Raw genomic sequence first — 53,721 nt, forward strand, 5'->3', positions numbered from 1 at the left:
GATGTAAGATAAAACTGAAAATGGGGCCTGAACTCTTTATCAATTCAGTTCAACATTTTTAAACTCGTTTTGCTATCAGAACAGGAATAAAACCAAAAACAACTGACTACACAGCTGAGAAAGGCCACATGCTAACTGGGTTACTCTCTATACTGTCTTTCCTCCATGCTGTCTAATCACTGAATCTTTTCAGATTTGTTTTTGCCAAGGCAGAAACTCCTAGATTAATTTTTTTAAAGTAAAAGACGTCATACTGGAAGCAGTTTTTATCAGGACTGAGAAAACCTGGTCTGTAAGAAAAAACAGATCTTCAATACATCGACACAAAATCCTTTAAAATCCTAAACAGCCAGCTTATTTTTTGACTCTTGAGCAGCATACAGAACAAACATCACTTTAAATGAGGACAAAGCACGAGATTTAGTAACATAAATGTTTATGTTCTTTAATTCTATCTGTAAAAAAAGTAAACATTCAAGTAGGTTAATTATTGAGAAGTCAGGAAAAAGATGATTCATTATACAGACAGAAAAACAAATCAACAACATGGGCGAGGATGTATGTTCATACGCAAAGATGAAAAGAACAAAAGACAGCAAACACGTTTAGCTTTTGATTATTATTTGTTAGTTTGCTTACTTGGTAGCCAGGGATCGGTCTGCCAGGACCTCCGCTCCTGGCCGCCGCCCGGCTCACATTGCTCCCAACCCCTGCGGTGCTTCCTGCGGGTGGTGGGCCTGCAGGAAGATGGGCTCATGTCCCTTTTTCGGGCTGTGCCTGGCCACCAGACGCTCGCTGAGGGAACAGTTCACCCTCCCCGGGGCCTTGCTCCAGGGCGGGGCCCCGGTAACCCTATCCCCGGCTGGGTGAACTGTTCCCTCGATGGTCCTTTCATAGGGGTCTTCTGAATCGCACTTTGTCTGGCCTCTCACCCAGGACCAATTTGCCATGGGAGACCCTACCAGGGGGCAAAAGCCCCCAGACAACATAGCCCCTGGGATCCCTGGGACACACAAACCCCTCCACTACGATAAGGTAGTGATTCGCGGAGGAGACATGGAATGTCACCTCTCTGGTGGGGAAGGAGCCTGAGCTAGTGCGTGAGGTTCAGAGGTACCAGCTAGATATAGGCGGTGTAGCATTCCAGCCAGGCTTTATTCAGACGATGCACTCAATGATCATTACGGATGGACCATGGTGGGGTATTCCAACCCATTTATTCACAAGTTACCATAGACACATTGTAAGAGCTGTGATCATAACATAAAACAAAATAAACATTGACGTGATATAACTATGTTTCACTTGTGCTAATTAATTGACAGAAAAGGCACAGGAGGTGCTAGCATCAGCCTGCTAGATCACTCAGAAACTTGTTAACAATCAAGTAATACATTTACAAATTGTCCAAAATGTAAATAACAAGTACAACACACAAACATACCTGTTCGCCTTCCAGCTAGATGCTAATTTAAAGATGGATGGAAAACAATAACTTTCTCATTAACCTTTTCTGTGGCAAGCAGTAGCAGTACATTTTCCTTCCCGGAAGTTGCCCGTTCTGAATTTCAAAATAAGAGTCTAATCTATATTATAAGGTATAAATTGTTTAGGAATTTAAGTGTTTAAAAAATGTCAAATAAAACAAGTAATCTGGTTAATTTACAGTCGGGCTTACCTCAACGCATAGCCTGGTCTCTGGAACCAGCCTCCTGGAGAGGGGCTGGACTCTGTCTCAGTCTGGAGTTGCCCCTGGTGAGAGGCGGCGGGCTGGGGTGGGACCTATTCCCTTCGCCTTTGGGTCAGGGAACGGGTCCTGACCGTTGTCTGCGCTTATGCACCAAGCGGCAGTTCAGAATACCCAGCCTTCTTGGAGTCCCTGGGTGGGGCACTGGAGGGTGCTCCTCCTGGGGACTCTGTTGTCCTACTGGGAGACTTCAATGCTCACGTGGGCAATGACAGTGAGACCTGGAAGGGCGTGATTGGGAGAAACGGCCTCCCGGATCTGAACCCGAGCAGTGTTTTGTTATTCTCTGTTACGGTCTGCAAGATCTTCAACTCACACCTCCGGCAGAGCTTCAACAGCATTCCAAGGGAGACTGGGGACATTGAGTCAGAATGGACCATGTTCAGCACCTCCATTGCCGAAGCCGCTGCACTGAGCTGTGGCTGCAAGGTAGTAGGTGCCTGTTGTGGTGGTAATCCCCGAACCAAATGGTGGACACCAGAGGTGAGGGGAGCCACCAAGCGGAAGAAAGAGTCCTACCGGGCTTGGTTAGCCTGTGGGACTCCGCAGGCAGCTGATAGTTTCCAACAGGCCAGGCACGGGCGGTGGCAGAAGCAAAAACTCAGGTGTGGGAGGAGTTCAGAGAGGCCATGGAAAAAGACTTTCGGACTGCGTCAAAGAGATTCTGGCAATCCGTCAGGCGACTCAGGAGGGGAAAGCGGTGCTCTACCTGCACTGTGTATAGTGAGGGTGGAGTGCTGCTGACTTCGACTGAGAAAATTGTCGGAAGGAATAGTTCGAGGACCTCCACAATCCCACTGGCACGTCTTCTGTGGTGGAAGAAGAGTCTGGGGACAAAGGGGATGACCCGCCAATCTCTGAAGCGAGGTCACTGAGGCAGATAAACAACTCCTTGGTGGCAGAGCCCCTGGGGTGGACGAGGTCCGCCCCGAGTTCCTGAAGGCTCTGGATGTTGTAGGGTTGTCCTGGTTGACACGCCTCTACAATGTTGCGTGGAGATCAGGGGCAGTACCCCTGGACTGGCAGACCGGGTGGTGGTCCCCATATTTAAGAAAGGGGACCGGAGGGTGTGTTCCAACTACAGGGGAATCACACTCCTCAGCCTCCCTGGGAAAGTCTATGTCAGGGTGCTGGAGAGAGAGTCCGTCCATTAGTCGAACCTCGGATACAGGAGGAACAATGCAGTTTTCGTCCTGGTCGTGGAACACTGGATCAGCTTTCTATCCTCTCGAGGATACTTGAGGGTGCATGGGAGTTTGCCCAACCAGTCTACATGTGTTTTGTGGACTTGGACAAGGCATTTGACCGTGTCCATTGGGGGGTCCTGTGGGTGGTGCTCCGGTCTGTTGTGGTGAAGAGAGAGCTGAGTGTAAAAGCAAAGCTCTCAATTTACCGGTCGATATACGCTCCTACCCTCACCTATGGTCACGAACTGTGGGTAGTGACCGAAAGAACGAGATTGTGAATACAAGCGGCAGAAATGGGCTTCCTCCGAAGGGTGGCTGGCCTCTCCCTTAGAGATAGGGTGAGAAGTTCGGCCATCCGGGAGGGACAGTTTGCTTACATGTAAATTTGATATAGGTGACATGGGCGGTTGCCCAGGGCGGCATTGTAGTGGAGGCGGCATCAAGGGCAAAAAAGTTGCTTGTACTCATGCTGCCCCGAAATCATGCCAGTGCATTTTGGGGAAATAGCACTAATAAATACACTAGTATATATTAGTGCTATAATAGAAGGGTGGGTGGGGTCTGATTTGTCTTCAGTTTTTAATGCACTCTATTTGGATTCCGTGTTTCTATTTATAAAAGACATTTTGTCACAAAGACCCAGTATTTGTGTTTCAGTCTTTGTAATTAGGTTCTTTGATTATTGTTGTTCATGTTTTTGGGTTTCTTTAGCTCTCAGTGATCTTAGTCGCTTCACCTCAGCCTGTGTTTGAGTCTCTGTGTTGTTCACCTCCTGTCACTGTTAGTTACTGTTTTCTCTGTGCTCCATGTTCTGTTTCTGTGCCTGTCATGTGTTTCCTGTTTTATTTTGATAGTCCCTGTCCTATGTGCAGCGTGTCTGATTTTGCTTCCTCGTCGTCTTGTTAGGTCTGATTTGTCCCGGCTGTGTCACCACCTGTTGCCCATTCTCTTGTTGTCCTGTTTGTGTACTTCAGTCCTGTGTTTCACTCTGGTAGTTGTTGTATCGTACCCTCACCCTGCTGTGTTTTTGCCTCTGTGCCGGTTTTCCAGTTAGAGCTTCGTGCTTTGAGTTTCTAGTTTGAGTTATCTTGTATTTCATGTTTGAGCTTTTTCAGCAAATAAAGCAGCACATTGAATTAAATTTTTCCGTCTGATAGTCCTGCATGGGTCCTTCCTCCTGCCACACAGCACACACTATGACACATTTTAAGAAAGACAAATTAATGAGGAGTGAAATAAAAAATGAAAAAAGCCACTGCAGGACTCCTGTTTGATCTTTATGGTGTCATGAAAGCTGTGAAGAGCACATCAGGTCTTCATCAATCTCAGTAAACTGTAAACTGATCTGAAGCAGAGTTTGGTGAATCTAAAGTAGGATTGCAAAATGATCATAAATGTCTTGGATTTCATATTTTTATTGATAAAAAAACACTTTACATCAGTTTTAACATCAGAGCAGATCTAACACCACGTTTAGCTCTCTACATGCAAGTATGTTTTTCTCATTAGCAGAAAAATTAATAGACTAAAATTCAATCCTCTGTATTATTACTGAAGCTATGCAGTGACTAATCTAAAAAGGCGACTCATGCATTTAAACTAAATGTAATTTTTATGATTATTAGGAAGCCAATAGAAATATTTAACTATACTCTCAATTCAAAATGACTTCATTGTCTTGTATCACTGATAGAAACATCAACACAAACTTGGATTTCGTCACTGTGTGACCACAGTGACTGCTGGTTGAGCCATATAAGCAGCTGGCACTGATTGTACAGGCATCATCATCATCATGGGTGCCTGCATGACTGGAACAGGCTGCATGTTCACAGTGTTGTTATTCTGTATGTTGATGACAGTGGGAGCTCGCTTACGATGCTTTAACTCACGATGCATCTGACACCAGGAGCATGTGGCGCAGCAAGTGGAAATTACAATATCGTTAAGGAGAGAGCCCTGCAGAGAGACGGTACAACCATTATTTCTTTCTTTCTGCTTTTCTGCTTCATGACATTGTCTCGTTGTCACTGCTTCATACCTTGATGCCATATCTGTTTCGCATGGCAGCCCTTAAAGACAAGACTGCAGGAGGTGGACAAGTAGGGATCCCATAGAATGTAGGAGCAAACATTAAATCACATAAAGGGAGAAGATTGTTCTCTCCAAACCTTCCTGCGACAGTGAGGGTGAGGCAGGGGCCGCACCAGAAACCATAGCAGCCTGAAAAACAGAAATACATCACCAAAGTGTTAACATGTCTGAAGTGCCTAAGACCCAAGAAATGACAAGAAAAATATCTTAAACTTCTTCTTACAAGTACTCGCATCCTCAAAGCAATCCAAGAGACCACTGTCCCAGTCTGTCAAGGGTTTTTCTGCCATTGTGTGTTGAAGTTCAGCCACAGATATTAAATAATTACTCTGTAAAAGTAGAATGAAGTAGAGAAAGCCCAAATAAAACAATTGCAATGAAAGTCAGCTTTATACATCTTTTTCTTCTTTCAGCTGTGGCAGAAAGCTAAAGAAACAGTAATCTGTGCCCTTTTTACAACTTGGTTGTATTACTGTAAAGCTTTATATATTGGTGTCACCATTTTGCCCTGTGTCGTCTTCAGCTGCTGCAAAATGTTGGATCACAGCTTTTAACTGGCTGCACAGTTAAAGTGCTTAAATGGTCTTCCCCGACCTTCCCTCTCTGAGCTGCACTTGCTTTTCCACTCACATCAACTAACCGACTGCTCCTGGATGTGTCGAGGACACAGCGGAGGCTCAGACGGACTTTTGCCGTAGCGGGTCCCAAGTTTTGAAATGTGTTACCATTTCACATTAGAGAGGACTCTTCACCACCAATTCTTAAATCCAGTCTAAAGATCCACGTCTTCTGCTTGGTGTTTGACCCAGTTTGAGATATTTATCATTCATTTAAAATTCTTTTACTCATGTTTATCTTGTATTGTAATGATGCTTTTAAAAATGTTCAAATTCTATTTTATATTTAATGTATTTATTAATAAGAATATCTCTAGAATATCCCAAAATCTGACATGTTTGTGAACCAGGACACGGACCCCATTAAGCCAGGTGACGTCTGGTCCCATTTGGCTTTAGTTACGCGTCTCTCCTTTATGCTCCATTGCAGGCTTGGGTATCAGTGCAGATCTACGTACATGGATTCCTTGCATTTGACTTTGTTGATGTTTTTAATATTCTGCTGTTAAATGTTTGGTCACGATTATAAGTATACTATTTTATCAAGATTACAGAATTGAATCTGTTTCCAGGAAATGGAGTAACATGTAGGATGGAGGGAAACATGCAAACAACTTGCAAATGATATAAAAAGAGAGCACATGAAAACATGAAATGTGGAGGCTTTGAGTTTTCCATGAATACTCTTGTAAATAAATAGTTACACGTTACAAGTTTTGAGGGTTTTTTTTTAGGGTACATCACTTGTGAATCGGGACATTGTTATATATAGCTACTTTGACATAGTTCGATTGATTGCAAGGCTAATTTATGACGTTTTTATATTTCTGTTTAACCCTTTCAGGCACAGTGTCACTACAGTGGTCAGCTATTGATGGTATACTTCAACATAAACCACTACATTGGACACTGATGTGTAACTCCATACCCTGCAACCCACTGGTCAACCAGTTGTCCACCTAAGTGGACATGTTAAACTCTTTTGAAAAGTACATGTTTTAAAAAAGTGAAGATCAAAAATCTTTTTTTTTCATGTCTAAAGATGAATAAAAATACTTAAGAAAAAGAAAATCCAGATTGACACTGTCACTATTCATGCATGAAAGGGTTAAGTTTCTATTGTATATTCACCCTCCATCCATAATAAAGAAAACTAAACCAATGAAATATCAGAATCTCTGATAAATGAAATAACTGAACTGACAGCATCATTAACACCAAGCACTAAAGAAAAAAAAAGAGATGACACAACAAACTCTTCACTTACTTCTTATTCTGCACTCTGATGTCTCTCCTCTCCAGCACTCAGTCACACTCTGTTCTTCTTTATCGAAGGAGGTCATGACCCACAGTCCCAGTGAAAACTTTGGACATGTGAGCATGACTGGTACTGAATGTATTTGAATATTCAAACAAGTATTTTAAATTGGCTTCACAGAGGTTAAGTGACTGAGAGTGAACTACTGAAAACAAAACCAGTGGTTTGATGTAAACAGAGTAGAGCAATGCTCTAATACATATAAATAAAGACTGAACGAATAACTGAATAAATGCATAAGTGACTGCTGGATTGTAGCCTTTTAGTAAAACTTTGTAACCACTGAGAGATCTCTGGGTTCAGGATGAAGGCTACGAGATCAAGCCTGTCATCATCACCAAAAGCAGCTTGTTAAAAACACTTTTAAATTTAGAGTTTCAGTATGAAAACTACTGCAATTTGTAACTCTCCCAGTCAGCAGACAGACAGTATTGTGCTTATTTGTGGTCATAGATCAACAAAGTCAGGAAAGTGAAAGTGATGGAGGAAGAGAGCCAAAAATTGTGGCTATGGAGAGTTTGCTGAGTTTTCTTGGGAAAACAGAGATGGGAAAGTTGACCTGTGGTTATGCTTGTTCCTAGTAGAGGTGTTAGGGTTTAGTTTACATCAGTGTGCTTACCATCTTTCTCTCTTTTAACCGCGGTCAATAAAGTATCTTTTGTTGTGTGTGGAGAATGCCCACAAACACCCAAACATAATACATTTAGAGACTGTAGTAGTTTGTGGGGCAGAGCTTCACTTTCATGCAGTGTTTGGGTGAATCTGATATTTAAAATGAACAGAGCCTTTGTCTACATAGCAACGATGTTTGCATGTTTGAAAGAAGGTGTGCCAAACTATGAGTAGGTGTCTGTTGCACGGATTCTTTTTCCTTGTTTCTCCAGATATCACTTCCTTGTTCAACTAAAACGATAACACTGTAAACTAGTACATTTAAAAGATTGCATTTAGATTCCCAAAGCTTCATTATTTTATTTGAACTTATACTATATCCATTTGGAGATATGCACACAAGTATGGTTTTAAGACAAATGCAGCAGTATGAGTGTGCTGGTTTGGGACAAAAATGTCATCTACCTACCAACAAGCAGAGGGTAAATAGAAATCCTGTCCATAGGCTAGATTTTTTGCATTTGCTCAATATTTCTGTTTTAGAAATCACATGACTATCCAGCGTTGCAACCAGGAAGGAGTTGCAGTCTTACACACCTCGTACTGATTTTATATAGTGGAGAGTACAGGGTGGGCCATTTATATGGATACACCGTAATAAAATGGGAATGGTTGGTGATACTAAAGTCCTGTTTGTGGCACATTAGTATATGTGAGGGGGCAAACTCCTCAAGATGGGTGGTGACCATGGTGGCCATTTAGAAGTCGGCCATCTTGGATACAACTTTTGTTTTTTCAATAGGAAGAGGGCCATGTGACACATCAAACTTATTGGTAATGTCACAAGAAAAACAATGGTGTGCTTGGTTTCAACATAACTTTATTCTTTCATGAGTTATTTACAAGTTTCTCTTTGTTCACAGTCATTGACATGTCGAAGCGGTTAACACGTGAGGAGCGGATCGAAATTGTGTTGATATCTGGTGAACACAGTAACGCAGTCATTGCAGCAGATTTCAATGCAAGACACCCTACGAGACCACCCATCTCCCATGCTACAGTTAGCAAACTGCTTGCTAAGTTTCGTGAAACTGGTTCAGTGTTGGATTTGCCAAAATGTGGACGCAAGAAAACTGTCACTAATGAAGAAACATCAGTGGCTGTCCTAGCTTCATTCAGCAAGAGCCCATAGCGTCGCACTCGCCGCATGTCACTGGAGAGTGGCATTAGTTGAACGTCCCTTCGGCGGATATTAGCTACTCACAAATGGCACCCTTACAAACTCCAGCTACTGCAGCATCTCAACGAGGATGACCCAGATCGGTGCTCAGAATTTGCAGAATGGGCAAAACAAAAATTGGAACAGGACCCTCAGTTCATGCAGAAGATTTTGTTCAGTGATGAGGCAAACTTTTATGTGAATGGTGAAGTTGACAAACAAAACCACCGCTATTGGTCTGACACTAACCCACATTGGATGGATCCCTCCAAGACTGTTGGAACAACAAAAATGATGGTTTGGTGGGGTATATGGGGTACAACGATAGTGGGTCCATTCTTCATCAATGGAAACCTCAAGGCCACTGGATATTTGAAATTGCTACATGATGATGTGTTTCCCTCTTTATGCGCTGAAGCTGGCACGTTCCCTGAGTTTTTCCAGCAAGATGGTGCACCACCACATTATGGGTGCCAGGTCCGAGCATTCCTAGATGAACAGTTTCCTGGAAAGTGGATTGGTCGTCGTGGGCCAGTTGAATGGCCCCCAAGGTCTCCCGATCTGACCCCCTTAGACTTTTATCTTTGGGGTCCTCTGAAGGCAATTGTCTATGGTGTGAAGATACGAGATGTGCAGCACCTGAAACTACGGATACTGGATGCCTGTGCTGGCATTTCTCCTGCGGTGTTGCTATCAGTGTGTAAAGAGTGAGAGAAGAGGGTTGCATTGACAATCCAACACAATGGGCAGCACATTGAACACATTTTATAAGTGATCAGAAACTTGTAAATAACTCATGAAAGAATAAAGTTATGTTGAAACCAAGCACACCATTGTTTTTCTTGTGACATTACCAATAAGTTTGATGTGTCACATGGCCCTCTCCCTATTGAAAAAACAAAAGTTGTATCCAAGATGGCCGACTTCTAAATGGCCACCATGGTCACCACCCATCTTGAGGAGTTTGCCCCCTCACATATACTAATGTGCCACAAACAGGACTTTAGTATCACCAACCATTCCCCCATTTTATTACGGTGTATCCATATAAATGCCCCCCCCCTGTACAATGTGGAATTAAAGGAGCAAATAGTACAGAAGTGCATCTTATGTGTTTATTGTTGCATGTCATCTGTGTCCTCATGTTTCGCCTGCCGCTGCTGTTGGTTGGAGGAGTTGCAACATCTTGTCAACAGAAGACTTTTTAGGTTTTATTGGATTTTTTATATATAGATGAGTTTTATTGATGGGAGTTTTATGGTTTGCTGTTGCTGTTGTCCACGCAGCCTTTAGAGTAAGCCTGTGGCTTCACACAACAGATTTCCTTCAGTTTTATTCCCCTGTTAGGTTTCAGCGGTACAACTGCATTAGGCATTGTACTGATTTGCTTTCTAGTTATTGTGCATCAGGCGGCTGAAGCCATTGGCTCGGGAGTTTGTTTAAGACAGTTTGTCTTCCTCACAGCTGACAGCATGGTACATAAATATCCACCGCTAGTATGCACAGAAGACTAGGCTGAGTGAGTTAGTTTTAATAGGCAGATTAGTGGGGGATATTGCTCCTGTTAATTGTGTGTCCAAGGTTTATTGCCTGACCAACGCGTTTCGGCTTGTGGCCTTCATCAGGGTCATCCTGGGTGACCCTGATGAAGGTCACAAGGCGAAACGCAGCTTTATTGGCTGAGCAACATTCTCTGTTTTTGCTACCAAGGCGTAACATTCAGTTTTTTTGATGGTGATTCGTTGCAATACCAAACCTTTATGAGAGCTTTTGAACACATGGTGGAGAGTCAAGCTCACAGTGCTAAGGATTGTTTATATTTTCTCAAGCAATACACCAGAGGCCATCCAAGAGAAATGGTGAGAAGCTGTCAGTATATGCTTGCTGAGTATGGATATGCTAAAGCTAAATCTTTGCTCCAGGAAAACTTTGGCAATTCGATGAAAATTGCTGCTGCCTACATTGAAAGGGTCAGTAAATGGCCTCCTTTAAAATCTGAGGATGTGAAGGCTTTGCAGGAATATGGGTTTTTATTAAGGCAATGTTGTCATGGTCTGACCAGCCCTGCTGGGCGACCTGATCATTTATGTTTGAGTTTATTTTGATGGAGCCGCGCTTCCCCGGAGGCAGGTCCGCTGACCCAGAAGTAGCTCCATTTGGAGCTTCGGCACACCGCCGATTAATCAACATTCGCCAGCTGCCATGAATTATCCACCATCAGACCCTGATGTATTTAACGCGGTGACCAGGCTTCAGTCAGCGCTGGATCATTAGACTAAACTCGTTAGTAGTGTCTTGATCGTGTGCTCTTTCCAACTCGCTTTCGGATTGCTATTTACTCCTTTTTTTTGTCTCCACCAGGAGGTGGAGAGGAGAACACGGGAGCTGGGTGAATGGACCACGGGGGCCACGGCCAAGGGATTTCACTGGACTGTAAATGTTTCTCTCTGTAAATAAATTCACTGTCTCATTGCAAGGAGATCTGCGCTCGAGTCCGCTTCTTCCACACACCACGAGAAATGTTGTAATGCAATGGGAGATGTTGAGTCCTTGCATGAGTTGGATGTCTCTGCTAACATGCAAGCAGTTATAAAAAGGTTGCTTTATAAAATCAGGGATAAATGGAGGAATGTTGTGTGCGATCTGCAGAAGAGGGTTCACTCTAAAGTGGTTTTTAGTGATGTTGTTGAGTTTGTCAAAAGGCAAGTGAAGATTGCAAGTGACTGCGGCCGGTGGGCAAAATAGTGCTCTGTCCATAATACCAGTTACAGTGAAGTCCAAGAAAGGACAATCAGTCACTGATAACCTACGCTTTTCTAGATCCTGGGAGTTCAGCTTCATTTTGTACTGAAGGGTTCATGAATTGGCTGAAACTTTCAGGAAGGAAAACTGGCATTCTTTTACGTACAATGGGTCAGGAAAAGATGGTCAGTAGTTATGTTGTTTCAGATATGGAAGTAGTGGGCTTGGATTTAGATCACTACTGTGACTTGCTTGAATTATTTACACAGAAAAGCATGAATGTTCATCAATGCAATATTGCCCGATGGCCACATTTGCACCATATTAAGATATTGGAGATAAATTCTGGGGTAGATCTGTTGATCGGAACCAGTGTGCCCAAGGCTTTAGAGCCATGGGATGCTGTTAGAAGTCAGGATGGAGGTCCCCATGTAGTAAAAACTATGCTGGGTTGGACAGTGAATGGTCCTCTCAGAGAAGATTGCAAGACTGATATTTTTGATGTGAGTGTCAATACGATTTCCATGGCAAGACTGGATGAGCTGTGGGAACGTCAAATGAAGGCTGATTTTCCAGAATGCATTCAGGATGAGCAGTTTGCTTTGTCTAGAGATCAGCAGTTTATGAAGTCAGTGATGGACACTGTTAAGTTGGTTGATGGTCATTATACCACTGGTTTACCTTTCAGGTGCAATCAGGTAAAAATGCCAAATAATAAGAAGGTTGTAGAACAGCGAGCTATGAACCTTAAACTGAAGTTTATCACGGATGGCTCATTTCATGTCAGTTACACCAGTTTTATGACTGGTATTATTTCCAAAGGGTAGGCAGAGAAGGTGCCTACTGAAGAATTGGATCGCGGTGATGGAGGCTTGTGGTATATTCCACATCATGAGGTGCATCACCCACAGAAGAAGTAGTTGCGGGTTGTCTTTGATTATCGTGCTTCATTTCACGGAGTGTCTCTGAATGGACAGCTTCTGTAAGGCCCAGTTCTTACTAGCTTGCTAGTTGGGGTAATAAGTGCGTTCTGTAAAGAGCCTGTTGTGCTAATGGCAGATATTGAATCTATGTTTTATCAGGTCAGAGTACAAAGAGAAGACGCAGATCTGTTAAGGTTTCTGTGGAGGCCAGACGGCGATCATAGTCAGGATCTGGTGAAATACAGAATGAAAGTACACCTGAGGAGCCACCTCACCTCAAAGTTGTGTGAGTTTTGCCTTGAGGAAATGTGCAGAGGATAACAGAGATCAGTTCAGACTAGAAGTTGTCAATAATGTTCTACATAATTTTTATGTGGATGATTGCCTTACCTCTGTTGGGTCTGAAGTGGAGGCAGTGTTGCTCCATCAAGAACTTGTTGCTCTTTGTGCTAAAGGAGGCTTTAAGCTCACCAAATGGATTAGCAACAGAAGAGCAGTACTCGCTGCCATACCTCAGCAGGAACACTTAAAAACAAACCTCTCACAAGGAGAGGGATATTGTCCTTTGTGAGCTGGATCTATGACCCTTTGGGGTTTTTGGCACCTGTTGTGTTGCCTGCTGAGTTGATCCTTCAGAAACTGTGCAGAAATCGTTGGGGCTGGGATGATGTGTTGCCAGTTACTGTTGGACAAGAATGGACAGTTTGGCTGAATGATCTTTGCCTTCTTGCAGATTTTAAGGTTGACCTTTTTTTTTTTAACCTAACTTTGGAGATGTTGCTTCTGCTCAGTTACATCACTTTGCAGATGCAAGCGAGGAGGGTTATGGCACAGTCAGTTACTTTTTGCTGCGCAGCACCCAGTATCAAGTCCACTGTGCGTTTATAATGGGTAAAGCAAGAGTGGCTCCACTGAAACAAACTTCCATTCCTCACATGGAGCTGACAGCTGCATTGGTTACCAGTAGAATGGATAAGATGTGGAGAAAAGAGCTGCCAATGCAGCTGCAGGAGTCAGGATTTTGGACTGATAGTACCTCGGTGTTGCAATATATTAGAAATTAAATTTCAAGGTTTAAAGTATTTGTAGCAAACCGGGTGACAGAGATACTTAGTGTCCAAACCTTCTCAGTGGAGATATGTTAATACATCATGTAATCCTGCTGATTTGACTCCTAACCATCTGTTGCTGCTTAAGACCAAGCCATTGATGCCACCAGGAGTGTTTCAGAAGGAGGACGTATATGGACGACGTCGATGGAGACAAGTACAGTACATGTCTGACCTGTTCTGGAAGCGCTGGGTCAAGGAGTACCTGCTCCAGGTTCAAGAGCATCAGAAAAGGCAGAGAATTGGACGGAACATCATTCCTGAACTTCTCAGGGTGAGAGGTTCAGGGATCCGGGAGGGGTTCAGAGTAGAAGTGCTGCTCCTCCACATCGAAAGGAGCCAGCTGAGGTGGTTCGGGTATGTGACAAGGATGCCTCCTGGGCGCCTCTTGGGTGAGGCGTACCGGGCATGTCCCACCGAGAGGAGGCCCCGGGGCAGACCCAGGACACGCTGGAGAGATTATTTCTCTCGGCTGGCCTGGGAACGCCTTGGTGTTCCCCCGGATAAGCTAGAGGTAGCTGGGGAGAGGGATGTCTGGGCTTCTCTGCTTAGGCTGCTGCCCCCGCGACCCGGCCCTGGATAAAGCGGAAGAAGATGGATGGATGGATGGTCATTCCTGGGGATGTGGTTATCGTTGTCGATGATTCTGCGCCTCGTAACTCTTGGGTGCCTGGAAGCGTTGTGGAAGCAATTTCTGATGGTAAAGGACTGCATGTCAGCTTCGTATTAAAACAAAGACTGGTTGTTTGGACGGGCCGATCATTAAAGTGTCTCTTTTACAGGAAGCAGAAGAGTCATGAGGATTATGTGACTTTATCAAATGGCTACTTGAATGAATGTGGATGTGTTTATTTTTGAATAAAATTTTATCCTTAAATGTTTGATAAAGGATTGATTATGTCTATCAATGTCTCCTACATGGTAAGTATGACGTAATTATTGATCTGAAATAATTAGGGGCCGGTATTTAGGAGCCATATGAGTTGAGTTGTTCCTTTTTTGGATTAAGAGGGTTGGTTTAAATGCACACACTGTATTGGTGCACGGGTGTGGGGCGTGACTCATGGGTGTGTTAGGTGATAAAGGTGGTTGCACTCACCTGTTCACCACACCTGATGTTGATGACACAAAGGTAGGCTGAGCATGAGGGGAAACCTTCTGTTGACCACAGCTTGAGTCATTTTGATGCATTTTTGTATGCAGCCTGAGTTTGGTTTAGTGCACTAATTGATGCCATAGGCCGATGTTGTAGTTTGGCATAGCAATTGGTGTAATGTTTGTGAGTTGTGTTCATGTTTGTGCAGTCTGTGCATTTGTATCCTGTTTGATCCCATGTACTGATTTTGTATAGTGGTCAGTACAACGTGGAATTAAAGGAGCAAATAGTACAGAAGTGCATCTCATGTGTTTATTGTTGCGCATCATCTGTGTCCTCATGTTTTGCCTGCCGCGGCCGTTGGTTGGAGGAGTCGCAACAAAGGATCTTGGTTCAAGCCCTGGCTGGATCCCTTCATAGTAGAGTTTGGTTGGTCTCCCTGTGGCTGCGTGGGTTTCCTCTGAATACCTCATCTTCCTCCCACACTCAGCTGAGTAACACTCAGGGTTACTGTTCAGAAGACGTTTTTGAGATTTAACTCATTTAAAGGAGTTTAGATTTTGCTCCCAGCTGTATAACCCTATTGTTACAACCCGACCAGCCACAGCGCTGCCTCAGACCTTCAGGCGGGCTCTTTTAGCTTTACATGTTTTACTTATGTGAAGCATTCACTTAACAGTGTTTTTCACAATGGCTAAAATAATAAACTGGTGTTAAACAATCTTTTCCAGCCTCCTGTGACACTGCTGTGTTACAGTGGATAAGTCGGCCATGTGTGAGATCTCTGAAGCTGTTTGCATTGATAGTGTGATTTGATAAGCTCTTTATCTGCACACAGTTTCCAGGTCAAATTAAGCCCATGCTTTCTGTTTTGTAGGACATCACGTTCAAGCTGACAGAGATTCATTCATTCAAGAGGATCTTTGCATGCTTTGGATTTTGTGTTTGGCATAGATGAAGTTCACAAGCGGTCGAACTGATTTACCACTGAGGAAATGATAGGTAATAGTTAAACCTTAAAACTGATTTCTTTTATTCAGTCTTTAAGCTATTAAAAGAGTCAGACAACCTAACTAATCATAGACCTGCTGCTGGTCATTGTTTCTTTGTCATTTAAGTGACGCAAATATTCAATTCCTAATTTCATGACGTGACAACAGGTTATTGTTCCTTGTTGTTAGTTTTCAGTTTTTAGAGCTGTTGGACTCGACTTGAAACAGTGATTTAAATAAAACAAAAGAAACTGCAACAACACAAAAGCTTCTCAGAGGATGTAAGATAAAACTGAAAATGGGGCCTGAACTCTTTATCAATTCACTTCAACATTTTTAAACTCGTTTTGTTATCAGAACAGGAATAAAACCAAAAACAACTGACTACACAGCTGAGAAAGGCCACATGCTAACTGGGTTACTCTCGATACTGAAGACTGTTTTTCTTGTAATGCTTTAACTCAAGTTTTAATACATCTGAATCCAGGAGCAGCACTCCGCTTTTCAGTGACACTAGTCACATTTAGAGTTTGTGTCATGTAATTGCCAATTGTGACCACAGGGAGGCACTGTGTGACAAAACTGCTTTAAAAAAAATTCATTTGTAACTTGTTAACTCATTCAGTTACATAGATCAGCTGGTGGTGATGTTTAAACATCACTGGGGGGACATGGAGACAAAATACCTCCAACAGGTATTTTGAGCAGTGCAGTTAAAGAGCAGGACAAATGGTTTTGTATGTTTTACTTTTAAGGAATAACACAGCACGCAGGAATGTTTTTTTTTTTTTTTTTTTTAACATGTTATATTTTCTTTATCAAACTTGTCAGGTTTTTTTTGTGTTTAATGTTTTTTTATGAGAAAGCAGATCTGTTTCTGACTCCAGTCTAAAAATAGTCAGGTCACCCAAGAAGTTTACTTGTAATTCTTTTCCTGGTTTTACTTGTTAGGCAAGTCACAGCAAAGAACTCCTGATATTTTAATGTGGTATCATGTTTCACCTTGTTGGCTGTTTGTCTGCGGTGAGCTGTATTCCTATATGCCCTCCTTCCTTATCCCAGATTTAATGTAAACCCAGAGAGTTATCAGCTGTTTAAGAATCTCATTGTTTGTATTTGTATCATTGTTTCAGTATTCCTTATAGACCTTTACTGTCCTTCCTCTGTGCTGTGTAATCACTGAATGTTTTCAGATTTGTTTTTGCCACGGCAGAAACTACTAGATTAATTAAAATAAAATAAAACAGAAGACGTCATCCTGGAAGCAGTTTTTATCAGGACAGAAAAAACATGGACTGTAAGGAAAAGCAGATCTTCAATTCCTCGACACAAAATCCTCTTAAATCCTAAACAGCCAGCTTAGTTTTTGACACTCGAGCATCATAAAGAACAAACATCACTGTAAATGAGAATAAAGCAGGAGATTTAGTAACATAAACGTTTGTTCTTTAATTCTATCTGTGAAAAAAGGAAACGTTCAAGTAGGTGAATTATTGAGAAGTCAGAAAAAAGAATTAAACAGACAGAAAAACACATGAACAACATGGGCGAGGATATTCGTGTTCATACACAAAGATTAAAAAAACAAAAGGCAGCAAAGACGTTTGGCTTTATTTGTTGGTTTGCTTACATGTACATTTGAGGGAAAACACTGATTTGTCTTCAACACGACACCAAGCATCATTGTAAGTACATATAAAACGTGAGTTTTTAATTTACTCCATTTGGATTCTGTGTTGCTATTTATAAAAGACATTTTGTCACAAAGACCCAGTATTTGTGTTTCAGTCTTTGTAATTATGTTCTTTGATTATTCTTGTTCATGTTGTTGGGTTTCTTTAGCTCTCAGTGATCTTAGTCGCGTCACCTCCGCCTGTGTTTGAGTCTCTGTGTTGTTCACCTCCTGTCACTGTTAGTTACTGTTGTCTCTGTGCTCCATGTTCTGTTTCTGTGCCTGTCATGTGTTTCCTGTTTTATTTTGATAGTCCATGTCCTGTGTGCAGTGTGTCTGATTTTGCTTCCTTGTCATCTCATTATTTGTCCCGGCTGTGTCACCACCTGTTCCCCATTCTCTCGCTGTCCTGCTTGAGTATTTAAGTCCTGTGTTTCTCTCTGTTAGTTGTTGTATCGTACCCTCACCGTGTTGTGTTTTCGCCTCTGTGCTTGTGGTAACATCTTAGTTCTCTGTTCCCGGTTTTCCAGTCAGAGCTTCGTGCTTTGAGTTTCTAGTTTGAGTTATCTTGTATTTCATGTTCGAGTTTTTTCAGCAAATAAAGCAGCACATTGAATTTAATTTTTCCGTCTGATAGTCCTGCATGGGTCCTTCCTCCTGCCACACAGCACACACTATGACACATTTTAAGAAAGACAAATTAATGAGGAGTGAAATAAAAAATGAAAAAAGCCACTGCAGGACTCCTGTTTGATCTTTATGGTGTCATGAAAGCTGTGAAGAGCACATCAGGTCTTCATCAATCTCAGTAAACTGTAAACTGATCTGAAGCAGAGTTTGGTGAATCTAAAGTAGGATTGCAAAATGATCATAAATGTCTTGGATTTCATATTTTTATTGATAAAAAAACACTTTACATCAGTTTTAACATCAGAGCAGATCTAACACCACGTTTAGCTCTCTACATGCAAGTATGTTTTTCTCATTAGCAGAAAAATTAATAGACTAAAATTCAATCCTCTGTATTATTACTGAAGCTATGCAGTGACTAATCTAAAAAGGCGACTCATGCATTTAAACTAAATGTAATTTTTATGATTATTAGGAAGCCAATAGAAATATTTAACTATACTCTCAATTCAAAATGACTTCATTGTCTTGTATCACTGATAGAAACATCAACACAAACTCGGATTTCGTCACTGTGTGACCACAGTGACTGCTGGTTGAGCCATATAAGCAGCTGGCACTGATTGTACAGGCATCATCATGGGTGCCTGCATGACTGGAACAGGCTGCATGTTCACAATGTTGTTATTCTGTATGTTGACCACAGTGGGAGCTTGCTTACGATGCTTTAACTCACGATGCATCTGACACCAGGAGCACGTGCAGCAGCAACAGGAAATTGCAATATCCTTACAGAGAGAGCCCTGCAGAGAGACGGTACAACCATTATTTCTTTCTTTCTGCTTTTCTGCTTCATGACATTGTCTCACTGTCACTGCTTCATACCTTGATGCCATATCTGTTTCGCATGGCAGCCCTTAAAGACAAGACTGCAGGAGGTGGAAAAATTGGAAGGCCAAGGAATCTCGACACAACACAACAGCATATATCACATAAAGGGAGACAGCTGTTCTCTCCAAACCTTCTTGCAACGGTGCTGGCGAGGCAGGGGCCGCACCAGAAACCATAGCAGCCTGAAAAACAGAAATACATCACCAAAGTGTTAACATGTCTGAAGTGCCTAAGACCCCAGAAATGACAAGAAAAAGATCTTAAACTTCTTCTTACAAGTACTCGCATCCTCAAAGCAATCCAAGAGACCACTGTCCCAGTCTGTCAAGAGTTTTTCTGCCATTGTGTGTTGAAGTTCAGCCACAGATATTAAATAATTACTCTGTAAAAGTAGAATGAAGTAGAGAAAGCCCAAATAAAACAATTGCAATGAAAGTCAGCTTTATACATCTTTTTCTTCTTTCAGCTGTGACAGAAAGCTAAAGAAACAGTAATCTGTGCCCTTTTTACAACTTGGTTGTATTACTGTAAAGCTTTATATACTGGTGTCACCATTTTGCCCTGTGTCGTCTTCAGCTGCTGCAAAATGTTGGATCACAGCTTTTAACTGGCTGCACAGTTAAAGTGCTTAAATGGTCTTCCCCGACCTTCCCTCTCTGAGCTGCACTTGCTTTTCCACTCACATCAACTAACCGACTGCTCCTGGATGTGTCGAGGACACAGCGGAGGCTCAGACGGACTTTTGCCGTAGCGGGTCCAAGTTTTGAAATGTGTTACCATTTCACATTAGAGAGGACTCTTCACCACCAATTCTTAAATCCAGTCTAAAGATCCACGTCTTCTGCTTGGTGTTTGACCCAGTTTGAGATATTTATCATTCATTTAAAATTCTTTTACTCATGTTTATCTTGTATTGTAATGATGCTTTTAAAAATGTTCAAATTCTATTTTATATTTAATGTATTTATTAATAAGAATATCTCTAGAATATCCCAAAATCTGACATGTTTGTGAACCAGGACACGGACCCCATTAAGCCAGGTGACGTCTGGTCCCATTTGGCTTTAGTTACGCGTCTCTCCTTTATGCTCCATTGCAGGCTTAGGTGTCAGTGCAGATCTACGTACATGGATTCCTTGCATTTGACTTTGTTGATGTTTTTAATATTCTGCTGTTAAATGTTTGGTCACGATTATAAGTATACTATTTTATCAAGATTACAGAATTGAATCTGTTTCCAGGAAATGGAGTAACATGTAGGATGGAGGGAAACATGCAAACAACTTGCAAATGATATAAAAAGAGAGCACATGAAAACATGAAATGTGGAGGCTTTGAGTTTTCCATGAATACTCTTGTAAATAAATAGTTACACGTTACAAGTTTTGAGGGTTTTTTTTTTAGGGTACATCACTTGTGAATCGGGACATTGTTATATATAGCTACTTTGACATAGTTTGATTGATTGCAAGGCTAATTTATGACGTTTTTATATTTCTGTTTAACCCTTTCAGGCACAGTGTCACTACAGTGGTCAGCTATTGATGGTATACTTCAACATAAACCACTACATTGGACACTGATGTGTAACTCCATACCCTGCAACCCACTGGTCAACCAGTTCTCCACCTAAGTGGACATGTTAAACTCTTTTGAAAAGTACATGTTTTAAAAAAGTGAAGATCAAAAATCTTTTTTTTTTCATGTCTAAAGATGAATAAAAATACTTAAGAAAAAGAAAATCCAGATTGACATTGTCACTATTCATGCATGAAAGGGTTAAGTTTCTATTGTATATTCACCCACCATCCATAATAAAGAAAACTAAACCAATGAAATATCAGAATCTCTGATAAATGAAATAACTGAACTGACAGCATCATTAACACCAAGCACTAAAGAAAAAAAAGAGATGACACAACAAACTCTTCACTTACTTCTTATTCTGCACTCTGATGTCTCTCCTCTCAGCACTCAGTCACACTCTGTTCTTCTTTATCGAAGGAGGTCATGACCCACAGTCCCAGTGAAAACTTTGGACATGTGAGCATGACTGGTACTGAATGTATTTGAATATTCAAACAAGTATTTTAAATTGGCTTCACAGAGGTTAAGTGACTGAGAGTGAACTACTGAAAACAAAACCAGTGGTTTGATGTAAACAGAGTAGAGCAATGCTCTAATACATATAAATAAAGACTGAACGAATAACTGAATAAATGCATAACTGACTGCTGGATTGTAGCCTTTTAGTAAAACTTTGTAACCACTGAGAGAACTCTGGGTTCAGGATGAAGGCTACGAGATCAAGCCTGTCATCATCACCAAAAGCAGCTTGTTAAAAACACTTTTAAATTTAGAGTTTCAGTATGAAAACTACTGCAATTTGTAACTCTCCCAGTCAGCAGACAGACAGTATTGTGCTTATTTGTGGTCATAGATCAACAAAGTCAGGAAAGTGAAAGTGATGGAGGAAGAGAGCCAAAAATTGTGGCTATGGAGAGTTTGCTGAGTATTCTTGGAAAAACAGAGATGGGAAAGTTGACCTGTGGTTATGCTTGTTCCTAGTAGAGGTGTTAGGGTTTAGTTTACATCAGTGTGCTTACCATCTTTCTCTCTTTTAACCGCGGTCAATAAAGTATCTTTTGTTGTGTGTGGAGAATGCCCACAAACACCCAAATATAATACATTTAGAGACTGTAGTAGTTTGTGGGGCAGAGCTTCACTTTCATGCAGTGTTTGGGTGAATCTGATATTTAAAATGAACAGAGTCTTTGTCTACATAGCAACGATGTTTGCATGTTTGAAAGAAGGTGTGCCAAACTATGAGTAGGTGTCTGTTGCACGGATTCTTTTTCCTTGTTTCTCCAGATATCACTTCCTTGTTCAACTAAAACGATAACACTGTAAACTAGTACATTTAAAAGATTGCATTTAGATTTCCAAAGCTTCATTATTTTATTTGAACTTATACTATATCCATTTGGAGATATGCACACAAGTATGGTTTTAAGACAAATGCAGCAGTATGAGTGTGCTGGTTTGGGACAAAAATGTCATCTACCTACCAACAAGCAGAGGGTAAATAGAAATCCTGTCCATAGGCTAGATTTTTTGCATTTGCTCAATATCTCTGTTTTAGAAATCACATGACTATCCAGCGTTGCAACCAGGAAGGAGTTGCAGTCTTACACACCTCGTACTGATTTTATATAGTGGAGAGTACAGGGTGGGCCATTTATATGGATACACCGTAATAACATGGGAATGGTTGGTGATACTAAAGTCCTGTTTGTGGCACATTAGTATATGTGAGGGGGCAAACTCCTCAAGATGGGTGGTGACCATGGTGGCCATTTAGAAGTCGGCCATCTTGGATACAACTTTTGTTTTTTCAATAGGGAGAGGGCCATGTGACACATCAAACTTATTGGTAATGTCACAAGAAAAACAATGGTGTGCTTGGTTTCAACATAACTTTATTCTTTCATGAGTTATTTACAAGTTTCTCTTTGTTCACAGTCATTGACATGTCGAAGCGGTTAACACGTGAGGAGCGGATCGAAATTGTGTTGATATCTGGTGAACACAGTAACGCAGTCATTGCAGCAGATTTCAATGCAAGACACCCTACGAGACCACCCATCTCACATGCTACAGTTAGCAAACTGCTTGCTAAGTTTCGTGAAACTGGTTCAGTGTTGGATTTGCCAAAATGTGGACGCAAGGAAACTGTCACTAATGAAGAAACATCAGTGGCTGTCCTAGCTTCATTCAGCAAGAGCCCACAGCGTCGCACTCGCCGCATGTCACTGGAGAGTGGCATTAGTTGAACGTCCCTTCGGCGGATATTAGCTACTCACAAATGGCACCCTTACAAACTCCAGCTACTGCAGCATCTCAACGAGGATGACCCAGATCGGTGCTCAGAATTTGCAGAATGGGCAAAACAAAAATTGGAACAGGACCCTCAGTTCATGCAGAAGATTTTGTTCAGTGATGAGGCAAACTTTTATGTGAATGGTGAAGTTGACAAACAAAACCACCGCTATTGGTCTGACACTAACCCACATTGGATGGATCCCTCCAAGACTGTTGGAACAACAAAAGTGATGGTTTGGTGTGGTATATGGGGTACAACGATAGTGGGTCCATTCTTCATCAATGGAAACCTCAAGGCCACTGGATATTTGAAATTGCTACATGATGATGTGTTTCCCTCTTTATGCGCTGAAGCTGGCACGTTCCCTGAGTTTTTCCAGCAAGATGGTGCACCACCACATTATGGGTGCCAGGTCCGAGCATTCCTAGATGAACAGTTTCCTGGAAAGTGGATTGGTCGTCGTGGGCCAGTTGAATGGCCCCCAAGGTCTCCCGATCTGACCCCCTTAGACTTTTATCTTTGGGGTCCTCTGAAGGCAATTGTCTATGGTGTGAAGATACGAGATGTGCAGCACCTGAAACTACGGATACTGGATGCCTGTGCTGGCATTTCTCCTGCGGTGTTGCTATCAGTGTGTGAAGAGTGAGAGAAGAGGGTTGCATTGACAATTCAACACAATGGGCAGCACATTGAACACATTTTATAAGTGATCAGAAACTTGTAAATAACTCATGAAAGAATAAAGTTACGTTGAAACCAAGCACACCATTGTTTTTCTTGTGACATTACCAATAAGTTTGATGTGTCACATGGCCCTCTTCCTATTGAAAAAACAAAAGTTGTATCCAAGATGGCCGACTTCTAAATGGCCACCATGGTCACCACCCATCTTGAGGAGTTTGCCCCCTCACATATACTAATGTGCCACAAACAGGACTTTAGTATCACCAACCATTCCCATTTTATTACGGTGTATCCATATAAATGCCCCCCCCCTGTACAATGTGGAATTAAAGGAGCAAATAGTACAGAAGTGCATCTTATGTGTTTATTGTTGCATGTCATCTGTGTCCTCATGTTTCGCCTGCCGCTGCTGTTGGTTGGAGGAGTTGCAACATCTTGTCAACAGAAGACTTTTTAGGTTTTATTGGATTTTTTATATATAGATGAGTTTTATTGATGGGAGTTTTATGGTTTGCTGTTGCTGTTGTCCACGCAGCCTTTAGAGTAAGCCTGTGGCTTCACACAACAGATTTCCTTCAGTTTTATTCCCCTGTTAGGTTTCAGCGGTACAACTGCATTAGGCATTGTACTGATTTGCTTTCTAGTTATTGTGCATCAGGCGGCTGAAGCCATTGGCTCGGGAGTTTGTTTAAGACAGTTTGTCTTCCTCACAGCTGACAGCATGGTACATAAATATCCACCGCTAGTATGCACAGAAGACTAGGCTGAGTGAGTTAGTTTTAATAGGCAGATTAGTGGGGGATATTGCTCCTGTTAATTGTGTGTCCAAGGTTTATTGCCTGACCAACGCGTTTCGGCTTGTGGCCTTCATCAGGGTCATCCTGGGTGACCCTGATGAAGGTCACAAGGCGAAACGCAGCTTTATTGGCTGAGCAACATTCTCTGTTTTTGCTACCAAGGCGTGACATTCAGTTTTTTTGATGGTGATTCGTTGCAATACCAAACCTTTATGAGAGCTTTTGAACACATGGTGGAGAGTCAAGCTCACAGTGCTAAGGATTGTTTATATTTTCTCAAGCAATACACCAGAGGCCATCCAAGAGAAATGGTGAGAAGCTGTCAGTATATGCTTGCTGAGTATGGATATGCTAAAGCTAAATCTTTGCTCCAGGAAAACTTTGGCAATTCGATGAAAATTGCTGCTGCCTACATTGAAAGGGTCAGTAAATGGCCTCCTTTAAAATCTGAGGATGTGAAGGCTTTGCAGGAATATGGGTTTTTATTAAGGCAATGTTGTCATGGTCTGACCAGCCCTGCTGGGCGACCTGATCATTTATGTTTGAGTTTATTTTGATGGAGCCGCGCTTCCCCGGAGGCAGGTCCGCTGACCCAGAAGTAGCTCCATTTGGAGCTTCGGCACACCGCCGATTAATCAACATTCGCCAGCTGCCATGAATTATCCACCATCAGACCCTGATGTATTTAACGCGGTGACCAGGCTTCAGTCAGCGCTGGATCATTAGACTAAACTCGTTAGTAGTGTCTTGATCGTGTGCTCTTTCCAACTCGCTTTCGGATTGCTATTTACTCCTTTTTTTTGTCTCCACCAGGAGGTGGAGAGGAGAACACGGGAGCTGGGTGAATGGACCACGGGGGCCACGGCCAAGGGATTTCACTGGACTGTAAATGTTTCTCTCTGTAAATAAATTCACTGTCTCATTGCAAGGAGATCTGCGCTCGAGTCCGCTTCTTCCACACACCACGAGAAATGTTGTAATGCAATGGGAGATGTTGAGTCCTTGCATGAGTTGGATGTCTCTGCTAACATGCAAGCAGTTATAAAAAGGTTGCTTTATAAAATCAGGGATAAATGGAGGAATGTTGTGTGCGATCTGCAGAAGAGGGTTCACTCTAAAGTGGTTTTTAGTGATGTTATTGAGTTTGTCAAAAGGCAAGTGAAGATTGCAAGTGACTGCGGCCGGTGGGCAAAATAGTGCTCTGTCCATAATACCAGTTACAGTGAAGTCCAAGAAAGGACAATCAGTCACTGATAACCTACGCTTTTCTAGATCCTGGGAGTTCAGCTTCATTTTGTACTGAAGGGTTCATGAATTGGCTGAAACTTTCAGGAAGGAAAACTGGCATTCTTTTACGTACAATGGGTCAGGAAAAGATGGTCAGTAGTTATGTTGTTTCAGATATGGAAGTAGTGGGCTTGGATTTAGATCACTACTGTGACTTGCTTGAATTATTTACACAGAAAAGCATGAATGTTCATCAATGCAATATTGCCCGATGGCCACATTTGCACCATATTAAGATATTGGAGATAAATTCTGGGCTAGATCTGTTGATCGGAACCAGTGTGCCCAAGGCATTAGAGCCATGGGATGCTGTTAGAAGTCAGGATGGAGGTCCCCATGTAGTAAAAACTATGCTGGGTTGGACGGTGAATGGTCCTCTCAGAGAAGATTGCAAGACTGATATTTTTGATGTGAGTGTCAATAGGATTTCCATGGCAAGACTGGATGAGCTGTGGGAACGTCAAATGAAGGCTGATTTTCCAGAATGCATTCAGGATGAGCAGTTTGCTTTGTCTAGAGATCAGCAGTTTATGAAGTCAGTGATGGACACTGTTAAGTTGGTTGATGGTCATTATACCACTGGTTTACCTTTCAGGTGCAATCAGGTAAAAATGCCAAATAATAAGAAGGTTGTAGAACAGCGAGCTATGAACCTTAAACTGAAGTTTATCACGGATGGCTCATTTCATGTCAGTTACACCAGTTTTATGACTGGTATTATTTCCAAAGGGTAGGCAGAGAAGGTGCCTACTGAAGAATTGGATCGCGGTGATGGAGGCTTGTGGTATATTCCACATCATGAGGTGCATCACCCACAGAAGAAGTAGTTGCGGGTTGTCTTTGATTATCGTGCTTCATTTCATGGAGTGTCTCTGAATGGACAGCTTCTGTAAGGCCCAGTTCTTACTAGCTTGCTAGTTGGGGTAATAAGTGCGTTCTGTAAAGAGCCTGTTGTGCTAATGCCAGATATTGAATCTATGTTTTATCAGGTCAGAGTACAAAGAGAAGACGCAGATCTGTTAAGGTTTCTGTGGAGGCCAGACGGCGATCATAGTCAGGATCTGGTGAAATACAGAATGAAAGTACACCTGAGGAGCCACCTCACCTCAAAGTTGTGTGAGTTTTGCCTTGAGGAAATGTGCAGAGGATAACAGAGATCAGTTCAGACTAGAAGTTGTCAATAATGTTCTACATAATTTTTATGTGGATGATTGCCTTACCTCTGTTGGGTCTGAAGTGGAGGCAGTGTTGCTCCATCAAGAACTTGTTGCTCTTTGTGCTAAAGGAGGCTTTAAGCTCACCAAATGGATTAGCAACAGAAGAGCAGTACTCGCTGCCATACCTCAGCAGGAACACTTAAAAACAAACCTCTCACAAGGAGAGGGATATTGTCCTTTGTGAGCTGGATCTATGACCCTTTGGGGTTTTTGGCACCTGTTGTGTTGCCTGCTGAGTTGATCCTTCAGAAACTGTGCAGAAATCGTTGGGGCTGGGATGATGTGTTGCCAGTTACTGTTGGACAAGAATGGACAGTTTGGCTGAATGATCTTTGCCTTCTTGCAGATTTTAAGGTTGACCTTTTTTTTTTTAACCTAACTTTGGAGATGTTGCTTCTGCTCAGTTACATCACTTTGCAGATGCAAGCGAGGAGGGTTATGGCACAGTCAGTTACTTTTTGCTGCGCAGCACCCAGTATCAAGTCCACTGTGCGTTTATAATGGGTAAAGCAAGAGTGGCTCCACTGAAACAAACTTCCATTCCTCACATGGAGCTGACAGCTGCATTGGTTACCAGTAGAATGGATAAGATGTGGAGAAAAGAGCTGCCAATGCAGCTGCAGGAGTCAGGATTTTGGACTGATAGTACCTCGGTGTTGCAATATATTAGAAATGAAATTTCAAGGTTTAAAGTATTTGTAGCAAACCGGGTGACAGAGATACTTAGTGTCCAAACCTTCTCAGTGGAGATATGTTAATACATCATGTAATCCTGCTGATTTGACTCCTAACCATCTGTTGCTGCTTAAGACCAAGCCATTGATGCCACCAGGAGTGTTTCAGAAGGAGGACGTATATGGACGACGTCGATGGAGACAAGTACAGTACATGTCTGACCTGTTCTGGAAGCGCTGGGTCAAGGAGTACCTGCTCCAGGTTCAAGAGCATCAGAAAAGGCAGAGAATTGGACGGAACATCATTCCTGAACTTCTCAGGGTGAGAGGTTCAGGGATCCGGGAGGGGTTCAGAGTAGAAGTGCTGCTCCTCCACATCGAAAGGAGCCAGCTGAGGTGGTTCGGGTATGTGACAAGGATGCCTCCTGGGTGCCTCCTGGGTGAGGCGTACCGGGCATGTCCCACCGAGAGGAGGCCCCGGGGCAGACCCAGGACACGCTGGAGAGATTATTTCTCTCGGCTGGCCTAGGAACGCCTTGGTGTTCCCCCGGATAAGCTAGAGGTAGCTGGGGAGAGGGATGTCTGGGCTTCTCTGCTTAGGCTGCTGGCCCCGCGACCCGGCCCTGGATAAAGCGGAAGAAGATGGATGGATGGATGGTCATTCCTGGGGATGTGGTTATCGTTGTCGATGATTCTGCGCCTCGTAACTCTTGGGTGCCTGGAAGCGTTGTGGAAGCAATTTCTGATGGTAAAGGACTGCATGTCAGCTTCGTATTAAAACAAAGACCGGTTGTTTGGACGGGCCGATCATTAAAGTGTCTCTTTTACAGGAAGCAGAAGAGTCATGAGGATTATGTGACTTTATCAAATGGCTACTTGAATGAATGTGGATGTGTTTATTTTTGAATAAAATTTTATCCTTAAATGTTTGATAAAGGATTGATTATGTCTATCAATGTCTCCTACATGGTAAGTATGACGTAATTATTGATCTGAAATAATTAGGGGCCGGTATTTAGGAGCCATATGAGTTGAGTTGTTCCTTTTTTGGATTAAGAGGGTTGGTTTAAATGCACACACTGTACTGGTGCACGGGTGTGGGGCGTGACTCATGGGTGTGTTAGGTGATAAAGGTGGTTGCACTCACCTGTTCACCACACCTGATGTTGATGACACAAAGGTAGGCTGAGCATGAGGGGAAACCTTCTGTTGACCACAGCTTGAGTCATTTTGATGCATTTTTGTATGCAGCCTGAGTTTGGTTTAGTGCACTAATTGATGCCATAGGCCGATGTTGTAGTTTGGCATAGCAATTGGTGTAATGTTTGTGAGTTGTGTTCATGTTTGTGCAGTCTGTGCATTTGTATCCTGTTTGATCCCATGTACTGATTTTGTATAGTGGTCAGTACAACGTGGAATTAAAGGAGCAAATAGTACAGAAGTGCATCTCATGTGTTTATTGTTGCGCATCATCTGTGTCCTCATGTTTTGCCTGCCGCGGCTGTTGGTTGGAGGAGTCGCAACAAAGTATCTTGGTTCAAGCCCTGGCTGGATCCCTTCATAGTAGAGTTTGGTTGGTCTCCTTGTGGCTGCGTGGGTTTCCTCTGAATACCTCATCTTCCTCCCACACTCAGCTGAGTAACACTCAGGGTTACTGTTCAGAAGACGTTTTTGAGATTTAACTCATTTAAAGGAGTTTAGATTTTGCTCCCAGCAGTATAACCCTATTGTTACAACCCGACCAGCCACAGCGCTGCCTCAGACCTTCAGGCGGGCTCTTTTAGCTTTACATGTTTTACTTATGTGAAGCATTCACTTAACAGTGTTTTTCACAATGGCTAAAATAATAAACTGGTGTTAAACAATCTTTTCCAGCCTCCTGTGACACTGCTGTGTTACAGTGGATAAGTCGGCCATGTGTGAGATCTCTGAAGCTGTTTGCATTGATAGTGTGATTTGATAAGCTCTTTATCTGCACACAGTTTCCAGGTCAAATTAAGCCCATGCTTTCTGTTTTGTAGGACATCACGTTCAAGCTGACAGAGATTCATTCATTCAAGAGGATCTTTGCATGCTTTGGATTTTGTGTTTGGCATAGATGAAGTTCACAAGCGGTCGAACTGATTTACCACTGAGGAAATGATAGGTAATAGTTAAACCTTAAAACTGATTTCTTTTATTCAGTCTTTAAGCTATTAAAAGAGTCAGACAACTTAACTAATCATAGACCTGCTGCTGGTCATTGTTTCTTTGTCATTTAAGTGACGCAAATATTCAATTCCTAATTTCATGACGTGACAACAGGTTATTGTTCCTTGTTGTTAGTTTTCAGTTTTTAGAGCTGTTGGACTCGACTTGAAACAGTGATTTAAATAAAACAAAAGAAACTGCAACAACACAAAAGCTTCTCAGAGGATGTAAGATAAAACTGAAAATGGGGCCTGAACTCTTTATCAATTCACTTCAACATTTTTAAACTCGTTTTGTTATCAGAACAGGAATAAAACCAAAAACAACTGACTACACAGCTGAGAAAGTCCACATGCTAACTGGGTTACTCTCGATACTGAAGACTGTTTTTCTTGTAATGCTTTAACTCAAGTTTTAATACATCTGAATCCAGGAGCAGCACTCCGCTTTGCAGTGACACTAGTCACATTTAGAGTTTGTGTCATGTAATTGCCAACTGTGACCACAGGGAGGCACTGTGTGACAAAACTGCTTTAAAAAAAATTCATTTGTAACTTGTTAACTCATTCAGTTACATAGATCAGCTGGTGGTGATGTTTAAACATCACTGGGGGGACATGGAGACAAAATACCTCCAACAGGTATTTTGAGCAGTGCAGTTAAAGAGCAGGACAAATGGTTTTGTATGTTTTACTTTTAAGGAATAACACAGCACGCAGGAATGTTTTTTTTTTTTTTTTTAACATGTTATATTTTCTTTATCAAACTTGTCAGGTTTTTTTTGTGTTTAATGTTTTTTTATGAGAAAGCAGATCTGTTTCTGACTCCAGTCTAAAAATAGTCAGGTCACCCAAGAAGTTTACTTGTAATTCTTTTCCTGGTTTTACTTGTTAGGCAAGTCACAGCAAAGAACTCCTGATATTTTAATGTGGTATCATGTTTCACCTTGTTGGCTGTTTGTCTGCGGTGAGCTGTATTCCTATATGCCCTCCTTCCTTATCCCAGATTTAATGTAAACCCAGAGAGTTATCAGCTGTTTAAGAATCTCATTGTTTGTATTTGTATCATTGTTTCAGTATTCCTTATAGACCTTTACTGTCCTTCCTCTGTGCTGTGTAATCACTGAATGTTTTCAGATTTGTTTTTGCCACGGCAGAAACTACTAGATTAATTAAAATAAAATAAAACAGAAGACGTCATCCTGGAAGCAGTTTTTATCAGGACAGAAAAAACATGGACTGTAAGGAAAAGCAGATCTTCAATTCCTCGACACAAAATCCTCTTAAATCCTAAACAGCCAGCTTAGTTTTTGACACTCGAGCATCATAAAGAACAAACATCACTGTAAATGAGAATAAAGCAGGAGATTTAGTAACATAAACGTTTGTTCTTTAATTCTATCTGTGAAAAAAGGAAACGTTCAAGTAGGTGAATTATTGAGAAGTCAGAAAAAAGAATTAAACAGACAGAAAAACACATGAACAACATGGGCGAGGATATTCGTGTTCATACACAAAGATTAAAAAAACAAAAGGCAGCAAAGACGTTTGGCTTTATTTGTTGGTTTGCTTACATGTACATTTGAGGGAAAACACTGATTTGTCTTCAACACGACACCAAGCATCATTGTAAGTACATATAAAACGTGAGTTTTTAATTTACTCCATTTGGATTCTGTGTTGCTATTTATAAAAGACATTTTGTCACAAAGACCCAGTATTTGTGTTTCAGTCTTTGTAATTATGTTCTTTGATTATTCTTGTTCATGTTGTTGGGTTTCTTTAGCTCTCAGTGATCTTAGTCGCGTCACCTCTGCCTGTGTTTGAGTCTCTGTGTTGTTCACCTCCTGTCACTGTTAGTTACTGTTGTCTCTGTGCTCCATGTTCTGTTTCTGTGCCTGTCATGTGTTTCCTGTTTTATTTTGATAGTCCATGTCCTGTGTGCAGTGTGTCTGATTTTGCTTCCTTGTCATCTCATTATTTGTCCCGGCTGTGTCACCACCTGTTCCCCATTCTCTCGCTGTCCTGCTTGAGTATTTAAGTCCTGTGTTTCTCTCTGTTAGTTGTTGTATCGTACCCTCACCGTGTTGTGTTTTCGCCTCTGTGCTTGTGGTAACATCTTAGTTCTCTGTTCCCGGTTTTCCAGTCAGAGCTTCGTGCTTTGAGTTTCTAGTTTGAGTTATCTTGTATTTCATGTTCGAGTTTTTTCAGCAAATAAAGCAGCACATTGAATTTAATTTTTCCGTCTGATAGTCCTGCATGGGTCCTTCCTCCTGCCACACAGCACACACTATGACACATTTTAAGAAAGACAAATTAATGAGGAGTGAAATAAAAAATGAAAAAAGCCACTGCAGGACTCCTGTTTGATCTTTATGGTGTCATGAAAGCTGTGAAGAGCACATCAGGTCTTCATCAATCTCAGTAAACTGTAAACTGATCTGAAGCAGAGTTTGGTGAATCTAAAGTAGGATTGCAAAATGATCATAAATGTCTTGGATTTCATATTTTTATTGATAAAAAAACACTTTACATCAGTTTTAACATCAGAGCAGATCTAACACCACGTTTAGCTCTCTACATGCAAGTGGGTTTTTCTCATTAGCAGAAAAATTAATAGACTAAAATTCAATCCTCTGTATTATTACTGAAGCTATGCAGTGACTAATCTAAAAAGGCGACTCATGCATTTAAACTAAATGTAATTTTTATGATTATTAGGAAGCCAATAGAAATATTTAACTATACTCTCAATTCAAAATGACTTCATTGTCTTGTATCACTGATAGAAACATCAACACAAACTCGGATTTCGTCACTGTGTGACCACAGTGACTGCTGGTTGAGCCATATAAGCAGCTGGCACTGATTGTACAGGCATCATCATGGGTGCCTGCATGACTGGAACAGGCTGCATGTTCACAATGTTGTTATTCTGTATGTTGACCACAGTGGGAGCTTGCTTACGATGCTTTAACTCACGATGCATCTGACACCAGGAGCATGTGCAGCAGCAACAGGAAATTGCAATATCCTTACAGAGAGAGCCCTGCAGAGAGACGGTACAACCATTATTTCTTTCTTTCTGCTTTTCTGCTTCATGACATTGTCTCACTGTCACTGCTTCATACCTTGATGCCATATCTGTTTCGCATGGCAGCCCTTAAAGACAAGACTGCAGGAGGTGGAAAAATTGGAAGGCCAAGGAATCTCGACACAACACAACAGCATATATCACATAAAGGGAGACAGCTGTTCTCTCCAAACCTTCTTGCAACGGTGCTGGCGAGGCAGGGGCCGCACCAGAAACCATAGCAGCCTGAAAAACAGAAATACATCACCAAAGTGTTAACATGTCTGAAGTGCCTAAGACCCCAGAAATGACAAGAAAAAGATCTTAAACTTCTTCTTACAAGTACTCGCATCCTCAAAGCAATCCAAGAGACCACTGTCTCAGTCTGTCAAGAGTTTTTCTGCCATTGTGTGTTGAAGTTCAGCCACAGATATTAAATAATTACTCTGTAAAAGTAGAATGAAGTAGAGAAAGCCCAAATAAAACAATTGCAATGAAAGTCAGCTTTATACATCTTTTTCTTCTTTCAGCTGTGACAGAAAGCTAAAGAAACAGTAATCTGTGCCCTTTTTACAACTTGGTTGTATTACTGTAAAGCTTTATATACTGGTGTTACCATTTTGCCCTGTGTCGTCTTCAGCTGCTGCAAAATGTTGGATCACAGCTTTTAACTGGCTGCACAGTTAAAGTGCTTAAATGGTCTTCCCCGACCTTCCCTCTCTGAGCTGCACTTGCTTTTCCACTCACATCAACTAACCGACTGCTCCTGGATGTGTCGAGGACACAGCGGAGGCTCAGACGGACTTTTGCCGTAGCGGGTCCAAGTTTTGAAATGTGTTACCATTTCACATTAGAGAGGACTCTTCACCACCAATTCTTAAATCCAGTCTAAAGATCCACGTCTTCTGCTTGGTGTTTGACCCAGTTTGAGATATTTATCATTCATTTAAAATTCTTTTACTCATGTTTATCTTGTATTGTAATGATGCTTTTAAAAATGTTCAAATTCTATTTTATATTTAATGTATTTATTAATAAGAATATCTCTAGAATATCCCAAAATCTGACATGTTTGTGAACCAGGACACGGACCCCATTAAGCCAGGTGACGTCTGGTCCCATTTGGCTTTAGTTACGCGTCTCTCCTTTATGCTCCATTGCAGGCTTAGGTGTCAGTGCAGATCTACGTACATGGATTCCTTGCATTTGACTTTGTTGATGTTTTTAATATTCTGCTGTTAAATGTTTGGTCACGATTATAAGTATACTATTTTATCAAGATTACAGAATTGAATCTGTTTCCAGGAAATGGAGTAACATGTAGGATGGAGGGAAACATGCAAACAACTTGCAAATGATATAAAAAGAGAGCACATGAAAACATGAAATGTGGAGGCTTTGAGTTTTCCATGAATACTCTTGTAAATAAATAGTTACACGTTAAAAGTTTTGAGGGTTTTTTTTTTTTAGGGTACATCACTTGTGAATCGGGACATTGTTATATATAGCTACTTTGACATAGTTTGATTGATTGCAAGGCTAATTTATGACGTTTTTATATTTCTGTTTAACCCTTTCAGGCACAGTGTCACTACAGTGGTCAGCTATTGATGGTATACTTCAACATAAACCACTACATTGGACACTGATGTGTAACTCCATACCCTGCAACCCACTGGTCAACCAGTTGTCCACCTAAGTGGACATGTTAAACTCTTTTGAAAAGTACATGTTTTAAAAAAGTGAAGATCAAAAATCTTTTTTTTTTCATGTCTAAAGATGAATAAAAATACTTAAGAAAAAGAAAATCCAGATTGACACTGTCACTATTCATGCATGAAAGGGTTAAGTTTCTGTTGTATATTCACCCACCATCCATAATAAAGAAAACTAAAGCAATGAAATATCAGAATCTCTGATAAATGAAATAACTGAACTGACAGCATCATTAACACCAAGCACTAAAGAAAAAAAAGAGATGACACAACAAACTCTTCACTTACTTCTTATTCTGCACTCTGATGTCTCTCCTCTCAGCACTCAGTCACACTCTGTTCTTCTTTATCGAAGGAGGTCATGACCCACAGTCCCAGTGAAAACTTTGGACATGTGAGCATGACTGGTACTGAATGTATTTGAATATTCAAACAAGTATTTTAAATTGGCTTCACAGAGGTTAAGTGACTGAGAGTGAACTACTGAAAACAAAACCAGTGGTTTGATGTAAACAGAGTAGAGCAATGCTCTAATACATATAAATAAAGACTGAACGAATAACTGAATAAATGCATAACTGACTGCTGGATTGTAGCCTTTTAGTAAAACTTTGTAACCACTGAGAGATCTCTGGGTTCAGGATGAAGGCTACGAGATCAAGCCTGTCATCATCACCAAAAGCAGCTTGTTTAAAAACACTTTTAAATTTAGAGTTTCAGTATGAAAACTACTGCAATTTGTAACTCTCCCAGTCAGCAGACAGACAGTATTGTGCTTATTTGTGGTCATAGATCAACAAAGTCAGGAAAGTGAAAGTGATGGAGGAAGAGAGCCAAAAATTGTGGCTATGGAGAGTTTGCTGAGTATTCTTGGAAAAACAGAGATGGGAAAGTTGACCTGTGGTTATGCTTGTTCCTAGTAGAGGTGTTAGGGTTTAGTTTACATCAGTGTGCTTACCATCTTTCTCTCTTTTAACCGCGGTCAATAAAGTATCTTTTGTTGTGTGTGGAGAATGCCCACAAACACCCAAATATAATACATTTAGAGACTGTAGTAGTTTGTGGGGCAGAGCTTCACTTTCATGCAGTGTTTGGGTGAATTTGATATTTAAAATGAACAGAGCCTTTGTCTACATAGCAACGATGTTTGCATGTTTGAAAGAAGGTGTGCCAAACTATGAGTAGGTGTCTGTTGCACGGATTCTTTTTCCTTGTTTCTCCAGATATCACTTCCTTGTTCAACTAAAACGATAACACTGTAAACTAGTACATTTAAAAGATTGCATTTAGATTCCCAAAGCTTCATTATTTTATTTGAACTTATACTATATCCATTTGGAGATATGCACACAAGTATGGTTTTAAGACAAATGCAGCAGTATGAGTGTGCTGGTTTGGGACAAAAATGTCATCTACCTACCAACAAGCAGGGGGTAAATAGAAATCCTGTCCATAGGCTAGATTTTTTGCATTTGCTCAATATCTCTGTTTTAGAAATCACGTGACTATCCAGCGTTGCAACCAGGAAGGAGTTGCAGTCTTACACACCTCGTACTGATTTTATATAGTGGAGAGTACAGGGTGGGCCATTTATATGGATACACCGTAATAACATGGGAATGGTTGGTGATACTAAAGTCCTGTTTGTGGCACATTAGTATATGTGAGGGGGCAAACTCCTCAAGATGGGTGGTGACCATGGTGGCCATTTAGAAGTCGGCCATCTTGGATACAACTTTTGTTTTTTCAATAGGAAGAGGGCCATGTGACACATCTGGTGAACGCAGTAACCGGGTCATTGCAGCAGATTTCAATGCAAGACACCCTACGAGACCACCCATCTCCCATTCTACAGTTAGCAAACTGCTTGCTCGTGAAACTGGTTCAGTGTTGGATTTGCCAAAATGTGGACGCAAGAAAACTGTCACTAATGAAGAAACATCAGTGGCTGTCCTAGCTTCATTCAGCAAGAGCCCATAGCGTCGCACTCGCCGCATGTCACTGGAGAGTGGCATTAGTTGAACGTCCCTTCGGCGGATATTAGCTACTCACAAATGGCACCCTTACAAACTCCAGCTACTGCAGCATCTCAACGAGGATGACCCAGATCGGTGCTCAGAATTTGCAGAATGGGCAAAACAAAAATTGGAACAGGACCCTCAGTTCATGCAGAAGATTTTGTTCAGTGATGAGGCAAACTTTTATGTGAATGGTGAAGTTGACAAACAAAACCACCGCTATTGGTCTGACACTAACCCACATTGGATGGATCCCTCCAAGACTGTTGGAACAACAAAAATGATGGTTTGGTGTGATATATGGGGTACAACGATAGTGGGTCCATTCTTCATCAATGGAAACCTCAAGGCCACTGGATATTTGAAATTGCTACATGATGATGTGTTTCCCTCTTTATGCGCTGAAGCTGGCACGTTCCCTGAGTTTTTCCAGCAAGATGGTGCACCACCACATTATGGGTGCCAGGTCCGAGCATTCCTAGATGAACAGTTTCCTGGAAAGTGGATTGGTCGTCGTGGGCCAGTTGAATGGCCCCCAAGGTCTCCCGATCTGACCCCCTTAGACTTTTATCTTTGGGGTCCTCTGAAGGCAATTGTCTATGGTGTGAAGATACGAGATGTGCAGCACCTGAAACTACGGATACTGGATGCCTGTGCTGGCATTTCTCCTGCGGTGTTGCTATCAGTGTGTAAAGAGTGAGAGAAGAGGGTTGCATTGACAATCCAACACAATGGGCAGCACATTGAACACATTTTATAAGTGATCAGAAACTTGTAAATAACTCATGAAAGAATAAAGTTATGTTGAAACCAAGCACACCATTGTTTTTCTTGTGACATTACCAATAAGTTTGATGTGTCACATGGCCCTCTCCCTATTGAAAAAACAAAAGTTGTATCCAAGATGGCCGACTTCTAAATGGCCACCATGGTCACCACCCATCTTGAGGAGTTTGCCCCCTCACATATACTAATGTGCCACAAACAGGACTTTAGTATCACCAACCATTCCCCCATTTTATTACGGTGTATCCATATAAATGCCCCCCCCCTGTACAATGTGGAATTAAAGGAGCAAATAGTACAGAAGTGCATCTTATGTGTTTATTGTTGCATGTCATCTGTGTCCTCATGTTTCGCCTGCCGCTGCTGTTGGTTGGAGGAGTTGCAACATCTTGTCAACAGAAGACTTTTTAGGTTTTATTGGATTTTTTATATATAGATGAGTTTTATTGATGGGAGTTTTATGGTTTGCTGTTGCTGTTGTCCACGCAGCCTTTAGAGTAAGCCTGTGGCTTCACACAACAGATTTCCTTCAGTTTTATTCCCCTGTTAGGTTTCAGCGGTACAACTGCATTAGGCATTGTACTGATTTGCTTTCTAGTTATTGTGCATCAGGCGGCTGAAGCCATTGGCTCGGGAGTTTGTTTAAGACAGTTTGTCTTCCTCACAGCTGACAGCATGGTACATAAATATCCACCGCTAGTATGCACAGAAGACTAGGCTGAGTGAGTTAGTTTTAATAGGCAGATTAGTGGGGGATATTGCTCCTGTTAATTGTGTGTCCAAGGTTTATTGCCTGACCAACGCGTTTCGGCTTGTGGCCTTCATCAGGGTCATCCTGGGTGACCCTGATGAAGGTCACAAGGCGAAACGCAGCTTTATTGGCTGAGCAACATTCTCTGTTTTTGCTACCAAGGCGTGACATTCAGTTTTTTTGATGGTGATTCATTGCAATACCAAACCTTTATGAGAGCTTTTGAACACATGGTGGAGAGTCAAGCTCACAGTGCTAAGGATTGTTTATATTTTCTCAAGCAATACACCAGAGGCCATCCAAGAGAAATGGTGAGAAGCTGTCAGTATATGCTTGCTGAGTATGGATATGCTAAAGCTAAATCTTTGCTCCAGGAAAACTTTGGCAATTCGATGAAAATTGCTGCTGCCTACATTGAAAGGGTCAGTAAATGGCCTCCTTTAAAATCTGAGGATGTGAAGGCTTTGCAGGAATATGGGTTTTTATTAAGGCAATGTTGTCATGGTCTGACCAGCCCTGCTGGGCGACCTGATCATTTATGTTTGAGTTTATTTTGATGGAGCCGCGCTTCCCCGGAAGCAGGTCCGCTGACCCGGAAGTAGCTCCATTTGGAGCTTCGGCACACCGCCGATTAATCAACATTCGCCAGCTGCCATGAATTATCCACCATCAGACCCTGATGTATTTAACGCGGTGACCAGGCTTCAGTCAGCGCTGGATCATTAGACTAAACTCGTTAGTAGTGTCTTGATCGTGTGCTCTTTCCAACTCGCTTTCGGATTGCTATTTACTCCTTTTTTTTGTCTCCACCAGGAGGTGGAGAGGAGAACACGGGAGCTGGGTGAATGGACCACGGGGGCCACGGCCAAGGGATTTCACTGGACTGTAAATGTTTCTCTCTGTAAATAAATTCACTGTCTCATTGCAAGGAGATCTGCGCTCGAGTCCGCTTCTTCCACACACCACGAGAAATGTTGTAATGCAATGGGAGATGTTGAGTCCTTGCATGAGTTGGATGTCTCTGCTAACATGCAAGCAGTTATAAAAAGGTTGCTTTATAAAATCAGGGATAAATGGAGGAATGTTGTGTGCGATCTGCAGAAGAGGGTTCACTCTAAAGTGGTTTTTAGTGATGTTGTTGAGTTTGTCAAAAGGCAAGTGAAGATTGCAAGTGACTGCGGCCGGTGGGCAAAATAGTGCTCTGTCCATAATACCAGTTACAGTGAAGTCCAAGAAAGGACAATCAGTCACTGATAACCTACGCTTTTCTAGATCCTGGGAGTTCAGCTTCATTTTGTACTGAAGGGTTCATGAATTGGCTGAAACTTTCAGGAAGGAAAACTGGCATTCTTTTACGTACAATGGGTCAGGAAAAGATGGTCAGTAGTTATGTTGTTTCAGATATGGAAGTAGTGGGCTTGGATTTAGATCACTACTGTGACTTGCTTGAATTATTTACACAGAAAAGCATGAATGTTCATCAATGCAATATTGCCCGATGGCCACATTTGCACCATATTAAGATATTGGAGATAAATTCTGGGGTAGATCTGTTGATCGGAACCAGTGTGCCCAAGGCTTTAGAGCCATGGGATGCTGTTAGAAGTCAGGATGGAGGTCCCCATGTAGTAAAAACTATGCTGGGTTGGACGGTGAATGGTCCTCTCAGAGAAGATTGCAAGACTGATATTTTTGATGTGAGTGTCAATACGATTTCCATGGCAAGACTGGATGAGCTGTGGGAACGTCAAATGAAGGCTGATTTTCCAGAATGCATTCAGGATGAGCAGTTTGCTTTGTCTAGAGATCAGCAGTTTATGAAGTCAGTGATGGACACTGTTAAGTTGGTTGATGGTCATTATACCACTGGTTTACCTTTCAGGTGCAATCAGGTAAAAATGCCAAATAATAAGAAGGTTGTAGAACAGCGAGCTATGAACCTTAAACTGAAGTTTATCACGGATGGCTCATTTCATGTCAGTTACACCAGTTTTATGACTGGTATTATTTCCAAAGGGTAGGCAGAGAAGGTGCCTACTGAAGAATTGGATCGCGGTGATGGAGGCTTGTGGTATATTCCACATCATGAGGTGCATCACCCACAGAAGAAGTAGTTGCGGGTTGTCTTTGATTATCGTGCTTCATTTCACGGAGTGTCTCTGAATGGACAGCTTCTGTAAGGCCCAGTTCTTACTAGCTTGCTAGTTGGGGTAATAAGTGCGTTCTGTAAAGAGCCTGTTGTGCTAATGGCAGATATTGAATCTATGTTTTATCAGGTCAGAGTACAAAGAGAAGAGGCAGATCTGTTAAGGTTTCTGTGGAGGCCAGACGGAGATCATAGTCAGGATCTGGTGAAATACAGAATGAAAGTACACCTGAGGAGCCACCTCACCTCAAAGTTGTGTGAGTTTTGCCTTGAGGAAATGTGCAGAGGATAACAGAGATCAGTTCAGACTAGAAGTTGTCAATAATGTTCTACATAATTTTTATGTGGATGATTGCCTTACCTCTGTTGGGTCTGAAGTGGAGGCAGTGTTGCTCCATCAAGAACTTGTTGCTCTTTGTGCTAAAGGAGGCTTTAAGCTCACCAAATGGATTAGCAACAGAAGAGCAGTACTCGCTGCCATACCTCAGCAGGAACACTTAAAAACAAACCTCTCACAAGGAGAGGGATATTGTCCTTTGTGAGCTGGATCTATGACCCTTTGGGGTTTTTGGCACCTGTTGTGTTGCCTGCTGAGTTGATCCTTCAGAAACTGTGCAGAAATCGTTGGGGCTGGGATGATGTGTTGCCAGTTACTGTTGGACAAGAATGGACAGTTTGGCTGAATGATCTTTGCCTTCTTGCAGATTTTAAGGTTGACCTTTTTTTTTTTAACCTAACTTTGGAGATGTTGCTTCTGCTCAGTTACATCACTTTGCAGATGCAAGCGAGGAGGGTTATGGCACAGTCAGTTACTTTTTGCTGCGCAGCACCCAGTATCAAGTCCACTGTGCGTTTATAATGGGTAAAGCAAGAGTGGCTCCACTGAAACAAACTTCCATTCCTCACATGGAGCTGACAGCTGCATTGGTTACCAGTAGAATGGGTAAGATGTGGAGAAAAGAGCTGCCAATGCAGCTGCAGGAGTCAGGATTTTGGACTGATAGTACCTCGGTGTTGCAATATATTAGAAATGAAATTTCAAGGTTTAAAGTATTTGTAGCAAACCGGGTGACAGAGATACTTAGTGTCCAAACCTTCTCAGTGGAGATATGTTAATACATCATGTAATCCTGCTGATTTGACTCCTAACCATCTGTTGCTGCTTAAGACCAAGCCATTGATGCCACCAGGAGTGTTTCAGAAGGAGGACGTATATGGACGACGTCGATGGAGACAAGTACAGTACATGTCTGACCTGTTCTGGAAGCGCTGGGTCAAGGAGTACTTGCTCCAGGTTCAAGAGCATCAGAAAAGGCAGAGAATTGGACGGAACATCATTCCTGAACTTCTCAGGGTGAGAGGTTCAGGGATCCGGGAGGGGTTCAGAGTAGAAGTGCTGCTCCTCCACATCGAAAGGAGCCAGCTGAGGTGGTTCGGGTATGTGACAAGGATGCCTCCTGGGCGCCTCTTGGGTGAGGCGTACCGGGCATGTCCCACCGAGAGGAGGCCCCGGGGCAGACCCAGGACACGCTGGAGAGATTATTTCTCTCGGCTGGCCTGGGAACGCCTTGGTGTTCCCCCGGATAAGCTAGAGGTAGCTGGGGAGAGGGATGTCTGGGCTTCTCTGCTTAGGCTGCTGCCCCCGCGACCCGGCCCTGGATAAAGCGGAAGAAGATGGATGGATGGATGGTCATTCCTGGGGATGTGGTTATCGTTGTCGATGATTCTGCGCCTCGTAACTCTTGGGTGCCTGGAAGCGTTGTGGAAGCAATTTCTGATGGTAAAGGACTGCATGTCAGCTTCGTATTAAAACAAAGACTGGTTGTTTGGACGGGCCGATCATTAAAGTGTCTCTTTTACAGGAAGCAGAAGAGTCATGAGGATTATGTGACTTTATCAAATGGCTACTTGAATGAATGTGGATGTGTTTATTTTTGAATAAAATTTTATCCTTAAATGTTTGATAAAGGATTGATTATGTCTATCAATGTCTCCTACATGGTAAGTATGACGTAATTATTGATCTGAAATAATTAGGGGCCGGTATTTAGGAGCCATATGAGTTGAGTTGTTCCTTTTTTGGATTAAGAGGGTTGGTTTAAATGCACACACTGTATTGGTGCACGGGTGTGGGGCGTGACTCATGGGTGTGTTAGGTGATAAAGGTGGTTGCACTCACCTGTTCACCACACCTGATGTTGATGACACAAAGGTAGGCTGAGCATGAGGGGAAACCTTCTGTTGACCACAGCTTGAGTCATTTTGATGCATTTTTGTATGCAGCCTGAGTTTGGTTTAGTGCACTAATTGATGCCATAGGCCGATGTTGTAGTTTGGCATAGCAATTGGTGTAATGTTTGTGAGTTGTGTTCATGTTTGTGCAGTCTGTGCATTTGTATCCTGTTTGATCCCATGTACTGATTTTGTATAGTGGTCAGTACAACGTGGAATTAAAGGAGCAAATAGTACAGAAGTGCATCTCATGTGTTTATTGTTGCGCATCATCTGTGTCCTCATGTTTTGCCTGCCGCGGCCGTTGGTTGGAGGAGTCGCAACAAAGGATCTTGGTTCAAGCCCTGGCTGGATCCCTTCATAGTAGAGTTTGGTTGGTCTCCCTGTGGCTGCGTGGGTTTCCTCTGAATACCTCATCTTCCTCCCACACTCAGCTGAGTAACACTCAGGGTTACTGTTCAGAAGACGTTTTTGAGATTTAACTCATTTAAAGGAGTTTAGATTTTGCTCCCAGCTGTATAACCCTATTGTTACAACCCGACCAGCCACAGCGCTGCCTCAGACCTTCAGGCGGGCTCTTTTAGCTTTACATGTTTTACTTATGTGAAGCATTCACTTAACAGTGTTTTTCACAATGGCTAAAATAATAAACTGGTGTTAAACAATCTTTTCCAGCCTCCTGTGACACTGCTGTGTTACAGTGGATAAGTCGGCCATGTGTGAGATCTCTGAAGCTGTTTGCATTGATAGTGTGATTTGATAAGCTCTTTATCTGCACACAGTTTCCAGGTCAAATTAAGCCCATGCTTTCTGTTTTGTAGGACATCACGTTCAAGCTGACAGAGATTCATTCATTCAAGAGGATCTTTGCATGCTTTGGATTTTGTGTTTGGCATAGATGAAGTTCACAAGCGGTCGAACTGATTTACCACTGAGGAAATGATAGGTAATAGTTAAACCTTAAAACTGATTTCTTTTATTCAGTCTTTAAGCTATTAAAAGAGTCAGACAACTTAACTAATCATAGACCTGCTGCTGGTCATTGTTTCTTTGTCATTTAAGTGACGCAAATATTCAATTCCTAATTTCATGACGTGACAACAGGTTATTGTTCCTTGTTGTTAGTTTTCAGTTTTTAGAGCTGTTGGACTCGACTTGAAACAGTGATTTAAATAAAACAAAAGAAACTGCAACAACACAAAAGCTTCTCAGAGGATGTAAGATAAAACTGAAAATGGGGCCTGAACTCTTTATCAATTCACTTCAACATTTTTAAACTCGTTTTGTTATCAGAACAGGAATAAAACCAAAAACAACTGACTACACAGCTGAGAAAGGCCACATGCTAACTGGGTTACTCTCGATACTGAAGACTGTTTTTCTTGTAATGCTTTAACTCAAGTTTTAATACATCTGAATCCAGGAGCAGCACTCCGCTTTGCAGTGACACTAGTCACATTTAGAGTTTGTGTCATGTAATTGCCAATTGTGACCACAGGGAGGCACTGTGTGACAAAACTGCTTTAAAAAAAATTCATTTGTAACTTGTTAACTCATTCAGTTACATAGATCAGCTGGTGGTGATGTTTAAACATCACTGGGGGGACATGGAGACAAAATACCTCCAACAGGTATTTTGAGCAGTGCAGTTAAAGAGCAGGACAAATGGTTTTGTATGTTTTACTTTTAAGGAATAACACAGCACGCAGGAATGTTTTTTTTTTTTTTTTTTAACATGTTATATTTTCTTTATCAAACTTGTCAGGTTTTTTTTGTGTTTAATGTTTTTTTATGAGAAAGCAGATCTGTTTCTGACTCCAGTCTAAAAATAGTCAGGTCACCCAAGAAGTTTACTTGTAATTCTTTTCCTGGTTTTACTTGTTAGGCAAGTCACAGCAAAGAACTCCTGATATTTTAATGTGGTATCATGTTTCACCTTGTTGGCTGTTTGTCTGCGGTGAGCTGTATTCCTATATGCCCTCCTTCCTTATCCCAGATTTAATGTAAACCCAGAGAGTTATCAGCTGTTTAAGAATCTCATTGTTTGTATTTGTATCATTGTTTCAGTATTCCTTATAGACCTTTACTGTCCTTCCTCTGTGCTGTGTAATCACTGAATGTTTTCAGATTTGTTTTTGCCACGGCAGAAACTACTAGATTAATTAAAATAAAATAAAACAGAAGACGTCATCCTGGAAGCAGTTTTTATCAGGACAGAAAAAACATGGACTGTAAGGAAAAGCAGATCTTCAATTCCTCGACACAAAATCCTCTTAAATCCTAAACAGCCAGCTTAGTTTTTGACACTCGAGCATCATAAAGAACAAACATCACTGTAAATGAGAATAAAGCAGGAGATTTAGTAACATAAACGTTTGTTCTTTAATTCTATCTGTGAAAAAAGGAAACGTTCAAGTAGGTGAATTATTGAGAAGTCAGGAAAAAGAATTAAACAGACAGAAAAACACATGAACAACATGGGCGAGGATATTCGTGTTCATACACAAAGATTAAAAAAACAAAAGGCAGCAAAGACGTTTGGCTTTATTTGTTGGTTTGCTTACATGTACATTTGAGGGAAAACACTGATTTGTCTTCAACACGACACCAAGCATCATTGTAAGTACATATAAAACGTGAGTTTTTAATTTACTCCATTTGGATTCTGTGTTGCTATTTATAAAAGACATTTTGTCACAAAGACCCAGTATTTGTGTTTCAGTCTTTGTAATTATGTTCTTTGATTATTCTTGTTCATGTTGTTGGGTTTCTTTAGCTCTCAGTGATCTTAGTCGCGTCACCTCTGCCTGTGTTTGAGTCTCTGTGTTGTTCACCTCCTGTCACTGTTAGTTACTGTTGTCTCTGTGCTCCATGTTCTGTTTCTGTGCCTGTCATGTGTTTCCTGTTTTATTTTGATAGTCCATGTCCTGTGTGCAGTGTGTCTGATTTTGCTTCCTTGTCATCTCATTATTTGTCCCGGCTGTGTCACCACCTGTTCCCCATCCTCTCGCTGTCCTGCTTGAGTATTTAAGTCCTGTGTTTCTCTCTGTTAGTTGTTGTATCGTACCCTCACCGTGTTGTGTTTTCGCCTCTGTGCTTGTGGTAACATCTTAGTTCTCTGTTCCCGGTTTTCCAGTCAGAGCTTCGTGCTTTGAGTTTCTAGTTTGAGTTATCTTGTATTTCATGTTCGAGTTTTTTCAGCAAATAAAGCAGCACATTGAATTAAATTTTTCCGTCTGATAGTCCTGCATGGGTCCTTCCTCCTGCCACACAGCACACACTATGACACATTTTAAGAAAGACAAATTAATGAGGAGTGAAATAAAAAATGAAAAAAGCCACTGCAGGACTCCTGTTTGATCTTTATGGTGTCATGAAAGCTGTGAAGAGCACATCAGGTCTTCATCAATCTCAGTAAACTGTAAACTGATCTGAAGCAGAGTTTGGTGAATCTAAAGTAGGATTGCAAAATGATCATAAATGTCTTGGATTTCATATTTTTATTGATAAAAAAACACTTTACATCAGTTTTAACATCAGAGCAGATCTAACACCACGTTTAGCTCTCTACATGCAAGTGGGTTTTTCTCATTAGCAGAAAAATTAATAGACTAAAATTCAATCCTCTGTATTATTACTGAAGCTATGCAGTGACTAATCTAAAAAGGCGACTCATGCATTTAAACTAAATGTAATTTTTATGATTATTAGGAAGCCAATAGAAATATTTAACTATACTCTCAATTCAAAATGACTTCATTGTCTTGTATCACTGATAGAAACATCAACACAAACTCGGATTTCGTCACTGTGTGACCACAGTGACTGCTGGTTGAGCCATATAAGCAGCTGGCACTGATTGTACAGGCATCATCATGGGTGCCTGCATGACTGGAACAGGCTGCATGTTCACAATGTTGTTATTCTGTATGTTGACCACAGTGGGAGCTCGCTTACGATGCTTTAACTCACGATGCATCTGACACCAGGAGCACGTGCAGCAGCAACAGGAAATTGCAATATCCATACAGAGAGAGCCCTGCAGAGAGACGGTACAACCATTATTTCTTTCTTTCTGCTTTTCTGCTTCATGACATTGTCTCACTGTCACTGCTTCATACCTTGATGCCATATCTGTTTCGCATGGCAGCCCTTAAAGACAAGACTGCAGGAGGTGGAAAAATTGGAAGGCCAAGGAATCTCGACACAACACAACAGCATATATCACATAAAGGGAGACAGCTGTTCTCTCCAAACCTTCTTGCAACGGTGCTGGCGAGGCAGGGGCCGCACCAGAAACCATAGCAGCCTGAAAAACAGAAATACATCACCAAAGTGTTAACATGTCTGAAGTGCCTAAGACCCCAGAAATGACAAGAAAAAGATCTTAAACTTCTTCTTACAAGTACTCGCATCCTCAAAGCAATCCAAGAGACCACTGTCCCAGTCTGTCAAGAGTTTTTCTGCCATTGTGTGTTGAAGTTCAGCCACAGATATTAAATAATTACTCTGTAAAAGTAGAATGAAGTAGAGAAAGCCCAAATAAAACAATTGCAATGAAAGTCAGCTTTATACATCTTTTTCTTCTTTCAGCTGTGACAGAAAGCTAAAGAAACAGTAATCTGTGCCCTTTTTACAACTTGGTTGTATTACTGTAAAGCTTTATATACTGGTGTTACCATTTTGCCCTGTGTCGTCTTCAGCTGCTGCAAAATGTTGGATCACAGCTTTTAACTGGCTGCACAGTTAAAGTGCTTAAATGGTCTTCCCCGACCTTCCCTCTCTGAGCTGCACTTGCTTTTCCACTCACATCAACTAACCGACTGCTCCTGGATGTGTCGAGGACACAGCGGAGGCTCAGACGGACTTTTGCCGTAGCGGGTCCAAGTTTTGAAATGTGTTACCATTTCACATTAGAGAGGACTCTTCACCACCAATTCTTAAATCCAGTCTAAAGATCCACGTCTTCTGCTTGGTGTTTGACCCAGTTTGAGATATTTATCATTCATTTAAAATTCTTTTACTCATGTTTATCTTGTATTGTAATGATGCTTTTAAAAATGTTCAAATTCTATTTTATATTTAATGTATTTATTAATAAGAATATCTCTAGAATATCCCAAAATCTGACATGTTTGTGAACCAGGACACGGACCCCATTAAGCCAGGTGACGTCTGGTCCCATTTGGCTTTAGTTACGCGTCTCTCCTTTATGCTCCATTGCAGGCTTAGGTGTCAGTGCAGATCTACGTACATGGATTCCTTGCATTTGACTTTGTTGATGTTTTTAATATTCTGCTGTTAAATGTTTGGTCACGATTATAAGTATACTATTTTATCAAGATTACAGAATTGAATCTGTTTCCAGGAAATGGAGTAACATGTAGGATGGAGGGAAACATGCAAACAACTTGCAAATGATATAAAAAGAGAGCACATGAAAACATGAAATGTGGAGGCTTTGAGTTTTCCATGAATACTCTTGTAAATAAATAGTTACACGTTACAAGTTTTGAGGGTTTTTTTTTTTAGGGTACATCACTTGTGAATCGGGACATTGTTATATATAGCTACTTTGACATAGTTTGATTGATTGCAAGGCTAATTTATGACGTTTTTATATTTCTGTTTAACCCTTTCAGGCACAGTGTCACTACAGTGGTCAGCTATTGATGGTATACTTCAACATAAACCACTACATTGGACACTGATGTGTAACTCCATACCCTGCAACCCACTGGTCAACCAGTTGTCCACCTAAGTGGACATGTTAAACTCTTTTGAAAAGTACATGTTTTAAAAAAGTGAAGATCAAAAATCTTTTTTTTTTCATGTCTAAAGATGAATAAAAATACTTAAGAAAAAGAAAATCCAGATTGACACTGTCACTATTCATGCATGAAAGGGTTAAGTTTCTGTTGTATATTCACCCACCATCCATAATAAAGAAAACTAAAGCAATGAAATATCAGAATCTCTGATAAATGAAATAACTGAACTGACAGCATCATTAACACCAAGCACTAAAGAAAAAAAAGAGATGACACAACAAACTCTTCACTTACTTCTTATTCTGCACTCTGATGTCTCTCCTCTCAGCACTCAGTCACACTCTGTTCTTCTTTATCGAAGGAGGTCATGACCCACAGTCCCAGTGAAAACTTTGGACATGTGAGCATGACTGGTACTGAATGTATTTGAATATTCAAACAAGTATTTTAAATTGGCTTCACAGAGGTTAAGTGACTGAGAGTGAACTACTGAAAACAAAACCAGTGGTTTGATGTAAACAGAGTAGAGCAATGCTCTAATACATATAAATAAAGACTGAACGAATAACTGAATAAATGCATAACTGACTGCTGGATTGTAGCCTTTTAGTAAAACTTTGTAACCACTGAGAGATCTCTGGGTTCAGGATGAAGGCTACGAGATCAAGCCTGTCATCATCACCAAAAGCAGCTTGTTAAAAACACTTTTAAATTTAGAGTTTCAGTATGAAAACTACTGCAATTTGTAACTCTCCCAGTCAGCAGACAGACAGTATTGTGCTTATTTGTGGTCATAGATCAACAAAGTCAGGAAAGTGAAAGTGATGGAGGAAGAGAGCCAAAAATTGTGGCTATGGAGAGTTTGCTGAGTATTCTTGGAAAAACAGAGATGGGAAAGTTGACCTGTGGTTATGCTTGTTCCTAGTAGAGGTGTTAGGGTTTAGTTTACATCAGTGTGCTTACCATCTTTCTCTCTTTTAACCGCGGTCAATAAAGTATCTTTTGTTGTGTGTGGAGAATGCCCACAAACACCCAAATATAATACATTTAGAGACTGTAGTAGTTTGTGGGGCAGAGCTTCACTTTCATGCAGTGTTTGGGTGAATCTGATATTTAAAATGAACAGAGTCTCTGTCTACATAGCAACGATGTTTGCATGTTTGAAAGAAGGTGTGCCAAACTATGAGTAGGTGTCTGTTGCACGGATTCTTTTTCCTTGTTTCTCCAGATATCACTTCCTTGTTCAACTAAAACGATAACACTGTAAACTAGTACATTTAAAAGATTGCATTTAGATTTCCAAAGCTTCATTATTTTATTTGAACTTATACTATATCCATTTGGAGATATGCACACAAGTATGGTTTTAAGACAAATGCAGCAGTATGAGTGTGCTGGTTTGGGACAAAAATGTCATCTACCTACCAACAAGCAGAGGGTAAATAGAAATCCTGTCCATAGGCTAGATTTTTTGCATTTGCTCAATATCTCTGTTTTAGAAATCACATGACTATCCAGCGTTGCAACCAGGAAGGAGTTGCAGTCTTACACACCTCGTACTGATTTTATATAGTGGAGAGTACAGGGTGGGCCATTTATATGGATACACCGTAATAAAATGGGAATGGTTGGTGATACTAAAGTCCTGTTTGTGGCACATTAGTATATGTGAGGGGGCAAACTCCTCAAGATGGGTGGTGACCATGGTGGCCATTTAGAAGTCGGCCATCTTGGATACAACTTTTGTTTTTTCAATAGGAAGAGGGCCATGTGACACATCAAACTTATTGGTAATGTCACAAGAAAAACAATGGTGTGCTTGGTTTCAACATAACTTTATTCTTTCATGAGTTATTTACAAGTTTCTCTTTGTTCACAGTCATTGACATGTCGAAGCGGTTAACACGTGAGGAGCGGATCGAAATTGTGTTGATATCTGGTGAACACAGTAACGCAGTCATTGCAGCAGATTTCAATGCAAGACACCCTACGAGACCACCCATCTCCCATGCTACAGTTAGCAAACTGCTTGCTAAGTTTCGTGAAACTGGTTCAGTGTTGGATTTGCCAAAATGTGGACGCAAGGAAACTGTCACTAATGAAGAAACATCAGTGGCTGTCCTAGCTTCATTCAGCAAGAGCCCACAGCGTCGCACTCGCCGCATGTCACTGGAGAGTGGCATTAGTTGAACGTCCCTTCGGCGGATATTAGCTACTCACAAATGGCACCCTTACAAACTCCAGCTACTGCAGCATCTCAACGAGGATGACCCAGATCGGTGCTCAGAATTTGCAGAATGGGCAAAACAAAAATTGGAACAGGACCCTCAGTTCATGCAGAAGATTTTGTTCAGTGATGAGGCAAACTTTTATGTGAATGGTGAAGTTGACAAACAAAACCACCGCTATTGGTCTGACACTAACCCACATTGGATGGATCCCTCCAAGACTGTTGGAACAACAAAAATGATGGTTTGGTGTGATATATGGGGTACAACGATAGTGGGTCCATTCTTCATCAATGGAAACCTCAAGGCCACTGGATATTTGAAATTGCTACATGATGATGTGTTTCCCTCTTTATGCGCTGAAGCTGGCACGTTCCCTGAGTTTTTCCAGCAAGATGGTGCACCACCACATTATGGGTGCCAGGTCCGAGCATTCCTAGATGAACAGTTTCCTGGAAAGTGGATTGGTCGTCGTGGGCCAGTTGAATGGCCCCCAAGGTCTCCCGATCTGACCCCCTTAGACTTTTATCTTTGGGGTCCTCTGAAGGCAATTGTCTATGGTGTGAAGATACGAGATGTGCAGCACCTGAAACTACGGATACTGGATGCCTGTGCTGGCATTTCTCCTGCAGTGTTGCTATCAGTGTGTAAAGAGTGAGAGAAGAGGGTTGCATTGACAATCCAACACAATGGGCAGCACATTGAACACATTTTATAAGTGATCAGAAACTTGTAAATAACTCATGAAAGAATAAAGTTATGTTGAAACCAAGCACACCATTGTTTTTCTTGTGACATTACCAATAAGTTTGATGTGTCACATGGCCCTCTCCCTATTGAAAAAACAAAAGTTGTATCCAAGATGGCCGACTTCTAAATGGCCACCATGGTCACCACCCATCTTGAGGAGTTTGCCCCCTCACATATACTAATGTGCCACAAACAGGACTTTAGTATCACCAACCATTCCCCCATTTTATTACGGTGTATCCATATAAATGCCCCCCCCCCTGTACAATGTGGAATTAAAGGAGCAAATAGTACAGAAGTGCATCTTATGTGTTTATTGTTGCATGTCATCTGTGTCCTCATGTTTCGCCTGCCGCTGCTGTTGGTTGGAGGAGTTGCAACATCTTGTCAACAGAAGACTTTTTAGGTTTTATTGGATTTTTTATATATAGATGAGTTTTATTGATGGGAGTTTTATGGTTTGCTGTTGCTGTTGTCCACGCAGCCTTTAGAGTAAGCCTGTGGCTTCACACAACAGATTTCCTTCAGTTTTATTCCCCTGTTAGGTTTCAGCGGTACAACTGCATTAGGCATTGTACTGATTTGCTTTCTAGTTATTGTGCATCAGGCGGCTGAAGCCATTGGCTCGGGAGTTTGTTTAAGACAGTTTGTCTTCCTCACAGCTGACAGCATGGTACATAAATATCCACCGCTAGTATGCACAGAAGACTAGGCTGAGTGAGTTAGTTTTAATAGGCAGATTAGTGGGGGATATTGCTCCTGTTAATTGTGTGTCCAAGGTTTATTGCCTGACCAACGCGTTTCGGCTTGTGGCCTTCATCAGGGTCATCCTGGGTGACCCTGATGAAGGTCACAAGGCGAAACGCAGCTTTATTGGCTGAGCAACATTCTCTGTTTTTGCTACCAAGGCGTGACATTCAGTTTTTTTGATGGTGATTCGTTGCAATACCAAACCTTTATGAGAGCTTTTGAACACATGGTGGAGAGTCAAGCTCACAGTGCTAAGGATTGTTTATATTTTCTCAAGCAATACACCAGAGGCCATCCAAGAGAAATGGTGAGAAGCTGTCAGTATATGCTTGCTGAGTATGGATATGCTAAAGCTAAATCTTTGCTCCAGGAAAACTTTGGCAATTCGATGAAAATTGCTGCTGCCTACATTGAAAGGGTCAGTAAATGGCCTCCTTTAAAATCTGAGGATGTGAAGGCTTTGCAGGAATATGGGTTTTTATTAAGGCAATGTTGTCATGGTCTGACCAGCCCTGCTGGGCGACCTGATCATTTATGTTTGAGTTTATTTTGATGGAGCCGCGCTTCCCCGGAGGCAGGTCCGCTGACCCAGAAGTAGCTCCATTTGGAGCTTCGGCACACCGCCGATTAATCAACATTCGCCAGCTGCCATGAATTATCCACCATCAGACCCTGATGTATTTAACGCGGTGACCAGGCTTCAGTCAGCGCTGGATCATTAGACTAAACTCGTTAGTAGTGTCTTGATCGTGTGCTCTTTCCAACTCGCTTTCGGATTGCTATTTACTCCTTTTTTTTGTCTCCACCAGGAGGTGGAGAGGAGAACACGGGAGCTGGGTGAATGGACCACGGGGGCCACGGCCAAGGGATTTCACTGGACTGTAAATGTTTCTCTCTGTAAATAAATTCACTGTCTCATTGCAAGGAGATCTGCGCTCGAGTCCGCTTCTTCCACACACCACGAGAAATGTTGTAATGCAATGGGAGATGTTGAGTCCTTGCATGAGTTGGATGTCTCTGCTAACATGCAAGCAGTTATAAAAAGGTTGCTTTATAAAATCAGGGATAAATGGAGGAATGTTGTGTGCGATCTGCAGAAGAGGGTTCACTCTAAAGTGGTTTTTAGTGATGTTGTTGAGTTTGTCAAAAGGCAAGTGAAGATTGCAAGTGACTGCGGCCGGTGGGCAAAATAGTGCTCTGTCCATAATACCAGTTACAGTGAAGTCCAAGAAAGGACAATCAGTCACTGATAACCTACGCTTTTCTAGATCCTGGGAGTTCAGCTTCATTTTGTACTGAAGGGTTCATGAATTGGCTGAAACTTTCAGGAAGGAAAACTGGCATTCTTTTACGTACAATGGGTCAGGAAAAGATGGTCAGTAGTTATGTTGTTTCAGATATGGAAGTAGTGGGCTTGGATTTAGATCACTACTGTGACTTGCTTGAATTATTTACACAGAAAAGCATGAATGTTCATCAATGCAATATTGCCCGATGGCCACATTTGCACCATATTAAGATATTGGAGATAAATTCTGGGGTAGATCTGTTGATCGGAACCAGTGTGCCCAAGGCTTTAGAGCCATGGGATGCTGTTAGAAGTCAGGATGGAGGTCCCCATGTAGTAAAAACTATGCTGGGTTGGACGGTGAATGGTCCTCTCAGAGAAGATTGCAAGACTGATATTTTTGATGTGAGTGTCAATAGGATTTCCATGGCAAGACTGGATGAGCTGTGGGAACGTCAAATGAAGGCTGATTTTCCAGAATGCATTCAGGATGAGCAGTTTGCTTTGTCTAGAGATCAGCAGTTTATGAAGTCAGTGATGGACACTGTTAAGTTGGTTGATGGTCATTATACCACTGGTTTACCTTTCAGGTGCAATCAGGTAAAAATGCCAAATAATAAGAAGGTTGTAGAA

The 53,721-nt window shown here is 41.6% G+C and overlaps 3 protein-coding genes, 3 long non-coding RNA genes and 1 pseudogene across 9 annotated transcripts; 3 read left to right on the top strand and 4 right to left on the bottom strand.

Annotated features, from left to right (window-relative positions):
- Window positions 1-4,087: 4,087 nt before the first annotated feature.
- LOC146369017 (cornifelin-like) lies at window positions 4,088-6,984 on the bottom strand. 2 transcript variants are annotated; one of them, XM_084910747.1, is made up of 4 exons: window positions 6,913-6,984; window positions 5,252-5,357; window positions 4,976-5,157; window positions 4,088-4,893 (listed from the first exon to the last, which is right to left on the bottom strand). In XM_084910747.1, the coding sequence occupies exons 2-4, from the start codon at window positions 5,316-5,318 to the stop codon at window positions 4,654-4,656; spliced, it is 489 nt and encodes a 162-aa protein (XP_084766873.1). In that variant the 5' UTR covers window positions 5,319-5,357; window positions 6,913-6,984; the 3' UTR covers window positions 4,088-4,653. The 2 variants fall into 2 exon arrangements, with proteins under 2 accessions (XP_084766873.1, XP_084766874.1); XM_084910748.1 differs by lacking the exon at window positions 6,913-6,984 and having other exon boundaries at window positions 5,252-5,722.
- An 8,038-nt stretch (window positions 6,985-15,022) lies between these two features.
- LOC146369018 (uncharacterized) lies at window positions 15,023-19,372 on the top strand. The gene is made up of 4 exons (XR_014797463.1): window positions 15,023-15,153; window positions 15,542-15,666; window positions 18,665-18,774; window positions 18,873-19,372. It is a non-coding gene; the product is annotated as an uncharacterized LOC146369018 (long non-coding RNA).
- On the bottom strand, window positions 17,550-20,853 carry LOC146369019 (cornifelin-like). Of its 2 annotated transcripts, XM_084911136.1 has the most exons (4): window positions 20,787-20,853; window positions 19,126-19,231; window positions 18,844-19,031; window positions 17,550-18,761 (listed from the first exon to the last, which is right to left on the bottom strand). In XM_084911136.1, exons 2-4 carry the CDS (start codon window positions 19,190-19,192, stop codon window positions 18,528-18,530), a joined length of 489 nt encoding a protein of 162 aa, XP_084767262.1. In that variant the 5' UTR covers window positions 19,193-19,231; window positions 20,787-20,853; the 3' UTR covers window positions 17,550-18,527. The 2 variants fall into 2 exon arrangements, with proteins under 2 accessions (XP_084767262.1, XP_084767263.1); XM_084911137.1 differs by lacking the exon at window positions 20,787-20,853 and having other exon boundaries at window positions 19,126-19,372.
- Window positions 20,854-28,913: 8,060 nt separating this feature from the next.
- LOC146369020 (uncharacterized) lies at window positions 28,914-34,373 on the top strand. Its single transcript, XR_014797473.1, has 4 exons — window positions 28,914-29,024; window positions 29,413-29,537; window positions 32,533-32,642; window positions 32,741-34,373. It is a non-coding gene; the product is annotated as an uncharacterized LOC146369020 (long non-coding RNA).
- Window positions 31,483-33,078, bottom strand: LOC146369021 (cornifelin-like; annotated as a pseudogene).
- Window positions 34,374-42,603: 8,230 nt separating the features above from the next.
- Window positions 42,604-48,083, top strand: LOC146369022 (uncharacterized). Its single transcript, XR_014797468.1, has 4 exons — window positions 42,604-42,734; window positions 43,123-43,247; window positions 46,244-46,353; window positions 46,452-48,083. It is a non-coding gene; the product is annotated as an uncharacterized LOC146369022 (long non-coding RNA).
- Window positions 45,543-48,433, bottom strand: LOC146369023 (cornifelin-like). Of its 2 annotated transcripts, XM_084911163.1 has the most exons (4): window positions 48,367-48,433; window positions 46,705-46,810; window positions 46,423-46,610; window positions 45,543-46,340 (listed from the first exon to the last, which is right to left on the bottom strand). In XM_084911163.1, the coding sequence occupies exons 2-4, from the start codon at window positions 46,769-46,771 to the stop codon at window positions 46,107-46,109; spliced, it is 489 nt and encodes a 162-aa protein (XP_084767289.1). In that variant the 5' UTR covers window positions 46,772-46,810; window positions 48,367-48,433; the 3' UTR covers window positions 45,543-46,106. The 2 variants fall into 2 exon arrangements, with proteins under 2 accessions (XP_084767289.1, XP_084767290.1); XM_084911164.1 differs by lacking the exon at window positions 48,367-48,433 and having other exon boundaries at window positions 46,705-47,197.
- Between the last annotated feature and the right edge of the window lie 5,288 nt (window positions 48,434-53,721).

This window comes from Perissodus microlepis, chromosome 17 (genome assembly GCF_051167445.1).
Source record: "Perissodus microlepis isolate ML-2025 ecotype Zambia chromosome 17, ASM5116744v1, whole genome shotgun sequence".
NCBI lineage: Eukaryota > Metazoa > Chordata > Actinopteri > Cichliformes > Cichlidae > Perissodus > Perissodus microlepis.

What these genes read in the sequence shown, in the direction of transcription:
- LOC146369023 (XM_084911163.1), bottom strand. Translation starts at nt 46,771, where the DNA reads ATGGCAGAAAAACTCTTGACAGACTGGGACAGTGGTCTCTTGGATTGC. An exon ending in CTTTGAGGATGCGAGTACTT is followed by an intron (nt 46,611 to 46,704) that starts GTAAGAAGAAGT and finishes TCTGTTTTTCAG; the next exon opens with GCTGCTATGGTTTCTGGTGC. An exon ending in GAAACAGATATGGCATCAAG is followed by an intron (nt 46,341 to 46,422) that starts GTATGAAGCAGT and finishes GTCTCTCTGCAG; the next exon opens with GGCTCTCTCTGTATGGATAT.
- LOC146369019 (XM_084911136.1), bottom strand. Translation starts at nt 19,192, where the DNA reads ATGGCAGAAAAACTCTTGACAGACTGGGACAGTGGTCTCTTGGATTGC. An exon ending in CTTTGAGGATGCGAGTACTT is followed by an intron (nt 19,032 to 19,125) that starts GTAAGAAGAAGT and finishes TCTGTTTTTCAG; the next exon opens with GCTGCTATGGTTTCTGGTGC. An exon ending in GAAACAGATATGGCATCAAG is followed by an intron (nt 18,762 to 18,843) that starts GTATGAAGCAGT and finishes GTCTCTCTGCAG; the next exon opens with GGCTCTCTCTGTAAGGATAT.
- LOC146369017 (XM_084910747.1), bottom strand. Translation starts at nt 5,318, where the DNA reads ATGGCAGAAAAACCCTTGACAGACTGGGACAGTGGTCTCTTGGATTGC. An exon ending in CTTTGAGGATGCGAGTACTT is followed by an intron (nt 5,158 to 5,251) that starts GTAAGAAGAAGT and finishes TCTGTTTTTCAG; the next exon opens with GCTGCTATGGTTTCTGGTGC. An exon ending in GAAACAGATATGGCATCAAG is followed by an intron (nt 4,894 to 4,975) that starts GTATGAAGCAGT and finishes GTCTCTCTGCAG; the next exon opens with GGCTCTCTCCTTAACGATAT.